The following is a 72,089-nucleotide window of genomic DNA, read 5'->3' as shown; positions in this document are numbered from 1 at the left end:
CCACAAGCAGGCCGCAGCCCGCCCACAAGATCCGGGGCTGCCTGAGTGCCATCAGCGCAGGACTGCAGCAAAAGTTTGCTCTCTGGGCTGTTTTGTTGTTGTGCCCTGGCCCCTGCGGCGGTGAAGAGCGCTTGCCGTTACAACTCACACAAATTTGGGGCTGAAGCAATTTAAGCAGGTGTCTGCACAATGTCACAGGCAAACATGCTGCTCACACGACCGGGCCGGGTCAGATGGAGCTTGACGCAGCGGTTTGCCTGTGTACTGATGTGTGCTCCAAACAAAAGAGCGACCCAACGCCAACTTTAAAGCAAAGACTGACCAGTGAGAGGAAACGCTTTCTGATTGTGTGTCCTGTCTCTGCGCGCTCTAACGCACCTGCATATATATATATATATATATATATATATATATATATATATATATATATATGTGACCCCTGAGTTGGTATTCAAACAGGGAGGGGTGTTAGAATTGCACCGTCGCTGATTAATGCAACAAGATACAGAACACAGAGGCTGTGTTTGCTGTGTCTGGTAGGCAGGAGATTAATTATAAAGGGAGACGTGATGCATGAAATGGCTGATTGTGGTGCAATAAGTTAGAATGTATTACGTCTGTAGCTCCATCAGATACAAAAAGGAATCATCACATCACAGCACATATAATGTTTATTTTACGCCAGCAGCACACCGCACTCTGTGCATGCTGAGAATGGAAATGTTTCTGTCACCCTTCTTCCCTGCCCCCACCCTTCCTCTCTCTCATGCCCACCCATTGCAAAAGGTCTCAATATTTGATCCCCGAGATATTTTTATTAGTTCGGTTCAAAGGTGCTTTGTTGGTCTATCTCCTTCATGCAATCTCTAAATGTCAGCACCATGCGTTTTTTTTTTTTTTTTTATCTGGGAGAATAGATAGATAGAAATGTTGTGTTAATGGCGGCCTGCATTATTTAGTTTTCACATTCAGCACCGCATGAATACAGCTCAGCAGGAAACGGCAGCGGCGTTGTGCTCCCGCAACATGAAGACGAACAGAAAAACAGCTTTTAAAACACTTCCTGATACTTCCCGTTTTTGAGCTTTATATCAATTCTCTTTATCGCTCACACGCTTTTTTTAATTTTTAATTTTATTGTTTCACAGAAGAAGTGGAAGATTTCACTCTGCCTCCGTAGACAGAATACTGTTTCAAAGACTTATAGACTCTCAAAAAGAATAAGCCCTACATACATTACATATTCACTACAAACCTTATCATCTCCGCTTGTATAAGAATAATTCTAAACTTCCTGGGCATTATGAAGCTCAGCATCCAAGGCTGACACAAGAGCTGAGTCACCGTTCGCAACCTGGGCCATAGATCTAAACTCCCATTCCCTATCATGCGTATGTGATCAATAATCACAGCGCAGAAACATGTCTCGCTTCTGGCTGTCAGTCACACACGGCACAGGATCAATCTTATCATGAAGTGGAGGCGCGAACGCACGACTGTTACTCCGAGAAGCTGAATCGACGGGTAGCAGCCTGTGATACAGTTCGGAGCCTTTTTAACATTTCGATCTGGAAATATTTCCGCTTATTTTCGTCCATCCACTCCCGGGGTCTCGCGCCAGTCAATCAACCAAGTTTAGAGGGAAAGTTAAAATGTGTTCCTCAGGTGTGCGACTCATGCCAACACGAAGGAGTATCACAGAACTCGATATGACATACTGGAAATTTTTATGATCTTTGTAAAAGAAACAAACTATCAGTTTGTCCGTGATGACGGCGCCCCAGAACGAGAGTAATACAGACAACAAACAAGTGGTGAGTGGTGAAAGTGAATTACCTTTTTTTTTTTTTCCTTCAGTATGCGTCCACTGCACTACATTTCAGAGACAAATAATGTGCTCTACTCTCTCTTAGTGTACATATTAGTTACTAGTTATTTAAAACAAACAAACAAAAGAAAAACTTGTTATTGAACTTGGATAGATTGACATCGCTGAAAACATTTTGAAATAGATATAGATACGATATAATATTTTACACAATGTCTACATATCCCTGTATATTTACAGTAAGTACACAACAGGAGCCTCTCAAATGTCCCAAATGTAGAATTAGTCCTGGAGCCAGACTGCACTGTCTTTGGTAGTGTAGTAAAATCCAACTCTTCTGGAAGGCAGTATGCACAGGAAGTAAGTACAGCCATAGGGCAGCAACTGCTCCCTGATTCACTTATGTGCCTGCTGGGGAGTCTACCAGACTCTCTGAGGATGCACAGAGACACAGTCCAGCCTATCCTGATGTTAGCAAGGAAGACTATAACGACAAAGTGGATTGGGGATGATCCTCCTAAAGTCCAAATGTGAAAATCCCTGTTATCTGTTTTTTGAAAAAATGGGAAGGGCCTCTGGACCTTGCTAGGATTAGGTGTAGCCCGTCGTGAAGATAATGAAGGGATTGTTCCACTCGTGTGCATCGCCACGCTATCTTTTGCTTCGATGCAGGCTGTTTGCTATTTCATTGGCCAGTTATGTGTGTACAGTACAAATGCGATGTCCTGTGCACCAAATGGTGATTTTTCCCTCAAAACTTCTCACATGGTTTCATTATGATAAAGGTTTAAATTATTTGACGTCTCACCAAAAAGCAAAGGTTAGAGAAAAAGTCAAAAAACTACAATCAGATCAGAACTTTTTCATTTTTCCTCTCCAGTGAATCATCTCAGGAACCCCTCAGATTCATCTGATGTCCATGCACATAAAACTGTATATAAAGTAGTTCAAACTAGCTCCTAATAAATATCATTGGCTGGTTTCACCATCAGCAGCTATATTTATTAATGTAACAGTCAGTGGTCACACATACTCCTCTTCTCTCTTGAGATGCACTTCTGAAACATTGTGTTTGCGCCTCAGCAGATCCCCGGCCACCTGCTGACACCTCCACCCCGGCACCTTCCAGAGCTGCAGCAGCAGGCGCTCCCGTCACCCTCACCTCAGACAAGCCCAGCCATGGAGCATCAGCTTCGTCCGTCCCCTCCATGTCAGCGCTCCTTGGCTCAAGCTCATTTAAAAAAATACCTGGGATCTTCTATGGGGCTAGAACATCTCAGTGGAGTCTCGATCATTACAGTAAATCATGAGGTCTCTCAACGGATGTGGGCATTATGAATATTGCACTGAGGTTTCTGTAATACAGTTTTAGTCCCGGCTCTGAGTGACTGGTGTGCAGGAGGTGATTTGAGGTAGGATGCTGTCAGCCTTGATGACCAAAATGCTTCACCTTTATTAACCTGCGATCCCTCTCTACAAAATGTCCTTTTTTACAATTATAATTTATATTTTTCGGAATCCTACCATTCCATCGGTTTTGTTTTGGATCAATGACAAGAAATGATTCGATTGGTTAAAATTTAACAATCGGCCTAGTTGTGGTGCGTGTCGAGGCAGCCGCATGAATGTCGGGGCCGAGGTTTTCCCAACAGAACACTGCACCATAATGAGATGATCGAATTTGTTCACATCACCTGTTATGGTTTTAACGCTTTGGCTGATCCGTTTACGTTTGATATGAAACAGGGACCGGAATCAGCTGATTGGACGTATTTAAAAAAGTGTAATTAGCATGCAGCTTATTCAGACTGCTCTCACAAACCTTCTCCGTTAACCAATCAAAAACTATTGCACTCCTTATTACCTCAATCAGCTGTTCCTCCATCTTCAGCCCAGGTGATTTGCATAATATCACCTCTGACGCCAACTCTTGTGTGACTCTGCCTGGATACCCATGGGTGTAGACTGTGACGGGGCTGATCAGAGCATCCTCTCTCAGAACTGGGTGTTAGTCTCGAATGGGGACTACATCAAAGTTCGATGAATCATTGATCAGTGGTGCTTTGAAACCAGCGTAAAACCCTCAATTCTTGATTACAACTCTTTAGAGGTAATAAGTTCGCATTTGGCAGTTTCTTCAAGGCGAAAGGACTTTTTTTTTTCTTTTTTTTTTTCAACTTCAAAACAACCCTGTCAAATCTCACATCTGGGGGATAACATTGTTCAGTAGTGTCAGCTCAGTCTGCATCTGCGAGAATGATTAGATATTACTGTTAAAGGAGCTGACAACATCTCTAGTTCTGAAAGAGAAGCAGCTGTCATGTCACCTTCATGCCGACTTGTCAATGTGACATCCGTGACTTAATTATTTGAATTTCCCTTCTTTCCTCTCCCCCGTCTCTTCCTCTCTGCATCGCCCACTGTGTCTCTTCAAGCTTCACCTCGTCTATAGATCAACCTTGCCAGAGCCCTCAAGTCTCCGACACATATCACTTTTGACTGGTGAATCAATAACTGAATTACTTTTATGAAACCACACCACTAGAAGTGATGAGGGCTATGCGGCTGCCTCGAGCCAACCACTTAACATTTTTAATCTTGCCGGAGAGTTCGGAATGGATCGGCCGGTTGGGGAAGAAAGTGGAGGGAAATCAGACACCCGGATGTTTTTTAATTAGAGGCAGGAGCCAAACAAGCAATGTCAGCTGGGCCGCTTATCAACATTAGTCAGCAATAGTGGATGTGTGGAGGGTGGGGGGTGCAGAACGTGTGATCGTACAGGTCTCTCAGATAGACAAAAAATACATTAGCTTCCCAGGCATTTGGCTGAGGCTGTTATCCACAGCAATTTACAGCAGAGTGATAGATAGACAGACAGGCACTTAGGATGAGTGGGCAGACTCACTCAGACAGACAGACAGACAGGCTGACAGGCCGAGGCGAGTGATTCTCATTGCATGTACAGGAATTTGACGGCCCAGTCGGTTCAAAGACACCCCGAGTTTAGGTCCAGTTTAGTCAAAAAGTCAACATTTTCAGATTTCAATTTTTTTGGTTTCACCAGGTTATTGGCAACCCAACGGCATTAGAACAAGTGAAAATATAGCTGTCAATGACCCTGCTGCACCAACACGTCCTCATGCTTAAACCGCTAAATAGGTCAGCTGCCAGTCACTCTCAAATCCATACCTGTCAAGACTTTTACAGTTTCACAGATTGTTGCTGGAGTCTGCCTTTTTTCTTAACCACCGTGCTTCGATTGGTAATTTCTCTCAATAATCTCCCAATTTCAAAGTCATGAAAATCCAGTGGGAGTGTCTGTGATTCTTGTGGGTTGTTTATCCTCCCTGGCTCATCACACACTCTCCCACAGCAGTGTTATTAGTAAATGTTTCAACAGTAACTTTTGAATTGCTTTTTATCTTTTTTATTTAAGGCTGATATAAAGTTATTTTACTTGCACATCCTTGTATTTATTCTCTCAATCTGATCGAGGTACTAAGGCATAGGCGGACGATGAGTCAAAGCCATTTGCTGATACCTATGAATGATCTGTTTTCAAAGCCTTATGTTGGCAAGGGTGCAAAAAAAAAAAAAAAAAAAAAAGCATGACTTTTGCACTGATTGAGCCACAGTACTGGACCTTTGTCATCCATGCTCTGTTTGGTTGGGTTTAAACATGTAAGCTACTCGGTTAGGTGAAAACACTGTGGTTTGGTTTAAAATAACTATATTACGTCCTTAACTTCTGTTACTTGATGCGCATAATTTAACTTCACTGTGTCGGTGAGTTAAAAATAACTCACCACTTTTGGTTTCACACTGGACACCAACAGCCGTCTCCTGGGTGAATCTCCTGGGCTTGTTTGACCAGAAAATCTGTCCCTGACCTCCTACTGCTGCAATATATTATGTAACTCTTTATACCTTCTTTGCCTGACTTCCTTCTCTATCACCATAATAATTACTACTACCACTATAGGTCACCGCCTAACAAGAGAAGTTAATATTGGTGCTAATGAGTTGCTTTAACAGCCGACCTATGGAGACAAAGAAAAGAAAAGGTTCCACGTGCAGAAATCACTGTCATGAGGTTCAGCGAGGCCATCTGCTCCTGATCTCTAATTCGATCAGTAAGATACTGAATAAAACAGATTTCCTTCTGCTGATGTGCTTGTTTGTACAGTGTTTATTACCCTGGTCATTTTCGCTGTTTATTTTCCAAGCGTTTCTGTGGTCACTGAGAATCTGTGCTGAAGAGGAAAGCTGTTTTCCTCTTTGTGAGAGCAGACACTGTTGGCCAGTTAAGGGTAGGAGAGCATGAATTCATCCTGGGGGAAGAGTTTATTAAAGCATTTATGTGGCTCACCTTGAAATATTGTTGCCATTTAATGTTTACTGTGTTTCACGATTCAAGGTTCATTTATCACTCCACAACACAGGGCTGTGCAATGAAAACTGGAAGTTGTAGTCCCTTTATGCTACGCAAGATGTTCCTGCTTAGAGGGACCTTTCCTCTTTGGTTTACCTGGCCACTAATGCAGTTTCTCCATCAGGACTTTTGGCCGTGCGGAGTCAAACCGAGCCGCGCTGATTCGCTTTTCCACCGTCAATTTTACTGCAGCCGAGTTGAGCCGAGCGGGCGGTGTGCTCCAGACCGGGGCCAAGCCGACTGCAGCTAACCCCGCAACAGGCCACTCGTCTTCCCACTCAGCTCGCCTCTGTGCAGGAAACCTGAGAGAAAAACCAGAGTTTCTTTTTAAAAGTCAGTGTGTTCAGCTCTCAGTGCTTTCGTATCTTCTAACTGAATCTCGTTGGTTTTCTCTCGTCCTGTTTGTTCTTTCAAACTTCAGCTGTGTTTTACCGTTTCACCGTGTTCACTTTCAGCTGTTTCAGGGGACTAGTTTACTTATTGCGGCTGAAAAAACAGTGTTTCCTGTGATGCTGCTTCATAATAAAAGCTTTAAATGACTAAATAAGGGGAGGGGGGGCTTTTATTGTGAAGACATTATAAGAAATGAGAACGTGTTTGTAGTGGTGCTCGTTCACAAGATGCACTATGCTCATGACGGGGATTAGACAAGGTCAGGGGTCAGCAGGGACAACTATGGTGAAAAGTTTAGAAGATAACTTTTAATGTGAAATATCTACAGGGAGTGTGACAGTGGACTGGCAATAATGACAAGCGAACAGCCCAGCAGGAGTGATCGGAGTCAACACGTCAATGAAAACAGCAGTTGTTGTGGAGTGTGTCATGCTTGTGATGGTACACCGATGGAGCCGGTGCTGTGTAAATTGTAAATTGTCTTTAATTTACCACATGATCCATTTTAGTGTCCATCATTTATACATTATCCATTTCATTAAGCTTTATTTAGAGTAGAGCCACAGAGACACGCTGGAGTATTTAGAGGTGAGCCGGGGCCTCGCTTCATCAGCTCCCTGTCTGACTGTCAGTGTGTTATTACCCAATGAAACAATTGGAACATTTCCACGGGATCAGTAATGACCCTGCTGGAGGAGGACGAGCTGTAGAATGAAGTGGTTACTCCTCTGCGAGCGCACTGGAGGCTGATAACCTCCGCGTGAACCGAACCATCAGCCGGCACTCTCAATGGCCACTCTCGAACTCTTCACGCTCGCTGTGGAAATGCTCATCGAAGGACGGCGAGCGATTTTATACCCGACTATGTCTTGTAATGTGTTTCTGAGATGAATCTGGAGAAGTTATTCACGTGGATGGCTGGAGATGGGTTCGACTCTGTGCGGCAATATTACTACACCCTGTACAGTGTGTTCAGATGGGGTCCAGTCGCAGTGCAGCTCTGTGCGCGCTCTGCAATGGTAAAAGCTCATATTGTGTTGACACCAAGCGCACACTTTGCCTCTACTGCCGCTGTAATTTAACACAGCCTAATTAATCAACAACATGCCGTGATTAAAAATTGTTTTGTGTCGGGTAACCTGGAAATTCAATTAAAAGAAGATAACACTTGCCGCTGCTCCGCCTTCCCTCCCTCCCACTGAGCCAGCATGTGCGACCTTAGAAACGTAATTATGACTAAAGCAGTGTGATGGGTACACTCGTAGGGCCATTTTATCACCCACGCCCTAACCCCAGGTTCTGTCTGCGGGACAGCCCGAGTTCTCTCGGTGAGGATGTTGTGGACTTGGTCAGAGCGTGATTAGTTACCCCTAAATGAGGCTGCAACTCGCAACTCCAGCTGTCCGGTAGTGCTTGCACTCAAAACAGAGCCCTGAACCACAGCGGTGTAACATGCCAGGTTTGGACCCAATTGCAGGACACGCCGGGAACAGTTAGTAGAAAGTCTTAACTCACGAAACCAGCAGGCAGGAAACACAGGAAATAATCCGCTGGCAGGAAAACCAGCCGAGTGAATCGATACCTCGGAGCAGACCCGGCGAGCGGAGCAGGGAATCGCACTCAGAGTTTTAGCTGGATCCTCCTGTAGCTTAGCTGAGGTGGAAACAGGCAACCAGGAGACCTGCAGGACACAGGCAAAAATACAAACAAGGCGGGGAAGTCGGGACAATCAGGCACTGAATGAGCGAGCCAGCCAGCCGAGCCGAGCTGCAGCTGAAAGTCCAGGTGAGGTGAGTCGGGCAATGAGGTGGGTGTGTCTGACTGGCAGGTAGGAGCAGAGGTCAGGTGAGTGGAAATGTGCGGAGCCCCCAACAACAACAACAAAAAAAAATGTAATTGTGGCCACAATATAGCTATAATGTGTGCATGAAATACTAATTCATGGCCACTAAATACTAACTTATGGCCACGAAATAAGTATAATGTGCGCACAAAATATTTATTAATAATATTAATGTCATTCCTGGACAGCTGGGTAAGCAAATCGAGCACACCCTCTCTAGAAGCTGCAATAGCCTACATAATGTCCTTAAGGTGAGTGTTTTTTCCTATTCTGTACTCAACTCAAACTCATTTGTGTCTGTTTATGGCTACACGTTAGAACAGCAAAACAACGTGTACTAACAGGATGAGGATAAGTGTACTGATAATACTGATGTCCCCCAAAACTGTCTGAGTTTAAAAAAAGTTTTAGGAAGCAGATTGGTTCATTAAACCTCACATTCACTCTGCTATTCGGTCGGCCACCGGGCTGGATTTTTGCTGGAAAAATTGAAGGACAAATTATGACCCAAAGAAAGCGCGCCTGCCGTTGTGCAACCAAAACCACAGCAGAATGACCGGAAAAATAACTGTTGAAAAGAAAAAAAGAACCTCGAAAAAGAGGTGGGTTGGGCGCTTGAGGAATGTTTTTATAACGTGAAACACAAGAAAAAAAAACGTTGGTGCCCTTGAAGAAAAGGGTCAGCAGGTTAGAATGAAAAATAAAACCTCAGGCACTCGTGCGTGGAGCACAAACAAAAATACTTGGATGGGGAAAAATGATAGGAGAGGGTAATTAAATGAACTAAAGTTGTCTGTTTCCACTTTAAAAAGTTGCATGTATAATTGCATTATCTTTTCTTTAGCTGAAAGTTGTTGAAACAGTGTAGCTAATATTGACAGTTGAAATTGGCTGAGTGAGATGTCCCGTTTGTCTGCAGACCTGAGTTATTCCTGATAGGGGCGTGAACATCCTTGTGTTTTTAATTGGTCGGCAGGTTGTGTATGAATATCTGTCACAACCATTACACTTTTTTTGCAGTGAACTCCAGTGATCCAGCTCTGTTTTCTCACATGAGACGCTTATTTGTCAAACTGATGGGGGGAGATGGGGAGAACCCTTTAAAAGGTGATTGACAAATTAGATTCTGTGAAATTGATGTTTTATACATGTCACTTATTTACATATCATTTACATACGACCCGTCTTGATGTCTATTTGGCTGCTCGCTGCAGACTAAAAGGGCGGCCTGGCGCGACAGTAGTAGCAAAATGGAACAAAGCTCCAAATGTATGTGCTGATTTTTCTCTCTCTACGTGAAATGCAAACATACAGTACATTCTTTGAAATATGACTGCACATCTTATCAGCAGATATAGGCTATTCTATTTAATTGACTTTATTCTCTGGGTAATATAGTGTAAATATTTTTTTCCCCGGAGACTTGGGTACATACATTAGCAAGAGTAAGTGTTTACAGCTATGCAAGCCGCTCTGTGGGGTTGCTGTTTCTTAATTAACATGCGGCACTGTGGTGTAATGAGCTTAATGCTAATGTTCATGAAGGTTCTCACTCATCTCTGAGTGCTGCGTTGTAGGCAACCAGACTGGTTTCAGTTTGTTCAAGACATTCCACCTCTCATCCAAGAGGCTTCTTCAGTTCTAACCAACTGGAGGGGAGTTGCTGGCTTTTAAGCTCTGTGTGGGAGTGTCCTTTGTCCAGTGACCCAACTGGCCTTCATATGGGTTGCTAGGGCTAGGTGAGCCCAGGTGTGACTCGTTGTTAAGCTGTCTGCAGAGGTCGGAGATCTCTGTTCATAGACGGTCATTCCAGTTTGACACAGATGGGTTCAATGCTAGTGCCTAATGCTATAATTTGCAACTCAACCTGGTGACAATGACAATGCTAACATTCGAATGTTAAGAAGGCATACTATTTTGTTAGCATGTTAGCTTCCTTTCTACAAAACACAGTGTTCGTGTTGGGTGAAGACATCACCAGATGTCAGGATTTGATTACCCATGATTAATTGCAGCACTGGCGTCACGTCGTAGTCATTCCAAACTGTGTTTAGAGGAACAAAACAGAACTTATTATGAGGGTGTGAAGCTGTTAGGTTGTTCAAACTTTATTTTAATCATGAGGGGTGTGACAAAGGATCACAGGTACTGTATGTGACCACTGGGAGAGAGAACATGTTGAGATAAAATCTGTATTTACAAGCAAAGTCTCTTGTACTTTGTAAATAGTACAAAAGGAATGGGTGGATTACGTATGTTAAATGACTGTATATACGTCTATAAAGTCAGTTGAAGTTTCATAATCCACAGTACATTTCTGGAGCCTCACAGAAAATCAGCGTTTCAACAAAACACAAAAAAGGTGAAAAGAAAAGACAGAAAAATGGCTCCATACAGCTTTTTGGTTGTTTTTTTTTCTGTTTTAAAACGAGTCCCCAGTTACTTCCATTGTTTAGGAGAATGCTGCAGCGCTGTTTAACGGTGAAGCTCCAGAAGTATTTTGTGGACTAGAAGACTTCACCTGACGTAGCTGTTCATCAGAGCAATGGCCTGTGGGAAGCCGAAACAGGTAGTGTCCAGCGTGTGATGGATCTGCAGTCGCATTTCCTGCCGATTTCCTGGCTCCGACATGTGTCAGTGCTGAGCGCAGGCGAGTTGGCACATAATGGCGTGCTTACTGTATATAAATGAATAATGGCCGGTTTGTGTTTGCCATCTTGTGTGGAGGAAAAAAGGGGGGAAAAGTGTTTTTGCTCCGCGGCTCATCATCTGCTTCATGCGGGGAGTTTCCTCACATGAGCAGTTAACTCTGCAGGGAAGAAAATGGGGTTTCAGTGTGGGCGTCTGGTGACAGCAGTTCTGTGGGTTCCACTGTTCGACGTTACCCACAGAGAGCTGGATGGGGGAAGGAGGAGGACCCTCCGCTGATCTGGAGCGGCTAGCAGGCACAAGAGGAGGAGAGAACAATCAGTTAAACTCCAAGAGGTGTTTTCACATCTCGGGGTGAAATGACTGCCGGCCAATTGGAACTCTGTTTCGGGAGCTCAGGGGTCAGAGATGAAAAATAAGACTTGTCTGGGCTGGTGGTCGGTGTTACCGTCAAAGATGCTCTGGTGAAGCTTAAAACTTTTACCCCGCATTGCACACTTTCATGTGGCCCCGTGCCAGAAAACAAGTTTGTGAATCAAACGCAGTTCTCGAAGCTTTTATTCTGTATAACATAAAGAAACAGTCAAGTAAAGTAGTCCCTCCTTAGATGGCCCTACAACTGTCTACTGGTTTCTGCTCGAACACATTCATCACTGGGTTACTTTGTCCCATTATCTCACTTTATAATCACAGACCAGCAGGAATCCTTGATACTCATTCCTGTTAGTTAAGATATGACTAAGATAACTAAGTCAGTCTGGGACCATGACGGCATTAAACAGGTAGAGTAGTCAGGTGATCACATACAGCATAAAGACATTTTGGCTAGATTAGTTTGGCCAGCGTACTGGGGGTAAAGTTGCATTTTATCAGTCACTCAATGACAATCCCTCCATGCTGCAGCTGCTACCTGGCTTTGTCACTTCAACCGAAATATATTATCTTATTTTGGGCCCTTGATTGAATGACTGATGCCTCTTTCTTCGGGACAGTCTCGGGAGCCTGCAGTGACCTTCACTTCTCCTCAAGCACCTGCTGCGCGGCTATGTCGACAGCCTCCGTCCTCAAAACTGTTGACGTGATTGTTGCCTTATCATTTGGAGAGCCAAAGAAATCTCACTTTATTTTTTCTCTTGGAGCTACTGGAAAAAGTTCAATGAGCCCAAGGAAACCCAAGTGACCCCAGCTGTTGTTGATGTCTGTCGAGTTTAGCCTGGTCGCCGGGATGAAGTGTTGGCAGAATCACTGATGGAGCTCAAACTTGTACACATCATGCATGCCATGTTGTCATTTCTATAAAAAGCGTCATTCACATGCATATCACCTTACGATTTTAAAGTTGACCTCAGGAAGATTCTCAGACATGTTTGTGGCGCCATAAAGAATCATAAAGTTGCATCATGAAGTAAAGTTTCACTGTATCCATGGTTTGCAAAAAACATACATCACCAACATGGGCTGCAAAACGATTCTCTTGACTTACTCTGTCTCATCCATCACAACCAGCTCTCATTTGTTATAGTGCTCTCCCGCAAACTGTAACTTCATTATGGCCTCATTTATCAACACATGCATGGAACAAGTTTGGGAAAAAAAAAAAAAGGCATGAACACCAAAACTTCGCGAAATACTCGTACAGACTCATTCGCTGGCAAATGCCACACGCGGTTGGCTACATCTCTCTGAGCTCATCAGCTCTAGATAAAAGTTGGCACGCTGGACAGAGAAGGCATAAATTTTTTTTTTAAAAAAATCACAGATAATGAGGTTAATATGTTTTAGCTACCAGGGAGAAGGCGTGTAAGAAAGCGCTTGTGTCTCGTTTTACATGTAATCATGCATCATTTCTGGTGTCATGTATTTTTGGATTCTACAACAACTTCACAATTTGCATACATAATTTATTCCCATAAAACTACTGCAGTTATTTTTGAGCAAATATACAGTTCATTGGATCACAAGGAATGTGGTGCGTGCACAGCGCTTCGAGATCCCCCCGCAGATAATGGTCTGTTGTTACTCACACAGTTAGACTGCATGCTGGTGCGCACTCTGTAATCCATTAACATTTCATAGCCAAGATCCCAAGATTACCACAGAAGGAAGTGAAATACTGTGGGAACAAAAACCAGTCCGCTCTTCACGGAGGGACAGTGTGAGGACGGCGCCTAAAACTAAATAGATACTGGCCACGAACTACTTTAATGCAATTCATACATTATGCATTACACAGTTTCAGCATAACATAACATATAGATGGCAGAGTTACATTAATTACAATTCTGATGTGTGATGGGTAATTATAAGTGTGATAACAACTGAAGTTTGTCGGCACTCCTAAATATACGTTGTTTCTCGGGCATAAGAAGAGGTGGGTTGACCCTGGTACGCTCTTCTGCTGCCGTCGTCTCTCTTCTTCAAGGTTCCCTGAACATTGTGCTCAGCAGTGAACTTTTAAACAAACACCTGGTACCGGCTGCTACCTGCATGTCCTTCCTGTCAGCTTTAACAAGCCTAGCCGGTCTCCTCTGACCTTGTCCGGTGATGAAGTGTTTTAGCCACATAAACTGCTGCTAACCGCGTTTTTGTTCTTTTGTTTTATCACATCATTTCCCGTAAAGTGCGGACACTCCGGCGGATGAAAGTCTCGGGAGCAGCAGCAGTTTGGCGACACTGCAGCCCCTGCGTCTGGCACCGGCGATCGCAACGCATTCAAAGTCACACAAGACATCTGGCTCGTTTTGAGGTTTGGTCGAAGACTGACTGAAATTCTCGACTGTGTCCCCGTGCTGTCTGTTCTGAGCTCGGGACACATCGTCTGCTGTCTGGAGGAGCAGGATGTTTGCTTCGCCAGGCAGGTGTAACTAATGAAGGGCTACTGAGTGGATGTTACGCTGAGGAAAGGCTGCAGCCAACTGAAATGAAACACAATCAGACTCTTTGGCTCGCAACACATGTTTGGACCTTGTCATGTATTAACTCTGGCTTTCTTCAAACAGACATTATTGTGTGATTGCTGCAGCCACGAGTTCTGATGCGCAGGGGGTGGGTAAATAAAAAAACAAGATTCACACAATTGTCTTGATTGTTATCTGCCACATTTCAAAAATGGGTTCATAAATGTTAAAGATTGATTTCCTAAATGATAATGACATGATGCTGATGGAACGAAAATGGCAGAACTAAACTGGGAGGGTATCGGAGCATCCGACAATTTACAGCGCCAGTGCTAGAATTATGTTGAACGACAGGAAAATTACCTTCAAAAGACAAACATTAAGATGGCCACGTGTTTGTGAAGACTTTATGTATTAACAAGATGTTATGACGTAACTTTAACGGAGCGGAGCAGCAGTTAGCAGTAATAAAAAGACCAGCTGAGAACTGCTAACAAGCTGTTGCCGGCCGCGTTCATTCTCTCATGAAGCCTGGAAACCTGATGGAGTTTTTTTTGTCAGCACTTGAGCACTGAATTAGCATTACAGTGGAACTTTCTTCTTCACTTAATGGGACATTATCCATCAGGTTCTCCAGCCCCCACAAAGTTCATTGCCACACCTAGAGCAGGAGCCTTTGTAACACTATTTCTAAGCGCTGTATCGTGGCAACTTCACTTGTTTCTTGAAGACATTTCACCATCCAAGAGGCTTCTTCAGTTCTGACTAACTGGAGGGGAGTTGCCGGCTTTTAAACTCTGTGTGGGAGTGTCCTCACAGGGTCGTTAAGGACAGTGTGAGCTCTGAGTTTCAAAGTAGTTACCTCCTCTTTTCAGAGACTTTGAACAGAGGAGGTAATGGTTGGGTCAACGACCCACAGGTGGCCCTAACAACTTTGAAAACTCAGACCTCACATGTCTCCTTAATGACTCTGTAAGGACACTCCCACAAAGAGTTTAAAAGAGTTTAAAACTCCCCTCCAATTAGTCAGAACTGAAGAAGCCTTACGGATTGGAGGTGAAACATCTTTAAGAGAATGAAAGAAGTCTAATTGTGCATTCTGCATAATTCTATGTCATGTTCACTGTTGCTGTGGCAACAAGTGGCAACTGTCGTTGACCCTAACTAATGTGTTGTCATGGGTTAGATTGTGAAAATTAAAAAAAAGAAATAACAGCTTAGTGGCTGTTGTGTCCAGAAGTTTGCAGTTACCAGTAGCTCCCTCAAACAGTGTAACAAAACTGCACATTGACAGGGATTTAGAAGTGGGTATACCCAACACTGACATGTTTATTTTATACTTTGATGTCATCAGGTGGAGGAGATGGTGGTGGTCTAACATTGAGGCCAGACTACAGCAGTTTCAACATTTGTGTGTGGCACCAAGCACTGAAACGCAAAGCATGATATTTTCCTGATCATATTTTCTGTCACAACATAAAAAAAGGAATGTACAGAATCATAAATTTACAACACAGCTGTGGTTTGTACAAAGGTACAGTGCCGCAATGTAAGCTGGTGATAGGGTCGCTTATATTTCTGTACCATTGTCTAATGTGTCGTGAATCACCAGGCGGCATTACACAAGAATAAACCATTTTGGAAAGATTAAAAAAAAAACACTGGTCCAAAATGTAAAGAAAAAGTAAACATTATGATGGAAAATTTAAATGTGATATGTTTGATAATGCCAGTTATGTTTTAGTGTCTGTTTCCTGGCCTACTGTCAATGATAAGACTATTGTGGTTAACATCAGTCAGCTTACGTCTGGCTCCTGACCAGTAGTAGTTGCGTGACAGATGGCTCCATCATTTCCACAACTATCCCACCGTACCGCTGTGGGCAAACCGCTAACTCCTTCAGTCTTTGGGAGTAATTTTTCAAATAGGCTTTTAATGACTTTATTTATTTACCGCCTGTACAGGCAGGCGTAACACTGATACCTCTAAATTAAGGAAATTAATGAAATCCGGTCAGAGTTGATCAACATGATAGAAAATTATAAAAGCATAACGCGTTGAGCTTGTAGGCAGAGTAGTCCGGGAGCCCCTGGGTGTAAACACTGTGGGGATAAATATTGTTTGGCTCTCGCGGAGCTGTAAAACTGAAAGAGTGAATTGGCTCATATTTTATGAGATGAGCACACACTGTGTACTGCATTAAGAAATTAATTCCCTGCAGAAAGACAGATACTGGCCCTCCAGAGGCAGGCCTGACTCGTTTAGTCGCAGAAAATGAATTGCATCGGTTATGACAAAACATACAACCTACATATCATTTGTGCAGCGCCTGCAAGTGTTATATCACTCTTTATGGCCAATTTAGGCAGAGTAATGATTTACTGAATTTCATTTCTTAAGGCTCACGTTGTGACACAGTGGTCTTTGGCCTGTGCTTTAAACAAATTCACACTGAAGGCTCACTTCTTTCGTCCTCTTCTCAGAGTTTCACCTCTCTGTCACCCATGTCCCTCTTCTGTCTTTCTTACTCTAACTTCCCACCTCATTGCACCTTAATATGTCTCACATTGTTTTTATAAATATCAGTTCTATGGTGTAGAAACACTAACTGACAGGTATTAACACAAGATAGGACACTTTTCATGTTCTATTAAATAGATACGGGAAGACAGATTTTCCATCGGCCAGTAAAGGAAGCCATGCATGTTTTTTTTCCTACCAATGTCTTCCATTGACCTCCAGACTAATGCTCGCTCAGCCAAGATAACATGGGTCATATACTGTAATTGGAATAATTATCAGACAAGGGATGCACCTCTAGATAGAAATCTCTGACTGAGGGACAACCAATGCAACGTCCAAAGTGTCCATCACCAGCCCTGTCACCAGGATAAAAAGTTGGAAGTTGGACGCTTCTGTGAACTGCTGACACCTTCAAATGTGTACGTGTCATATGTGCCATAATGACATTTCAACAATATGGTTATGACCTGACAGCCATATCGGATGGTAGTCGCCAAGCCAGTGACCACTGTGTTTCACCATTGTAAAGAGTGACACAAAAAGAAGTTTTTAAGGAGACAAGCTGTTTGTGGAGAACAAAGTAGGTATTTTAAGCCAAAACATGAGCTAGTGTTCATGTTTTGTCCACCTTATCCTAACCAGACCATAAACACAGAGTTGCCAGAACATTACATTTGTTTAGGCTCACTTTTTTAAATTTTAAGTTGCAACACAAACACACATTTTCTGCTTAAAACTTGGAAATGCTGTCTGGCAACTGTAATTCCCTGCAGTGTATATTTGAATGCAAACCATGCTCAAGTTACTTTTGTGCCCAAATCTAACCAGATGCTAACACTGTCAAATTGGAAAGCACTGACATTTGTGCAATGAATTATTTAGCTAGTAAAATACCTTTCTCGACCACAATCACGTCTTCTTTAACTTTATTTTGTTGGTAAAAGTCTGGGTCTGCATAGGTTCAATGAAGTGAACAACCCTCTGACCCTCGTAGCCTGTTAAGTTGGCTCCATATATAGCTTACAAACAGTACACAGATCAGCCACAACATTCAAACTAGCTGGTTAATATTGTGCAGGTTACTCTTGCGTGGCGAAAAAAGCTCTGATCTGTCAAGGTATAGTCATAAGACCAATGGGGCTGTCCTGTGGCGTCTGGTACTGATGTTGGGGGGCAGGGCCTCCATGGATCGGACTTGTTCCAGGACGTCCCACAGATGCTCGATCCGATTGGGATCTAGGGAACTCGGGTCTACGTCGACGCCTTAGGATCTTTGTCAGTTTGCTGGAATTGGAAACTTGCATGTAAAAGATAAGAATATTAGCTTTCTCATTTACACAACGATGATTGTGAAAGGTGTGTAAACAGTCTGCACTCAGACTTCTGTCAGATATAATGCTGCACCCATACTAATAAGCTCAGAGTGACTAGAAGTCATTGTTTTTTTATGGCATCCAGCCTGAGGCTTATCCTAAAGTACATTCAATGTAACTAAAGCAATAACACACAGCCTTAAACCGGTGACTTGTGACTTTTTGCATGAGTAACAGCAGGAAGTAAGTTTCTCCCATATATTACATTCATATGCATCTGCCCATAGAAATGTATGTTAATTTGCACTGTTCATTTCTAATGCTGAAGGAAAAAGCAAAGTAATGATGTGGAGGTTGGCTGATGGATTGGTGTTGATAGTTTGCTTTCAGCACTTCTGTAGGTTCCCATCCGGTCTCTTGCTAACAGCTGAGTTTAACATTTAATAACACCCCCCCTCAAGATACATGTTAAAGGAACAATTCACCCATACCTAAAACAATTCAGTACAGTACAGTTCATTACCTGCCCACCCCATGCCAGTGGATAGTCGGGTGACAACATTTTTCTAGAGCTTCACAGCAAAACAGCATTGCAGCATCCCCCCAAACAACTGGATACAACCTGGAGACTTCTTTTAAAATGTGAAAAAAAATGTGAAAAAAATTGAAATAAAACAAAATGGCTCCATGCAGCTTGTTGGCCATAATCCTGAAGACCTGAGATCCCAAACTGATTTTGAAAATGTGTTATTTTTAATGCGGAATTCCACACTGTTGCTGCTAAGCTAAAAATGTTAGCATGCACTCTGTCTGATGTGGGTGCACAAACTGGACCACATGTCGAGGGTGTAAAAAAACATCTTTTCAAATTGATTTGGGATCTCAGGACTTCAAAAGACCATTCATAAGAAGCCATTTTATATTATATTGTGTTATGTTTTATCAGTCTTCATTTTCAGTGAATTTATCCTTTAATGCCACGAATAAACAGCCTCCAAGATACCAGCCCAAACCAGCCCAACTCACTGTGTGGGCAGTGTGTCCATACATACAGTATATTCAAACATATGTGGCCGCTGCCGTAAAATGATGCTAAAATGCTAAAGCCTAAGGTCCTCTGAAGTCAGTCCACCCATCTCTGGTAGCTACTTTACAATAACTTCAGGTTTGAAACTGACGAAAAATATTACATATCATAGATCATATCATTTTCTTATCTTTTTTTGGGACTGTCAAGCTGCCAGGGCCTTCAGCAGCCCTTTGTATCTAACGGTAATTACGGTAATTGCTCTTTCTCTCTATCACCACCTGTCATTGCAATGGTAACCAGTGCCTGAGCCTGGCACTACAGTGAGTGAGCTGTGCCGAGAGCCCATTTGACTCTCGGAAAAGAAAAGGATTATGGCCCATAATTGACAGAGGGCAACAGGATTTGGTGGGATTTATTGCCATCTGAGCACACCCTCGCTCTGATAGCCCACACTGCCTGACAGGCTCTCCAATCCACTGGCCGTCCAACAACATCATCCCATCCAGAGTGCTGAGGCCCCTGTTCGACAGAACGCTTTTAATTCTTTACTGTCTTTCACATTGGATTCTCAAATAAATGGAAGGATTAGGTGACTGAATACACAAGTGAGAATGAGGTCTGTAATTAATCACGAGGAGGAAGGATTGGAAGGCGGCGAGACGTTGGTTTGAGTGTTGTGGGTCAAACTGAAAACAGCAGGGCATTTTGAGAAGCTGCTGGACTGAGCAAGTGGCCGTCTAAGTGGAGAAATTAGTGGCCTTTTGTGCCCGGCAATTACGCACTTCAGCACGCACACAGACAGAAGTCCAGCTACCCCCCCATTTCAACACACAGACACACGCAAACACACATGAAGACGAATATTGTGCAGACGCAGGTGCACGGCGAGTCGAGGGCCACGATGCGTTCGGGGTGCATGCGGCGTCACCAGGCCTACCTATTCTGGGATCCTGAAGTGTCCGGGAGAGCAATCCAGAAGCCGGGAGGGGGTTGACAAGCCAGATTGACCTTGTCTGCACTAACAGGTCGAGTAGAATAAATGACAGAAAGGTGAACATCAGTCTTTAGGGCCATGGCAGATTTAGGAGTGATGATTTCCAGCCACCCTCCTCCAAGTCCACAGTGTGCATCGAGAGGCCCGGCTTTTTTCTCTGTTCAGAGGCCCACAATCCGTTAGATTCTCATTCGGCAAAGTCAGAGCTTTCTTGGCTGCGCTCTCACCTGCAGGATCGTACATCAGATCCAGCTCATTTATCTTCCTAAGGCATGGACCCTGCGGGAATGAGGTGGACGGACCACAGGAACGCTTTAAATGGGAGAAATGGAGGATGGGAGAAGTTGCAACTTAAAAGCAGATTAGAAAAGTCAAAGTTTTAAGGGCAATGAAGCAAGATCGTTTTTTTTTTTTCTTTCTTTTTTTTTTGACTCATTAACATCAGCCGACGATCGGTGCCATCAGCAGTCACTTGGCCATGTACTAAAAATATATTCTTTATCAACTTGTCACCAACAAAGGTCAATTGGATGTACAGCTAACTAAACTGTGCTGTCACAGTGTGTTAGACCATGGATTAAACTTACATCGGAATATATCTTTAACATAAAGAATTATGACAGACAAATACCTAGTTGAGACATCCTATGAAATTTACACAGAACATCTCTAACAATTATTGTCTATAACACTGAAACGGCTTTATTCATCAAATTCACCACCTTTTTCATCTGAATGTAGCTTAGACCTTTTTAAAAATCGGTTCACAGGTGTTCAGCCATGAACTGGGGTGTTGAGGACAAAGCTGGTGAAAGCAAAGAGGGACAATAGTTCCACATGCAGGTGATACAATCCAACCTATATCCCTCATGCTCATAAAGCTGACAGACAGCAGCAAGCCCTTTATCACTCTTTGGAAACTCAGCCCTTTAATAAACTCAGTGAATTTGCATTACAGAGACACAATTAGGCCCAGTCCAAGAGTGGATAGAGATGTATTATCCATCAGCCTGTGGGGGAGCCGGTCGTGGTAACGACATAAAAATATAACAGTAATTACAAATGAAGGCAACAGCACGGAAATGAATCAATCAAGCTGTCCTTGTTTTAAGACGCAGTGGCGTTTGTTCGATGTGTCGGCTGTTAGGGAGAGCGGGACTCCTGCAGGACCCATCCATCAGCTCAGACAGCTCCAAACCTGTGATGATGGTAAACAAAGCATCGCACGGTGTCAGGTGTACTGAGAGACGGTGGTGAAATACACACTGATAAGAAAGCAAAACATCCGAGGGGGGAAGCTGCGCGTCCACGCCACAGTTTTTTAACAGTCGACTAATGTGTTTAAATCACAAATGGAGCTACAGCAGAGTGCCTCGTCCCCGCTGACTGACACCGCAGAGGCGCTGTTCCTGTCCAAATTCAATTCTCGCTCTAATTTTGAATTTTAAGTGCACTCAAGGAAAAGCACATGGACACGCGCACTCACGCACACAGCAGCATGATGAAAGAATAAGCAACGGGAACCAAACACAGGGAAGGTCCAAAGCTCTCTGAGGCCAGGATTTAACAAACTATCCCCGGGCCCCCCACCCAGAGCCCCCCACCCCCACACTGTACAGGCTCTCAACTGATTGTGATGCAGCAAAGCATTGTCTTCTAGGACAGATGTCCCCAACCGTCACATGAATAGGAACAAAATCTGTTGGTGTGGAGTTGTAAGAAATGACATTATCAGCCATTTGCAGCCTACTCAAGGCTACATTAGCTGCCACAAGTACACTCTTGAGTCTCTTACTTAACTAATGGGCACTAATGCCAATGGGTAATGGGTAAAGTGGGCACCGTGTTTTGACAAGGAAGAAGAATGATTTCTGGTTCTGAGTCTGATAGTGTTGTGCAGGGTTTCCACCGGAAAAGTCGTGAGGCCTGGCGGCAGATATTTTGTGACGGGGGCTGGCAGGTCGGTGACTTTGCCCGGTGCAAGCCACCGGTCTAATGTCTTTTGATGGCGGCCCGGTGAGGGCTTAAACAACAGACGTTGCTGATGAGCTTTCCAAACAATACATCTTCAAACTGAGCTGGTAGTTTAAAAACCTTCTAAAAATGAGCCCCCTGTTAGAGCTGCAGTCCATTGTGCTCAGACCTAAAAAAAAGAACACAAAAAAAAACAAAGGATTGACAAGGAAAATTCCAAACGAACAGTTATCCAAGAGAGAAACTGGGGAAAGATCCATAGAGCCCGACATCAGCACACACAGTGAACGGTCACCTTTTCATCAGCGTCTTACTTCGCGTTTCAGTTGTGAAATGGGCTGCAACACGACGCGACACTCCTCGTGTCTCTTTTCACATGTGCTAGTCTGTTAAATCAGCTGCCGTCGCTTGTTAAGTTCACAGACTCGCCATACAACCATCACTTTGCCGAGGGCGTCCATGTTTTCCTGAGCAGACGCCCCGGGATACATTTGGATTGAAACATGGACTTCTGAGTTGCAGTGGATTGCAGCATATCTCCCAATTCGATACTGTCCAGATACTTGAATAACAATTTAATTCAGAATTGGATCTGGAATACATTAATAGAAAAATGGGCACTTTTATCAGTCCAGGTCCGGTGTGTTACTGCTGGAGTATCTGAGTGAAGCATAGGTAGTTCACTATATACTTCATGTACACCTCGCCAAGGTTAAATCATAAGATGCTTTCATCCATTTTCTTGTTGGAAAACATTTTCCTACTTTGCCTAAGAAACAGCGGGATCCACTAAACAATATCACAAATCATTTTCATATATATTGATTATCATCGTTCCAATAATAATGACATTTTTTGCTGATTGGAATCAGTTTAAATTATTTCTATTTTTAAAAGTGCACTCTGCTGAACAGCTCCTCTCTACAGGAAGGAGCCCCCAGCTGTCAGATAAAGCTGAATGGTTGATTAAATTGCTGCGAGCAGTGATGTCACTTCCTGCTGTCTGTGGGGCATTAAGTATCTTAACGGCACCTGTGATCAGTGATTATCAATAATGATTCGTCTTTATTGATCTGAAGCTTGCATATTTACTAAATTGTGTCCTTATCCAGGGGACATTCTGACAAGGGACAGTAGGAAAATCACAGGTGGAAATAATCAGATGAATCATGGCTGAGTTCCATTTAGCTGTTTCAGTTTCAGGGTGCTTTTATTGTGCACGCTGGCTCTCATGGAGTCCTTTTCTTTACGGCTCAAAATCTCTGCTGTAAAACCGTCTTTTGGTCTGATCACTTCTATGAAAGAAGGGCTCTCCCAATGAGGAGTCATCGTAAAGAGCGATGTCTATATTTGTGTTTTTGTCTCCACTCTTGTGTAGTCTGAGGTGGCTGAAGTCCAGGTCAGAAGTTAGCAGTATTTGAATCCAAATCTAAAGAATCATTTGGACGAAACCAAACCCAAACAACCAGAAGAAGCAGGTCAAGTTTTTGAGAATGTATTTCTTAATAAATACCACAGGATATTCTCTGAACTTCATCTCTGATGGTTAATTAACGACTAATGATTCAGATAGTTTGGATATGGATTCGAGCTCTCAGGGATCCAAGCTTACCATGCTTTTCAGTGTCTCTGACCACTCTCCTCGCTGATGGAGTTCATTTAAAGTAGAGCAAAATCCACTAAATAACTCTGTGGTGACACACCATGAAATGCACCAAAAATTGTGTTTGCTCTGTGAGTTGGCAAACTCCACCCACTGAGGAAGCCCATGAGATAGAGTTGAAAGCATCAACCCAATCGGCAAAATAAACGTTCAAAATGTACATTTCTGCAAACCACTTTAACTTTACATTTCTTCAGGCTAAATTTTCAATTTTCAGAGGTTTGCTTATGGTCTAATTAGGTTTAACTACTTGGTTAGGGTTTGGAAAACATCATGTCTTGGCTAAAATACCTGGCTTGGTCACCACAAACACAGCTGGAAATGGTCTCAAAGTCTCCTTCAAAATATCCACTGGTATCACACTTGCAAATGTTGAAACAAAGTCTCAAACCAGCTGTCCCGTCCCTTGAGTTTAAGACATTTTCATATTTCTTCCTGACAATGTTGATGAGCCACAATAGTTTTTGATGAGTAACTTAATTTTGTGCTTGAAGTCACAAAAAGTTTTTGCTAATACGGAGTAATTGACTGTGACAATCGTAAATGTACAGTACAGGTTACAGTTTGACCATTAATTTACTCTGCAGCTCTTCAACACACAACAACGACTTTTGTTTGAGTGGCAGCTAATGCTGTCTCAGCTAATACTTGTGCTACTGCTAATCACGATCTCGCTAGAAGGCTGGCCTGGTTGCCATGGTAACAACTATGTATGACTATTAACCACTCCGCCTCCCTATGAAACAAATTGTGCTAAACAGTCAACTCCAATCATGATAACATAAAGAAAGTAAAAATGACAGTTGCAACCCACCCTCATAAGAAAAAAGCCCACATAGGTCAATTTTGATGGCTGTCATAATTTAAGTTTTTTTTTTTAAAGTTATTATGGCTGAATGAATGACAAAGTCCAGGGAGGAGGACGGGATGGACGGTTGGATTAATCACAGGACTTTCACCCAGGAGATCTCTGTTCATGTCCTGTGTGAAACCAGCGCTCACCAAAACTTATGTCAATGCAGTTACTTCACGTACATAACGTAACTTAAAGTGGCATTTTGACAAGAGTTTCACTTTAAGTTGGATATGTATGCGCATACAGTAATAGAGGAATTTTAATCCAAAACACAATGTTTTCTTAAAACTAACCAAGTTGTTTTCTGCCTAACCAAAGTGCGATCGTTACTGCGGACAAGTTTGCCTTTCGCCAGCACGTCATGTCGCTGCGGGGACGATGAGATATGTTGTTTGTGGAGCCATTTGCCATTGACATATTCAGTTGTCGGGTATAGGATGTGTTGGTTTGAGGCTGTGATGTCTTTTGGAAATCAAATATAAAAAGAGTACACAAACTTCAAGACATATAACACTCTAAACAATTAAACTGTGACAAAAGAAGAACAAAGGATATATATTTTTTTTTTTCATAATTTAGCTCTCTTGGGGGTCCTAAGAAGCTCAGCAGCTTACTTTCCCCCTGCATCAGGCTGCTTTCAAAACTATACTCTATAATATTTTGACCAAAGTATTTAAAATGCTACACAGAATGGTCAGATCTCTATCACAAAATTGAATTTTGCCAATGACTCTTTTGAGATGGAATAAGTTTTGAAAGCGGTAAACCTGCAGTCGGTACAAAGTGGGCATTTCCTTAGGCAGCAGAAAAACACTGAAGCTTTGAAACTGCCATTCTGTCGGCCTGTGTTTGCAGCTTGAAACATTTTTTTATTTTCTATTTTTTTCTGCTGAGAATGTGCTTACCGTACCGGCTCTCTCATTTGCCTTTACAGTCCGCATTGACATATTTTTCTCACACTGTGCTCACTTTGCATTCTCCTTTCTATATGCCATGCCATTAAGCCTACGTTAGATAGTGCCGTAAAATGCTTCCACGCTTTAATCCCGGAGAAAAAAGGAGCCGAGATATAAAAGGCATTTCATGAAGGTACTTACTGTAGCAATCTGTGACTGGCTGCGCCTGCTGGTGCCATTATTAAATTGTAAGGCTATTCACTCTTCCATGCATGGCTTCATCAGCAAGGTGTGGGATATCTGGGCAGAGGTCAAAGTCAGTGTGGGGGAAATAAAAAAATGAAAATGTATATGTTGTCCTATCTGGAAAGCGACCGGAGTTGAGAGTTAAAAGCCGTACCACCCTGAGAACCTGAGATACCGGCCGCAAAATGGCTCTCCGTGTGCTCTTTTGTATCGCTCCGAGACGGTTTCAGTGTCTTTGCAAATACATCTGAACCGGTCCTCCAACACTTGTCTGACCCAATTTAAATGACATGTGGAGAAGAGAAGAGTGAGCGAGGCATTTTTTTTTTTTTTTTTTTTTTGGGGGGGGGCTGCATTTAAATGTAGGAGATGACAACACGCTCGCCCCCGCATGTATAGGCTATGTGGCTCCGCTCGCTCACTTTCTCGCCGCGGTGCCCTCCCTCTCTTCCTACTCGCTGCTCTCTTCTTCACACTCTCTTGTTTGTTCACTTTTCTTCCCCCTCTCTCTCTCTCTCCCTCTCTCGCTCTCTTTTCCTCTGGTTGTTACATTAGCATAATGCAGCCTTTGCCTGCCAGTGAAGGGGAGCGTATCCGGCCCACACTTCCCTCAGTCGTAGCTTGCCAGCCGCGGCTGTATGTACTGTCGAGGCTCACAGAGATGGCAGCAGCCCTCTCTCTCTCTCCTCCTCGCATATGGAAACGCCGTTGACAGGATTATAATTAATGGAAAACAGGGGTGGGGGGGGGACCCACGGTGAACTCGCAACAAGTTAACTTCGTGAAAAAGCCGCATTTGGAAAAAAAAGAAGAAAAAAAAAAAACAAATCCCACACAGTCCGGTTGAATGTTTGGTGAAAGTGCCCGTAACACAAAAATGCCTCATTTGCATCGACTCCAGGAGTGTGTTAGCTCACATGTCATGATACCAAGACAGACTGCGAGGCATGAAAGACAAGAAACCCCTTGCAGTCTGTCAGCTTGAAATTAGCCGAGTTTATCTCAGTCAAGTGCAGTTCTGCGATACTGAGCATGACAGATTTCACATTTCAGCTTGGAAAACCATTATGTACTTCAAATATCTAAGCCCCAAGTAGTTATTTCAAAAAGAAAAAAAAAACAAAAAAAAAAAACCCCAGCATAGAGATCATGAATATGGATAACTCCCAGCTGATTAAGACAAAGATACATATTTGATTTTCAGCTCGTGATATATTCAAACTCTGACTGCAACATGATAGCACCACACAGTAATGGCTTTACAATGAAAATAACGAGTGGTGTGTGAGACTCGATGAGATTGTTTGACAGTAAAGCTCTCGGTTCACTATGTGACACTCAATCATGATCACACGGGCTTCCACTTAATTGGACCCCCATGAACTACTGCCAGAACTCAGGAGGTCAGGGTGGGCCATCAGGCAGCCCACCCCAGCCACGAGGGTGCGTACTGGACTCGGTCCCCCTGCACCCTGGTGCCGGGATAAAGGCCCCAACGAGAGGACTCCCAACTTTCAGGTGTAATAAAGTGGTGTCATCTAAACCACGGATCATGTAATGCTATCATTTACAGGCTCATGTGCATGAAAGGCTCAAACCCGCCCAGCTTTAAAGGAACAGCTCACCTAAAAATTAAAAGTCCAGTCATCATCGCTTCCCTTCATGCTGATAGAACGTCAGGTAAAGTTTGGTAGTGCGCAAAACATTTCTGGAGCTTCACAGTAAAACAGCGTTGTAGTGTTGAAAGTAGTTGAAAACAGAAAAAAAAAACACCCCCCAAAAAATAAACATCAAAATGCTCCATACAGCTCGTCCGCTGTAATCTAAGTCTGCCGAAGCCCTGAGATTACACCCTTTTTTAAGCAGAAATCTTCTAATGTTAAATGACATGGAGTCCATTAATTCCTGATTATGGACACCTCGTCAGGCATTATCCCACTTACATCATGGTCACTTGAAAAGAAAAGAAATTAAGACTATTAATTTATATTTTCATGCGTTTTACAATCAAAATATAGTTTTTCACAAGTTTCCAGTTTTTCAGAAGCTATAACTTAGTTTCCCTGGTAACGCCAGGGTTTGACCAATACCTGGAACAATCATTACCGTTTCATAAGGTTCTTATGCAACGGAAATGTTGTTCACTCCTCCAGTAAATAGGACGGACCTTAGATGCGACTTGGCAACGGGAGATATTCTAGTCCGCTCAGCGATGAGCCAGAAAGATAATGTTACACTATCAAGATTCAAAGTCAATAACATTACATAACTGTTGACAAACAGTAAATATCATTTGACAGTATGTTTAACAACAAGACTAGCTAGCTAACTGGTCAAGTCATTGTTCCCACATTAATATCAAGATTTTCACGAACAAATAATCGGCCATGTGTAACGTTACTGTCGCCGCAGCCTGAAGCAGAGAGTTGAACAGCGAACGGGATGTGAGATTATTCACTTATGTGATACAAAGTATCAGTAAGTTCAGAGGGGAAGTGTACTTTCTGCAGCTTGTGTGTTACAGTCGCCATCATGAAATCATCAGCGTTCCCTATAAGCCTCGCTCTCACCATGCAATTTCCTCCCCAGGGCACGTGGTCACCGGGGAAAATGAAGGTTAACCGGTGGACCGTTTCTTCTATTGACAAAATGACTGAAAAAAAAACAACTTGTGTTGTTATTTACGGCTCCTAGGGGAAACGGGGGCAACCCCTGGTCCTAACGATCCTTTCCCTTTTAAATGGCGTCTGACAATGTTGAGAGGAGCGCAATGCTAAATCCGTGGCGTCCTCTTTTAAGCCCGCTGATGACACAGTCGTAATAAGTTGGATCAGCTACGAAGATGAGAGGGGCCCAATCTGGAGGAGGTGGGGGACCTGTCACTGCCGTGCAAGGCCATCAGCCGCTTACTGCATGTCAGTGAGACCAGGAACTGGCTGTGGATTTTAAAAAAGGAAGTCGACAACACTGTTAACCAACAGGACGCTTGCGGAGAAAAGGGAGGGAGGCACAACTCAAATCCTTCTGCTCTGATTATTTATACTCATTGCACTCGCAGACATTTATCTGATCCTCATTCAAATGAAGATGCTGTTTGTTTACGTGACAAATAAAACGTCTGCATCTGTCTTGTGGTTACGTAAGAGCCAATCAGAACAGTTGGTCTGGAACAGTTCATTTATTATTTCTGTGATTGTAATTTGTACCACAGCGTCACTGATGCGTCTCTATCTGCGTTTGTGCACTGCTTATAATTTATACAATTGAGACAGGCACTTTTATCGTGTGTCGCAATACGTGGCGCGGATACACACAATGCAAATCATGTTTTTTCATCTGAACAATGCTCCCATTTGCCGATGATGTAAAGAGGCGTGAAAGTGAAAGTGCGTACAAAGTGGTCGGTCACAGCAGCAGCGCGCTAACACGTTTAAAGGAGCAGAAGGGGTTGCTTTGCGTCTCCGAGGCTGTTTAATCAATGGGGCATATATTCCAGAGAGAAGGGCATTTTTCTGCCTGGCTAAGGTGGAAACGGCTTGAGAATTAACATGTTTTAAAGTCCTGAGAGGGACCTTAGCCGTGAGGTCAGTTTGGCTAACTAGATTATCATGCTTGGCTTGAGTAACAGCTGAGCAGTAATATTGTTGTGACACCCTGCATAAAAGATCTGACCACAGTTTCACACAAGTCAAGGTGACTGTCCACTCCGAGCTCAGACCGGCGCTTTTAAAGGGGGCCTGTGCATACATGTGAATTCATGTGAATGCATGTAAACGCATGCAGAAGGCAGCAGCTATATTTGGATGCGTAATACAATTTATTACAGACACGTGGAAACAAAACAGCAATTTAAATTACTTGACAAAAAGCGCAATAAAATAAAAAGCATGTTACAACGTGTATTCCATTAACACACACCGACATGCCTGGAAAGAAGCTCAAGAATGAATCACAATCAATTTACTTCCATTCCTGAACCAGTGTACCTTTGTACGCTCCCATCTAGCTATATACAGTTCCATTATACTATATGTACATTTAATAAATCACAGGTTATATGTACATGTATTTACATACACACCAATATAAACATATGTGCTGAACACACGTACATATACATACCCACATCCGCGCACATCTGTGTACATACACGCACTCACACGTCCATACAAATATATGATATTATACAAGTATGTACATTGACCACATTTCTATATGTTCTTATAAAAGCTATTACTGCAGATTCATATTTCATATCATATGTATACGTTCTACTCACAATCACATGCATACATCTATGAAAACACATAACAATTTTGAAAGTTTGCCCTCATCCCTGTGCCCTTTGAAGATCATCTCCTTGTTCATTTTTTTTTAAAAATGGATCATGTGTGGACATTGCTTAACCCTCCTCCCCTTAAAAAATAAAGTTATTGAATATGACATGGTCGTAGTTTGTTTCTTGCTTTATACATTATTTGTGCAGTTTGACGTTCAACCAGGTCAATGATCTTTAACGCACCAGAATTTAGAAACAATAAGCTGGTGTGATGATAATAGCCTCCTTTATGAAGACCAGTGACTCGTCGAGAATGTGCAGTGATTTGTGATCCATACATGGTTTGCCTTACACAGGACTGAGATGCTTCATGACAGTTTAGATTGTACATGTTTCGTGTGAGGTTTCATTATTTTTCATTATTTCAGTATTCACACCATCTATCTCAGCCTGTGTTTGATTATTTGATTTACAATTACCAAACAATGTCATCTTTGTTCTGTTTAAATTGAATGATAACTGATCAAACCTCCATTTTTAGTAGCTCATCTCAGATGTGATCGAATTCAGGATCTGACGCAAATCCTCTCCAAAACAAAAATACTTGTGTCATCTGCAAAATAAACACAAACTTTAATGATATTGATCTTCTCAGCCAGTTCAAAGGAACTCCTTGTTATACTATTCTCATGTCAGTGTCATTTATGAACAATCTCCCTAATAGGAAATATTGACAGCAACATCTCCAGTTGTAGATTCATTATTTCCTTCAGAGTGTGTCATGTTTGTGTATTGTGTGTTTAATCACTTGTGTTTTCCAGTTACCTTACAGTCCACTTTGATCCTCACTGAAATTTGTCTAGCAGGACCAAGCAGGCACCACTGTCAGGATCAGGATTTTTAGAGCGCGTTCAATACCACCCAGTGTGCACTAGGATGCAGGTGGACCCATCAACAAACTTCTGGATTATGGGACTATCTGACAGACAGACCACAGTACGTGTGTCTGAGTGGGTGGTCAGCAATACAGGAGCACCCCAGGGGACCGTACTCTCACCATTTCTCTTCACACTGTACACCTCAGATTTTTTATTTCATCAAAAACAATGTCACTTAAAGAGGGTTAACTAGCTGTCACGCCGGCAGGGGCGGTGCCAGAGAAATTTGATTGCAGGTGCTATGGTGTGCTCCAACATGGCCTCTTTGAGCAATTCCCTGGCATGCTGTGTATCGCAAGCTCTCCACCACTGCCTTCGTATACTCCCGGTGATTTTGGAACCACCCTGCTTCATCTGTTTAAACTCACACCATGCCTGCATTGAATATTTATATGCAGCACTTACAATATGGGCTTCGAAAGACTCCCGTGCTTTACACCAATTCTGGAAACCATCAGCACGCGTGAGCTCCCTTAGCTCCCCGGGTGTGGGGCTGGGATCAGCACTTGAGGCGGTCACGGTAAACTCCCCATCCGACTCTGAAGTACTGTTGCTGCCCGATTCCGTAATGGTATCTTTCTCCACATCAGTAACCGCGGGCGTGGTAACTGGTTCTTCAAAGCGAGGGGGACGAGTGGTAGGGCCATCTGATTCTGATATCGCGGCGCCGTCGGATTCCAGAAGTTGTTGTCGAGAGGCTGGTCCAGTATGTTGTATTCGCCCCCGGGGTTACTTTTTGGGAAGCTTGTCCAAAATTCTTTTATTCCGGATGAGGAAACGCTTCATTTTGCAGCCGATAAATCAAACTATAGCTATAGCCAAACATCATTCATAGTCATACAATGATGACGTAGCCGACACAAATACATGACACCTGACACCTCACCTCTGACCTCGCATTAAAATCATTAAATACATTTTACAACATAATTAACGAAGGACATTTTCAGACAAATGAGATACAAAGCAAATGAGATGTCTTAAAATATATTTTATTTTATTCATTTTTATTGGATTTCGTGGGGGTGCTTTGACACCACTAGGGGGAGCTGAAGCACTGGCAAGCCCCTCCTTGGTGCCGCCTATGCACGCTGGGGTAAAGGGGAAAACTTAGAAGGGATAGGAGTTGGACCCAAATTCAGTTTGATCTCAAGAGGCAGGAAATGGGGTAAACAAAAAGTGAGCTTTAATCTCAAACTGAACTAGGAACCCAAAAACAGACCAAACAGGGATGAAAGACAAAGTAGCAACAAAACAGCAATGAAACAAAGTGCAAAGGAAATAGGGCAAAGTACAAATCAAAATACAAAAATTCAAAAACACATACCAAGGGGAACTGGGAACAGACACATGAGCAGGAGCAGATAGGGGCTGACACATACATACAACGACTGGAGAAGGACTGCAGGGAAGACACAGACTAAATACACAGACACTAACGACAAGACGAGGAACAGGTGAGGTGGACCAACAGGTGAGATAACGAGGCATGGATGAGAACACTGACAGACAGAGGGAGACAGAGGGAAGAACATAGGAGACACTTAAAGGACAATTCAACAAGGGAAATACACAGGGGAACTTAAAGGACACGTGAGGGCATGGAAAAACAAAACACGAGACACAACAGGACATGATACACAGACATGGGAATCAAATACAATAAACCACAAGACAAAACCAGATGCAAGAACACGACACAGAGAACATGAATCCAGAGTCATGACACTAGCTAGTTAGCTACTAAGACATCAGCAAACTACGGTAGTACTGATTGTTGGTTTAATGTAATATGGCTCTTTTCTTTACACAAGCAGACAGTTCTCATGATTGTCGGTTTGAAGGGTGCCTCTGAAAAACCTTGGCCATGTGAACGCACAATTGGGTCTTAAGATCACTGTCAGCCAGTTGAAGTAGATAAACGGCTACTGCCTATTGCATTAAAGTTCAAAATGAAATTATTTCATTCCATATTTCATTTTCCCTGTCTACACAGATACATAAACATAGGTTGACTGTATCTGCACATACAGGGGCAGCCCCATGAAAACAACAAAGCATGAACAATAGATTCCTCCCCTTTGGATATTCACAAGCGATTCACAAAGCAAATCTGCAGAAGGAGAGAAAACAGTCAATGTAATTTCAGTTAGACTTAATGAGTTTTTCCATTTTATTCAACTGCAGCATGTGGTCAGTGTATGACTGCAAACAAATACTTGAATATTACAGCACAGCAACCCCCCCCCGAGGTGTTGTCCTGATGAACCTGCCTGGCACACAATTGCAAATGCCACCTAAAGGTTGGGGAGCTGAATTATCTCCAGAAGTTTATACTCCCAAATGGAGCAATCTGTGACCTCTATATTTTAATGGCAGTCTGGCTTACTGCAGGCAGAAAACATATTGCTTTTCCCTCTAATGCGAAATGTTCATCGCTGCCGTGCATTGTGCCCTTTATCATCAGATAAAAGCAGAATCATTAGGTTGTGCAACATGTTCTGTGATCACAGGGCCTTGTAATGAATTCTGGAAAGGAAGAAGGACTCAAAAGTAATGTCAAGCCTTTGCCTTAAAGGCACACCAACTGGGAACCAGTGAGCTTAGCTAATTGAACTTGGGCTTTGTTCTGCATGGCGCCCACTGAAAAACAAGCTTCTTGAGTTGAAAATAGTTACTGAAGTTGACTTGGGGGGAGCAGCAGAGAGTTTAGCCAAACTTGCTCCATTCAAAAGCTGTGTTGTTAGCGGTGTCCTGAGAAGACCGGGGACAGCCGACATCAATGTCAGCTGTAAGTGCAGCTCATTTAGGATTGAGCTGTGGCTGCGTCTCCAGTGGCACCACAAAGACTGCGGATCAACCGCATAGCCGAAAAAAAAAAAAAAGAAAAAATTATCATTCCTGCACTTGCAAAACGCATTCACAGAACCCCCACAAAACAGCAACAGTGCTTGATAATGGCCGTGATGATTTAGAAGCGCGACAATATTTGATTCATCCCCGAGCCTTGGAAAACACTCCCTGTTTACCATGTGTTTTCTGTGATGAATTCTTCTTCCTCAATAATCCCCAGTTGAGAATCACCAATTAGCCAAGCTTAGTTTGGCAGTGCTCTTGCTTGTGTACAGAGTGTACAGTGCCAGGGAGGCAAAACTTTGACAGAAAAAGACAACATGTTATTTACTCTGTCGACAGACCCGGAATTCTCACTGCACATAGAACACACAGAGAGCAGCAGGCTTCGTCTGGCTGACAGCTGGGCTCCACAGCCCTGTTTCTCTTTCCCTTCCAAAACTTTCCAGGAGCGAATTTACTGTTTGGCATAAATGAATCGTGTGCCGTATAAAGTGAAATTCAGCGTGAACTTGGGGGGGAAATGACCTGCGCCACATAGGCAAAACCTAGCCCACAATCTAGCTGCAATGTTCACCACATGACACAATATGAAATCCATAAACAGGTCATAGTACTTACAAAGTCTAAACATATGAATGTTAAAATTAATACATTTTTTGACAAGAATTTGGGACCTCCAGCCGTGTTTATGTCAAACAAAGCAGGTATCTGAAGGCAAAATTTGATCTTCTCCCAACTCTAACCAAGTGATTTTAGTGCTTAAACTAACCAGAACAGAGTTGACACAAGATCAGGATTTAATAAGTTGTCTATTTCTCCTTTATGGATTTAAAAAATGTTGCCTTCATGCTTTAAATGCATGTATTATCAATGCAACCCATAAGCATTTCCTGACCTGTGTTGCCTGGCTTAAAAGCATAACCATGGCATTCATTTCATTGTGTATTATGTGGAAAATGATTGCTTTTGTGTTCGGTAATTGCAGTTTCCATCCTCAATGGAAGCACAATGATGTTTAACCTTGGTATGGCACAACATAACTGATACTCAAGTTCACAATTACATTGTGTGCCGAGAACACAATATGACTGATTTGAAGTCAGTACCTCTTGGGTCAGATTCATTTTCCTGGTCCATTGTTCTGACCTGTATTTATCCGTTTTTCTTCTTTTTTTTTTTTTCCTCTTTCTTGCTCGTGCTCCCTCACACTGTCTTGGAGGAACTTAGAAACCGATGTTTCCCCCTCACAGTTAATTGGCTGTTTCTTGCTTCTTTCCAAAGCTGCCCTACAAACACTCCCTTCTTTACATGCTCCATCACACTTCTTTTCAGTGCCATGAACAAAGAAGAATGACTCACAGCAATGATACAAGTTGGGTCTTCAATGATAAGTAACAAGCTGGAGGTTTTTTTTTTCCCTGAGCATAAGAAACATAGGTTTTGAGAGGTCAGAATCAGGACTTTTGCAAACTTCAAAGTCTTCAGTGAATAGATTGTACTGTCACATAGTGAAGAAACCTCCCTTGGTGAAGCGATTGTACCTTTGAACTCAATGCTTCATAAAAATGGTTCTGTGAAATAGTAAAAGACCTAGGTCAGACTTCTCATTGTCTCTGTTTGAAGCTCGGACTGAGACCTATCTCCTGCAAAGTATGACAAATTGCTTCTGCTTCGGCAAGATGAGCAAACACAGTGCACTGGCTCTGTGATTAAATATGGGTTTCTGGTATCCTCTGTCTGAACAAATATGGACATGTCCCTATCCATGTCATCTATTAATATCAAAAATATACTGCTGTCAGAATGAAATATATATATATATATATATATATATATATATATATATATATATATATATATATATATATATATATATATATATATATATATATGTGTATATATATATATATATATATATATATATGTATATATATATATATGTGTGTGTGTGTGTGTGTGTCTGGTTCTGCTTAGCTAGCTCTTGGCCTCTCTGGGCCCATGCATGGTCTCTGTACCTGGGTCACATGCTCTACCAACTTAACTACTGTAGTGCGTTAGGGAGTGACCTTTTAATCAGAAGAGAAAGATTGGCAGTGACTGAATTGAAATGCTTAAACAAACAACATAGACACACTTCATTTTCTTGACCGAATAAACAAAAGGTCCATTTCAGAATAATATACTTAAAGTATATTCTCAAATTATAACCTTTGATGCATTAATGTGTTCATAGATTCAGGGCCACAGCAGGTAAAGGACAACATAATTGTAATAACTGTATATACTGCTGGGTGGCTTCATCTATAATAATATAACCTAGCTACAGCTTCAGATTACTGATATAATGCACAGTAACCAGTAGGACTAAAGCGTACAGACCTAACTATAGAAAGGTAGTGGGATAAACGTGTAATAATTGCCACTGAGATGTAACGGGGTAGAAAAATACAGTTTCGGTTAGAAGGGTATCTATGCTGTATATGTTTTTTTTTTTGCGAGGGAAGCGCTATCTCACAGTTTGACCCTGCGATTGAATGAACAGACATGTTTACAGTGGAATCTAGACAAATCCCCAGGAAGAAGGTTTTTTTTCCCTAGTGGCACAGAATTGACCGGGAACCAACTGGTAGTTGGATTGGTGGGGAAAATTGAAGCAGCTATAACTATATAAAGAAGATGCCCTGTGAGATTGTACTATACCATAGTGGTGCTTTGAGTTAAAACCAATAATGTGTAGCTTTCTGATGAAATATAGATGATTTTTGAGTCTCGTTCTCAGGTAGTCAAATACTGATACTTGGGGTTGGCATGGGAGCATAGTCATCATCCCATACCGTCAGTATTTGATAACCTGGGGATGAGAATCATCAATCCAAAATCCACTCCTAAACTCCTAAATGCAAGTAACAAAAAGGCAGGTGACAAAAAAGGCACCAAGTAGAATTCAGAAAAATGATTATTAAGACCATTTACCTGTCATAACGTTTAAGCATGCCAACATTCGCAGTACAGTACAGGCTGATGGGAGTGTCATTAGTTTCGCAGGTATTCAAATAAATACATAAAAGCATTACACAAACACTGATCATCTGACTTGATAACGACGCTAGTTGAATGGTCTGGTGATGATGACTTCACTAAATAAATGAAAAATTTGACCTTCTGGTGAAGCTTGAGGAAAACTCAGGGGATCACCAAAACAATTACAGTTGATCTTCTAGGGAACTTTAATATGCAGAACATTTCAAGAACAAGACATTTCACTATTCACTACTATTCAGGATTCAGGAGCATGAATGGCTCTAAGAAGAACCTTAGGAGTCCATTATGTTTTAGGTATTAAATAATTGGGACAATGTGATGGACCGAACAACCAACCTCCCGACCGACAGACTGACGTTTCTATCCTTAGATCCTTTCATAATGCAACTCAGTCACATCTTTAATTGAACTCATTCTGATTCGTTAACGCTGGTGTTTCTTTACACTCCATGCAGAACACAGACTAGTAAGTCTAGTAAGTGTATAGTCTCCCTACCCAAACTGAGATAACCCCCAATGAGTTTCAAAATCTCCCTCCAGAGCCTCAAAAAACAAACAAACAAACAAAAAAAACATTATAAAACTGTTTTTACAGGCTGTGTCACAGTATTCATAACAAGTAAAGTCAATTTCATGTGTGAAAAGGCCGAATTGAGAACTTATCAAGATATAAAATTGGCTGGAATCATACAATAAAACAGAAAAAAAAGAAAGGTAAGAAAGTGACAAAAGTTTCTGTGATCACACGCTTCAGTGAGCTGGGAGTTTGAGTCTTCCACAACAACCAATTGTATTAAAAAGTCTCGGTTAATTTTATTTCAGTTGACTCAAGTCCGTAGTATTTGTATTTGCACAAAACCAAGCAGTCACTTATTTGCTATGACAGCAAGGATTCTGCAGTGTTTGCTTTGGGACGACACATGGAAAAAAAAAAAACAACAACGCAATTGAACAGATGAGAAGTAAAACTTTAGAGGGGCAAACACATGAATGATGTGAAAGTTAGTTGCCTTCATAATGTGTGATCAAATCCCTGTTAAATTCAAAGAGAGGGAGAAACAAATGTAATGAAAAATGACTCTTGTACTACATTGTGTGCAGCATTTCTGCGATGAAAGAGAAAGGTTGTCATCTCTACACAGATACATGTTGGACCACAACAAGGCATACCATAAGCTACCGGCTGTATATTATATATATATATATATATATATATATATATATATATATATATATATATATATATATATATATATATATATATATATATATATATATATATATATATCTATGCCTTATGTTATATGATGGTGAATGGCTGGAATTTAGATGTGATGTTTTTAAGATACACTCCATGCATTCAGACACCTGATCTAGATCCAACCACAAAGTCGGTGAGTCTGTCCGGTGAAACAAACCAAACCATTTGATTCAGTAGAGTGATTTGTTATTTCCACTTTAATTCATTTGACCTCAGACATACAATGCTATCCATCCCACGATTCATATTGAGATCTGCAAGCAGAATTGAGACTGCTGGCTACAGCAAAGCTTTTAAAAGTTTATAAAGTTAAAAAAAAAAAAAAAAAAGATAAGACAAGATTTCTTCAGTGAATGTCCTTGAAAGTCAGACAGGTGTTTGAGAGCTACTAATGGGAGACAAAAAATTCAATAAGCTAGAGAAAGTCTTAGTTTATCATACCATTCCACTTCAAATAAGACCCACAGCACATCGAACTTTGAGAGGGAAATCAGGAAGATCCTCTTTGGACAGTGAGCAGTGGGACTTAATACATCTCAATTATGTCGCCTGCTTAAATGGACAACACGTGTGTGTGTGTACGAGTGCGTGGTGTCGACACAAATAACAGTCTGCCGTGATCTCCTAATGGGCAGCCTACTTTGGATTCTGTGGATGAGTCATTGGAGTCACAATCAACATTGCAGTGGCAAGGTTAATTTATTTATCATTCTGCAACACGGGATGTGTGATGCTGCGATGCCCTTTATGCTAGTCACAAAAATTAGATTATATAAATGTATGAATACATGATAAGACATAAAAAATAATCATTGTAAGGTGATGTGCAGAGCATGAATTGAGAAGACTGAAAGATGTTTTTCAAAGGACTTGGGACCTCCATCCAGGAGGTGAGTTCCACTGAATGGTAGCCATTTGTACTAGACACTGCCAACGATGGGAGGGGACAGTTTCCTGTTTCATGCTAAGAGAATGTCTTCAGTAAAAAGCCAAGTTTTTTTATCAGGCCCTGCAGCTTCACTCGTATTAACTCTAAGCAGAGTTTCTGCAGCTTCTGAAATTCCTGGTGTGGACACTGACGTAAGAGGACATTCGCTCCTCTTGTCGCTCTTCTGGCAACAGTGCTCCTGCTTCAGTAACCTGTGATGTTCTGGATGTCTTGCCACACATCTTTCATGTTGTTGGTCTTGAGGTCCCGCTTCAATCCCTGCTGATGTTTCTGCTTTGCCTCCTTGATACCAGCTTTCAAGTCTTGCTCTGGCGATGTGGTATCTCTTGGCAGCTTCGCTTGAGCGCCGAGCATCGCTGAGTCCTTGTCCTCGCAGAGTCTTATGCTGATTCAGCTCAGAACTCGGTCCACCCATTGAGTGATCCTCCTTATTTTCCTGTGACCAGAGATTAATAAAGTAGTGTGTGATTCAGTAACAAATAATACATTCAAACAAACATTTAAAAAACTCTGCAAACCCTGTCACCATGGTAAATGTAAACTATATCAGACCTGCCTACGGAGGGAGTATTAGAAAAGATATTACCTTCAAGTGATAGACGTTCAGTATAAGTGCTGGCATCAGCACTGAACCTAAACACAAAAGATTCAACATAGATTTTTTAAAAGGGTTATCCATAGTGCACTGGCGGATGGCTGTTTGAAACACCCCCCAATTCAAAGTTGGATACAATTATTCTTAATTTAGTCTCGGGATCAAAGTCCTCCATTATTCTTAGCAACACTTCTTCTCTCTTCGTGCAAATCTTATGATTCTTCTGCTTCTCTGTGCATAATGAGTTCAGGGGATTTGCATCAGAGTTAAGTCTGACTTTTCACCTCTGGACTGGAATGAAAAATTATAGTGTGCTGTAAAGGTACACTACTGCAAGTGTGTGTGTGTGTGAGTCTATCTCTCTCTCTTTCTGTGTGTGCGTGTGTGTGTGTATGAGAGAGAGAGAGTTAAAGCTTATGTGCCACTTCTAGAGTGTTTTGATGTCTGTTCAAGCAGTTGCCTGTCAATATGCCAGCTACTATAATCCTTTAAAAAGATTAGGATTAATGGCCCTTGGGCCTCACTGAATGCTCCACTTGGAAAGATGAATACTTATCAATGAATATACATTAAAATGATCAGTTACTGTTTGTTTTGTGCTCATTTTTGAGAGCAGGGGTCACAATTTGACTCGGCCATGGGCCAGGGTTTTTTTTTTTTTTTTTTTTTTTTACAGTGCTGTTCTCTGGTGAGCCAGCTGGTGCAATGGAACAACAGGATTTAGGTTTTTTGTTTGATTGGATGTTATCTTCTTTTTTAATTTGGTAATAAACTGATTGACAAATATCATTATCACTTTTATCAAATCATTGGTTATTTTGTTTAGCGAGGCTGCAGTTAATTGTCCTCTGATGTGAGCTTCATCACGCTGGTCAGATATGCAGCTGTGTTCATGTGATTAAATTTGACTTTGCACTTTAAGCTTCAAACCACACTTGTGGTGTACTGACGACGATACCATTGTCTGTTGGCCTCTGTCCAGCACTGGGATCCAGAGTAGATCATCTTCACTACTGCTGGATGCAAAGAAATATTTCATATACATACGGAGAGCAGATCATAATAGGAGGCTGTGGCAAGGCAGCATCTGATCACCAGAAACAACACTCCAGTAACAACAAGAAAAAGGATTTGTGTCTAGCTGGAGGCCACAGAGGTCCCTTAAGTTAGCTGAACACAGTGAGCCAGACTTCCTCTGGAAAAGCGAAGCTGCGTGAAGCGGAGGAGCGGCAGATATAAAACTAACAACACACATTATGGTCGGGCAGCAGAACCAACTGTGAAGAGGCACATCATCCGAACCAAACCGACCCTGTCGAGCGCCCGATATAGCACTGAACGGCACAGGCCTCCAACCAAGGCACCGGCCAATGATCGGTTGCAGCAGGTGACAAGTGGTGTAGTGGAGGAAAGGAAACAACCGCACATGCCAATAGCTATATTTAGAGGTTTAATTAGAGATATATGTGGCCACCTACCACCCACAACACCATCATTATTATAGAGGATAAAACAAAAGAGTGCCATTGTCATGCCATTTGAGTTGTGCTCACTGTTCCACCAGGCCAACTCTTCGCATGGCTCTGTTTTGGTCTCCACCCACTCTTTACTGACTAGCTCCTAAATGCTGCACCGTGTTCACCACTTAGTCTTTAACTGTTCTGCAGTTTGATATCAGGCAGGTAAAGCACAGAGGATTTAACAGAGCTTTCTAAATTAAATTAGACTGAACCGAACCGTGAAGTTGCAGCCCGTAAAAAAACAAAACAAGGAGCTGAAAGAAGGATTTTAATTGAATTGTCTTTTTTTTTCTGGCCCCACCTCAAAACAGATAACTTTACATCCCCCTAACTTTCCATCTGCATGACCGTTCGGGACAGGTACAGTGCCATGACTGTACACTTTAAATCTCCTTTCATTGTATTTTGCTGCAATGCCACCGCAAGAATCAGTCCCTGGCAGGAGGGAGAGTCCTGGGTTTTCTCCTGACATCAAACATAATTCAAATACAATTCGAGACCACCACCAGCACTTGAATTAATGATTTCCCTTTCAGCTTAATATAAACTTCAAATGGAGTCAGAAGTTCACAGCTTCAGAAATGTTTGAATTCAATGCCGGCTGTTCGTGTAAGACGATATCAGCAATTCAGCCCCTGCCCCAGCCGGTGAGCCTTATATAAAAGGGCAAGTGATGCAAAACACGTAATACTGGTTCCAACATCCCGTGGGAACAAAATTTTACTTCATATTTTTGTATTTAATGCATTCCTTTAGAGCACATTTCGCAACAGTTGGCGCTTTTAGCGCACTTAAGTAATGTGATTACCCACCACTTTGGCCAAGGATCCGGTTACAGAGGTGTTTGCTCTTTCAGGTTCACTAAAATAAGAGTTACCCAGCTGACGCTGGTAGATTTCAGCAGAACCCTGATGAGTGTGTGCGTGGGAAAGATCCAGTGACAGGGACGTGATTGTTGTGGAAAGAAAGGAAAGATCATTGCTTGTGGCTGTGCATGGCTCCATGCAGGGTAATTCAGTCCAAGGTCAGGCTTGAACTGAACAACTTTGCATTGATTTTCTTTGTGGTTTTTAAACTTAAATCTGGTGTTCTTAGTTTCGTCTGATGTCGGATTTTTTTTCTGTTATCTGTTATTATTTTAAAGATTTTATGGAAGAAGCTCCACCAACTGTGAAAAATGACCTCTGGAAGGTCCTCGGTGTGTGTCATCTGACGCCACAAACTGCAGTGGATGGATGGCTTTTACATGGTCTAAATGCCCTTCACTAATTTAACTGCCGTTAAAGTACTCCATAGAGCTGATTTTGCAATTATGCCTACTACGGCCACAATATTATTAACACAGAGTATGTGTTTACATGGTCTGCATTTGATTGCTTTTTAATTGCTGTCCAGGCAGTAATTGAAATGTAGCCACTGTGTTTCAGTTACTGGGGCAGCTACTGTAGGGTGCTCTCTTCTCGTCTAAAACACTCTGTGATAAGTCTACTGCAAGTTAAGCTGACTATCAACGATGGATGGCACCGTTTGGTCTGTCAGTCCCCCACACTGGGTCAGATGCAATTTGGGCCAGTGACCATAGTTCGAAACAACATTGCAACATTTGGAACGGGTTTGGGTCTTGGGACATCTCCAGTGGTGTTTTAGTCAACCAAACCAGGTATTCTTTTCAGCAAAAACATGATTTTCCTGATGCTAGGAAAGTTTTTGTTATGAAGTAAAGCGGACCAGGCCGTAAGCACAGCACTGTCACAAAACGAGATTAAAATGAATCCAAAGGAACATGTTGAAAAGTTTTCACCATATCCGTGGTTTGCAGAAACGCACATGGGCGACATAAAGTGATCAGAGAATTCGCCTGGAACTGGTGATAATGTAAATCTACCAGCAGGACTCCTTCATGGCTTTGGTATTAGAATGAGTGTGATTGTTTTATTCAAGCAAACCTCTTGCACTTTTCTGAATTAGAATCTTTTTCAAGCTACATTTTGAGACTGCTGCTGAGCGTTTGACAAATATCCATAGCAGCCACCATGGTTTAGTATTACTATTATGTTTATAAATTTTAGGGAAATTATAAGGCAGCTGCCCACTAATTATCTCATATCTTTCTTTCTTCCTCCTTGGAAAAAAATCTTTAAAACTCAATTTCCTGTTCGTGTCGTCTCTCAGTTCCTTCTTGTGGTCATACCGCGGTGACACGTGTACGTTTTCTTTAGCCGCCTGGATTAACGTGAAGCCATGCTGGCTGGAATATCATGTTTCCGGAGGACACTGGGTTTATGCTCATAGCCGCCCTCCTTATACTGTACTGTTCAGAGCTTGAATGAGTTGTGGCGATGACTCAACCTCTTTTACCTGCAGGACGGTCCTCTGTGGCAGAAAATAATCCAGCATTGTGTAACAGATAATTTCTCCTGCACAAAGGGGCTGCACAAACCTGCATTTATCATGTGTGACATCACCGCGCTCCACACAATGGGCGAACTCACGGTATAATTAGCACGTCTGCTGCTCACTTGCGTGAAAGTAAAAAGACCACATTTGCTCTTTAATGCCGCGCGCTCGTCTTTTGTCTCAGAATCAAGCAGTTGCTCTTCTGTCGCGGGTTTTACAGGAGCCTCTGGAAGAACCTCCCTTTAGCGGTGATTGTCACTCCTCAAAAAGATGTTTGCGTTTATACACATCTCCTCTTTGAATTCCTGCCATTGCAAAGCTACTTGGCAATCTCTTTAGCCCTGTGTTGCCATGGCAATTCGGCTCCACTGAGCCAATGAAGGGTATATATATGTGTGAGCGTCTGCGCCAAAGCAAAAGGGACAAAAGCATGATTACCGAAATGACTGGAGAGATAATCTGCAAAATGTTGCCAGTTTTTTGTGTAACTTCCTGGCACCCTTCTCCCCTCACTTTGTAGACGGTTATTTGTGGGTATTTTACAGGTGACTCATAATGGTGGATTAATGGAGACCCTGAGACTGCTTACAGCCCTGCAGCAGCGGGGAGGGCGCATTAATCTCTCGGCTTTAAAGCCTCTCGAGCCGGGAAGGCTCGGGAAGACGCAGGTTGGGATCAATGTCAGAGGAAGAGGAGGAGGAGGAGGAGAGGGAGGAAACTTCTGCACCGAACTCCATGTTAGGATGAGGGATTGCAAACCAGTCGCATGCCGCCATCGAGAAAATGTGGTTGTAAGATTATATTTGTAAAACCTGTTCAAAAAGTAATTCAGGTCTTTGGGAGCTATGGGCTAACTACATCCAGTGAAATCTTCATAAAGGGGTTCTCCAGGGATTTATCGCACTTTCATAAGTTTGGAGCTCTTAAAGATTATAAAAACCAAAAGCCGCAGACTATGACGACATCTGCGTCTTCTGGCCTTTTTGTCTGATAAAACACTGGAGACTCCGTTTGTCGTCCTTTTCCCGCGTTGTTGTTTTTTGGTGACACTTTATGTGAAGGGTCCTGCGTAAGACTGACACGACCGTGTCAAAACCATGATGCGGAATCGTCCTCAGAGGAACACTGGGAGGCTCCCAGCGTGGTTTGGTTGTGATGACCAGCGAGAGATGACAACAACAGCGGCTCCTCAAGAGTTTAGGGTAGCTACAGCTATAGCATCAGCTCTATATGACCAGGGAGCATTCATTTCAAGAAGAGAATAAAATGACAATGGATGATTTTCTTTTTGCTCTTTTCTGCTGACTTTGGCAAGAGTTTGATTAACCGTTTGCATTTTGGGCATTTAGCAGATGCTTTACACACATTCAGACACTGATGGCGGTGGCTGCCACGCAAGGTGCCGACCAGCACATCAGGAGCAGTTTGGGGTTCAGTATCTTGCCCAAGGACAACTGGTTAAGCCACGAAAGTGGCGCAAACCTGCCGATTTACTTTTTAATGTCTCTACACAAAGAATCTATAGGCGCACAGATAAGGGATTGGTTGCACAGTGGAAGGGATCCAGCCACATCTCACATCTGTTTCACAGCCTGCTGTTACACCGCAGAGGGTTATTATTACAGAGGAACTGTTATTACAGTGAAGATTGGATATCAGAGGACACATGTACAGTGGTTTGATGTCTGAGCAAGACTGCTGCAACACTCAGAGAGACATCCCTCTTTACTTCTAACGCGGCACTGCTCTAGGTCGCGCTTTTCTTTTTTAACGGCTCTAAAATCTGATAACAAGTCGTCCTCTTATCTGTCACGACGATATCAGCATGCAGGGCGCGTGGAAAACCTGATTTGGAAATAAAATCTTTCCTCCTAAGCCATCAAACTGAGGAAAAAGTAAATGAGACATCAATCCATTACACCGAGGAACTGAGGCCGTAATGAAAACATTAAAGTTGATGTGAAATGAAAAATGACTTTTTCGACTGCTTAGCTTAATAAACAGTGGAAATTTTCTCTCCGACAGACTTTAATGAAATGCTCTCATTCCACAAGGTGAGATCTTTAAAACGGCCCCAGACTCATCTGAGCTCAATGAAATCTGTGTCGGTGGGGGGGACGAGGGAGCGAGGACACCAAACAGGCTACTCCACTGTAGACGGTGTACTGATGAAAGCAGTCGCTAAAGACAGAAACGACAGCGACAGGAAATGTATAGAAGATCAAAAGAATGCTTGAAATTCTTTACAGATCACAATCATGTCAATGCAATAAACCGTAACACAAGGTCGGTAGAGAACTCAGCTACACTCTTAAGAAACTTTCAGAAGTTCATATCATCAACAACACTTTTTCAATGATAACGACATGTTTTTTCCTGAATTTCTGGCAGCTATTCATTTTATTTTTTTACTGAGCATAAAAGTATATTCCTGACCAGCTTTTTGGCCAAGACAGGGGATGTGAAGTGGCGTGTCGGTCGGCCTTCATCAGCACTAGCTCTTTAGTTGTCGGATGTGGGTTTGGTGTGTGTGAGCAGGGTGGACACGACTGTTTGTGGCGACGTCTAACCCCTGAATTCTAATGTCATGCAGTTTGACTATGGGTTTAGTTACTGAGATGCTGTGTGCTGCTTTCACTGCGACAGATGAGATGTGAGAACTTGCTGTGTATGCAACTAGCATGTAAAGGCCATTTGTCAGATGTGCTATAACCAGTAGGATGCACCAAACACTCTGCTTGGAGCAGTAATATAAGTCTAATATGGTTTTTCCACCAAAAAATATAATTATCACATTAAAATGATTAAAATGCAGGGGCAGCTCTCAAACATAGAACTTTACACTTAAGATGTGCCTGTTTTGGTCACCCTCCCTGTTGTCCTTCGGATCCCTGTCCTGTAGCCTTCATCAGGCTGAGCATCAATATTTACTCTTCCAAACATATCGAGATGAATAGCATTTTCCATCTGGTTTTAGCTTGTTCGTGCCATTCCACTTTTTTCTGCAAAGTGCTTTAAATCGGTTATACCTGGCAGGATCCATGCTGGGTCACCGCATGCAGTTGGCCATGACTTCTTAGCAAACCGGCCTCATGAAAAAGACGGTTTGTGCTGTCTTCCCCCTTTTTTTTTATCACAATGTCTGGCTGATCAGGTCTGAGCTCTTTCAATCTAAGCTTTTTCTGCAGTGTTCTCCCACTGTTTCCAGTGACTTGACTGAAGTTTCTTTCTCCATTTCTGTCTATTCTCCACAGCTGATTCCATCATACAAGGCTTCTCCGAGTCTCTATGAGCTTCATCTACATCATCTGCTCCTACACCAACTTGGGACGGTGAACGTTAGCGCCCAGCAAGCTGCTATCTCATGTATGTAACAAGCAACGTGTGCATACAACTTATAATGAGGAGCTTTGGCCACATATTTTTGTGCCCTGGGCCTGAAATACATCACCTGTCAGTAACTTAACACGACGTGGAACATCTGTTATCTACGCCTTTATTGCAGATTATACATATTAGTTACTAACAGAGTTAGGTTGTTCAATTAAAAGTATACAGTATTCAATGAAGGTCTCTATGATTCTTCTTCATGTGGGACAGGTTGGTTGGCTCCCTAGCGCCACCTATTGACGAGGTTAGGGGCCAGGCTTAAGCAAACTGCTATCGAGTAAAACCAGAGCTCTCTCAAGGTGACATATGCAATCACATTAATCAGTGGTGCAACACACACCTCCCTGCACCAGCTTGACCGCAAAACAGCCCGAATTCAGACACCGCATGCAGATTCTTCATCAAGATGCCATCGGACATCACCCGCTGTTTCACCCGTCCCCTCCGTCGAAGCCAACTTGGACAAGGAACATGTCGAGCAGAGCCAGTGAAACACGGCCGCCACACAGACGAATCGCCGTGACGTGTTGCTCGCTTATAATTGCTTTCTGCAATATGAGAGACAGAGTGAGAGAGAGAGAGAGTAATGTAATAATTCATGCAAATAGCGGACAAGCTCCCCATGTCAATAGATTCAGCTCAGTTATGTTTCAGTCTGCTCTACACACACACACGCACACATATAGATATATATATATATATATATATATAACAAGTTACCATCATGGCTCATTGGCTTAGACTCACACAGATCTGTACAAAAAAAAAAAAAAAAAGAAAAAAAGAAAAAAAGCTTTCAGCTTCCCACTCTGTGTCTGGTAGTCCTATATTATGTGCTGCATATTTAGATGCACATGAATATAAAAAGGGCTGATTATTAGCAATTATGTTCTCTTTCAGTTAAACACTTATCAGCAGCAGGAATGCGTGCATTGCATCTCCGTCTGCAGTGAAATTACACGTCTTTTATATAGCGCAAGTCTTTTTCTTTTTTTTCTTTTTTTTTTTTTTACGCTGCGCAAACCTCAGTGATCAAAGTGTAGTCTGTCTGTCAGCAGGAGAATCAGAGAGAGTTCACGTCTGGGGACAAGGTTTATTTTCTCACAGCTCCGACCGACCAGGTGCGATTGTGCACATAAACGATGACTAACTGGATGCAACAGCCGATAAGAAATAAATACATAGTCGACGGTAATAAGACAATGCGTTGTTAGGCGTGAACAAGCCTAATGCATGTTACGCGCTGTGATGTTACTGTAACCCCGTTTTCAAAGCATATTTGTGATGTCGTTTTTTTGATATTTGGTGTAGATTCACATTTCAAATTTCAACATACAGACCCCTTTTATCAACTTTTTTTTAACTGAAGGCTTTATGTTTGTTTCCCAGATGATAAATAGCTTTTTGAAAAGCCTCTCAACTCATTGAACTATAAGAGTGCCCAAGAAATGGCTGGTGCAGCGCGATTTGCGTCAGCATAGTTATGTTTTTCCTGTCAAACAGGCCACTGGGGGGGTTGTTGTTGCTCATATTGACTGGCAGTGATTGAAAGCCCTAAATGTGTGCTACAACCCAGCACCATGGAGCTAGCGGCCAGCCGACTGTGCCCAGACTGACAGCTCCCACTGAACCCGACCGGTCCAGAGCGAGAAAACACAGCCTCTGAAAAAGTTGGAGGCCACAGCTGTTCGGTCCCAATCCCTCGACTACTTTTCACATTGTGTGTGTGGAAACGCTCTTACTTCCACTTAAACACAGCCGCGAGTTCCACTGTTGAATTTTTACCGTTTGATTACACCAAAAGTGAAGTCAAGTCATCTCCGATCACGATCATTCAAGATTTTTTTCCACCCACATTTCTTCCTGGAATATGATGTTTCATCACTATCCACTTAGGTTTTAATGATGCATTGGAAAGTTCTTGATCCAGTTTTTGTAGTTTTAATGTAATTTAATCTCCTTGAGGAGCAAGACCATGGGATATGTTTTCTGACATGGTTGTTTAAGAAATGAGAAGCTACTCACTGCATCAGATGGGGTTAAATAACTGGCTGCCAGCTGAAACATATTAGTCACTGCAGTAATTAGACAATGGAAGGCTCCTACCTGTTCGCTCACTTAAATCCAGGTGGTGACTTTTTTTGAGGGGGGTCAGGCAGTGTTCACACTGTCTATACAAACTAAAATCAAACATACGTTCATGGGAACTTTCATCTGTCTGCTGCTCTGGAAAGGTCATGGGTGATGGGAGGAGCTGACAGATGTGTGGCTGTATAAGACTAAAGTTACCAAAACTTCACAACTTCATTATCCATGTCCTGCCCTGGGACTGAAAATTTAATTGGATGACAGAACGTGAGGTGCTGTGCTGTCTGAGCCGAGAGCCAATCAATGTGACTGCTACGGTCACAGTGCAGCACTTAGGCGTTTGAAGTCGCCTAACAAACATAGTCACACAGTTTTTAAAGCATTTCTGGATGTAACCCCTGTCTCTGTGTCACGAACAGTGTCGGCAAGTTACTTTCAAAATGCAATATATTACATTTTTCTAGTTACCTTCGTTTTAAAGTAATATATTACATTACAATATTACTGTCTGAGTATATTATCACGCTACTTTTTAGTTACTTTCAACAAAATGCCCAGTTAACCTCTATAGAACAATTAAACAGCCAAGATCTGTTTAAATAAAGGAATGGACTTGGACACAGGGATGAGCAGGCAGACAATGGATTAAAGCCTGAAATATTATGGGATAGGAATAAATACTTTTAATCATAGGTTTAGTCATACCTATAGACCTATACCTTCTATAATGAAGTCAATAATGATACATTGAAAATACATTTCTTCTTTTACCCTTTTTTAATTTTATTCCACAGAACAAGAAATGCATGGGCATCATGTGTGATTGAAGAATGTGAATTTAAGTGTCCTTGGAGGATAAGATAAATAAAGATTCATCATAAGGCCTAAGAAATACAGCCCATTTCATTATGTAAAATACATAATGTAACTTACAAAAGTGATATGACTTCACATAGTTATTTTAACTCAAAGTATGACTGTTTCTAAACCTAACCAATCACAACACCATTGAAACACTGTTAAGAAAACGCTAAAATGTATGATCCAGACCTGTTGAGGTCCACATGTTTTTGGATTTGGTTGATTTCTTCTGATCTTCATGATCTCCCATGATGCAAGGGAAAGAAGCACTGAATTGGAAGGTAGGCCTTAAAATACACCCATTCCCAATTGTCTAAAATTATGTCAAGAAGAAGAAGCCATGATGTACTTTTTCTGGAACTGTCTAACCTGTTTCATGACATCAACCTTTATGTGTATGTAAACTTCAGGGTCTCCCATGCCAAGTTTCTCTGGAGGTCCTGTTGGGAAGAGAAAACATAGATTGTAAAACATTATTTTATCCACTGTGGTGGAATTTTCTTCTTTGAATTCAAAACATGCCTAAATATGAAACATGCGGTACAGACAATATGCTGCCCATAAACCCTGAGTTGGATGAAATCACCAACAATGAACTACCTGTAATCAATTATACAGAATTAACTTTAATTTCAACATCTGAGAATGGGTCCTTCGTAAGTATTTATGGGGGTCTGTGTGTGAACATCAGTTCTGACAGATCGCTGTCTCCAATCACAGAATAAACAAGCATGTAAACATGGATTTAATCGTGTCTGAGAAATGAATGGCTTTCATTTTTATCTGTCAAATAGGCACTGACAACGACCACACTGCTGCTGCCAGTGGAAGTCTTTGAGAGTCCAGAGCGTGGGGCTTCAGGTAGACAGTTGTATTGGATCCTCTGCACCTTCTGGCAAAGACCTCCTTCAAAGTGCCCAAATAAGTCCACTGTTTCCTACTGAGGAGGTTAATCAGCCTCTCCCTTGCACCTTCAACCACCAGCTGTTATCACTGTGCAATCAATTCCCAGAGCACTGAGAATCATTTAAAAGAAGCTCTTGGTTTACAAGAACATTACAGAAGGACTTCTCCACTGCAGGTTTGTTAGTAGGTAGGTATGAAATGGCTTTTTGTTTGACTTGGATTCAATGTCATTGTTGACTAGAATGTTCCCATTTTGTGTTTGGGCAGTTTTCTTTCTCCCAAGTCAGCTTGAGCTCTATCCAGAACCTGCCCATACAACTGAAGCTGGATGAGGTAACTTAAATTACTACCTTGAAGTGTTTTGAAAATGAAGGGGTAATTGCTCTAAAAGCAAGATATATCTACAGGATGTTGTGGCTTTCATTTCTGCTGATTGGACACATTGCCTGTGGCCCTATTGGACAAGGTAGGCCATGGTGTCTTTAATCAAAAATACTGAAATTACAAGTTGAGGCTCTATATTGTAAACTGCCTTAAATGAATGCCTGTGATTATACAGCTGTTTTTCTCCTCAGACTATAGATCAAACAAGGCTGACCCAACCTTGATGCAGGAGCCATCTTCCTCTGGGTATTGGTACAGTGGAACAGGGATGAGTTCTGGCCCGGGCAGTAGCTCCCCTCTACCAAGTCTCACCAACCCAAGCTTTAATAAAGCTGCTGAACTTCCTGCTCCTCAAGATGCCATTTACTATAGCCCCAGCAGCTACGGCAGCTCCAACAGCCCTGAGGTCGCTCCATATGGGGTTGCCTATGCAGCTTCTCCGTATGACACTGGTGCTCCATCTGGCGGCTATAGTGGAGGCTACGGTAGCTCAGCTGGTGTTTATGGAGGTTACGGGTATGCTCCAGCCCCTCAAGATGAGGGCTTCGGATCTGTTGGTAGCCAGGGTGCTGGCGACGAAATCTCTGAGCCCGTCTTCAGTGACGTGTCTGATCTGGAGCCCGTGTACTCCTTCAGCTCTCGCTCAAACTACCAACGAGGAAAAGCCATATTTGCCCAAACCCGCTACACCCCAGGAGAGCCCGTTGCCCCACTCATGCCAGTAGCCAAAAGCATCAGCAAAACCGCTTCGAAGCAGCGCAGTCCTGCTAAAGCTACAGCAAAGGGTCGTTACCACTGATCTCTGAGGTAAGACACCAGTCAAACAATATCTCTTCCATTCTATGTGCCATCTGCGCTCAGTTGACTCATGTATTTACCTTGCAGCTCAGTGCTCCATCAGTGGCTTTACTAGCATGGACACTATCTGTTCCGTGGGGCTTGTGCTGTAGACCAACATGAAGGTCTTTGAAGTTCAGCGAAATAAACAACTGGTGACAAAACCTTGCTTGTTCTATTTGTTCGAGATGACCATGCACCTTCCGACCCATATCTAGATGACTGATTATTTCATAGACAGTGCGTATATTTGGTCAACCACAGACCCTCTTCATGTACAAAACAGAGGAGCAGGTAGCATCACAGCTTGCGGCCACTGAGCAAGCTGAGTGTGAGCTCCAATATTCTCAATGACTGGCATTAATTCGAATTAACTTTGGCACTTATGTCAGCATTTACTTGCACTACATTAGAATGTTACTGTAATCTGGCGTATTCCTCAGGATTAATACATTTCTGTCCTGGAAAGGAATCAATGCTTACCCCCCCCCCCCAATAACCTCATTGTGTTGTGGCATTCAATACAAATAAAGGGAGACATTTTGACTCAGTTCTCACAGCTACAGACAGAACCTCAGGGGGGCCTAAAACAATCATCTGGAAAATATTCAGATTGACTTTAATGTCATTTCCATTGAGACAAATTGTGTTCAAGTCCTCATGCACAACATCTACTGGGCCATAAAACAATTTATTTTTCTGTGTACTTTGGAACAAAGGAGGTGGACAGTTAAGGGTAACTACCAATTTTACAAAGGGTGCACTGCTGCATATGGGGGGGGGGGGCTACGTATAACCCGTTTCCTCCAGTATTGCACTGTGGGTAATATAGGCTTGAGGTTTTGAAAAGTGTGGCATAAAAGGTGATTCTGTTCTGCTATATTGATTTTGACTTTAAACTATCCATGATGGGTCCAACAGTGTTGGAGAGCAATGTTAGTCCAGTGGCCTGCTTTTCAAAATTCAGTGACTACATTATCGGCAAATACACTGGTGCCTTTTAATGAGAACAAAGACATAAAAGAGACTTTTTTTTTTTTTTTTTTTTTTTTACACACTGCGTACAAAGCCACAAACAGACAAACCAATATATTTGTCTCTTAATGCTCTGTGGCGGCCCCTCTCTCTCAGCCCCTCTGTGGTTCCCATTCAACATGTCAATCTTTAACATTATCAAATGTTACAAAACCAGGAGGAAATGGAGCATTTGTTTGTCTGGAATGTTTGAAGGAGCAGATTGATCCACTTTTAGTGCTCCGGTGAGTATTTGGGGCAGCAGGACGGTGTGTGTGTGTGTGTGGGATTGAGTCACAGTTAATAGGTATGTGTGTGTTCATAGAAATGCAGAGCATCAACGACAGGGGTTCTTCAAAATCTATGTATTAGGCTTGGGACACCCACGCAATAGAAGAATACAGACATTGTTGGTTTGGGTCTTTCAATGGGATTTTCTTGTGAAGATGTGCAATAAAGAAAATGACCAGACATGTCCTTGAAATTGCAGAAACATCTTGTTCTTAATGTTTATCCTTCAAAGAATGAGATCTTTTTTTCTTGGCAATCAACATAGAGGCAAACACTTGAGAGACCTTGAAGGGACGAGTGGATTGAGGGTGTTTTTGATCAACACTACACATGTTTCTCCTTTTCAGTCTAGTTTGGCTCCTTTACTTCTGATTTCATCAGATGCAGTGTAGTTACTCTATAGAAATGGTTTGGAATCGCAATCAAGGTTTGTCGCACCTGCAGGAAATGTGTTACCATAGCAACGTGACCATATTGCGGCAGGACTGAAATCCCTCGATATTTAACCTTACCAGAAGAATCTGTTTCTTTCTCAAGCTGAGTGCTTACGTAAGCAAAAACTAACATCCAATGATGAAAAAAATGAAGAATTTTGAGCCTGTTTTACTTTAAAGAAACTGTTGCTGTGGGGAGTCAGGACGGTGTAGCCACGACATGAAGGCAGAGAGAACGCTCAGAAGGAGAGGATGAGACAGTTTGAACTGATGTCGAACCATCGCAGGCGTGTGTGAGACAGCCTAAAGGAAATGTAGTCAGCTGGCTATTGAAGAATCAGTTGAAAGAATTAGTGCTGCAGTATCTGGCTGTATGTACAGATAGGAGTCTTGTTTGGAAGTGAGCAGCGGGTCCGGGAATCCCTCCTGCCGAGGGTTTAATAGGCAGAATGTTGAAGAGACTGGCAGCATCGAGCGCCGAGGAATCGCAGGCCTTTTCTTCTGCTGCCTGCAAATCTCATATGAAATGGCTGGCAGCTATTCAGATGTTGTTAAACGCCCGTGGCTTGGCAGTCCACCATTTCATCGCGCTGATCTGATGGAGAGACGTGGAGTTAAGAGACAAATGCAGATAGACAAAGTGTATATAGCTGGAGTTCGGGGGGGAAGTTCAGCCTCGCAGTTCTGACGGAAGCTTTATAAAGACGCATTCTGCTCCGGCAAGGCTGCTGATTTTGAACCCTGTCCAAGCCACAGCAGCACATGCAACTATTCCAAGAGGCATTTGGTTGATATCTTAATCCTTCTCCCCAGTTATTAAATAATGAAATATACACGTGTGCTTATTGGTTTAGACACTGTGTGATGGCTGGAGCATTGTGGCGTGAAGCGCCCGCAGTAGCACCAAGTTAATGTTAAATAGCTACGACTCAAATACTGTGAGGCAGCTCGGGAGGCATAAATAATCAAACAGGACTCTGCCCAACGATCCTGCAACATGCTTCACAGTGTGTGTGTGCCCAACATGCCAGGAGTACTGCGGCTTAATCAGGCAGCCATAAAATAATTAGCTGTGAAAGACATGTGGGATTTATAAGTGTCTACAAAGATGTTTCCTAAATTATGGAAAGACTGATCTGTCTTTCAGCGATGGCAGAAATCGTGTTCATGAACATGAAGGGCTACTGTACATGTACAACAGAATTAACACCGCTCAGGAAAAATCACCAAGTTATTAGATATTCTCATTCTAAACTGAGTCCAATTGAGTCAATTATCTCTTATAAAACATATCTGTCCCAAGGCCCCCTCAAAAATATCCACTGGTTTCCCACTTTCAGCCAGTCTACTTGCCTGAAACCTCCACACCATCCCCTCCAGCTCCCAATATAATGTGGAGGGAATAGTGCTGTGAACATAATACAGCAGATATTGCAGAAATCTCAATGGTACAGATGTAAACACATCAGTGATTTACAGGTGTTTTAAATTGCCAACACATTATCTGATTACTGGGCTGAGACACGACTGCTTTTTAATTTTTTGTCTGTTATTGTATCATCTTTCAGAGCTGATTCACAACTGAGGGTTTTTGGCAGCGTTTGACTCTATCAACCATTTTTCTTAAATAATAACACCTGTCTTCTTGATGGATGATTTGTAGAGTTTAGGAATTACAAATACTTGTGAGTGGTTAGAACTGTGATTGTACATCACTAGAGGCAAATCATAAAACATTGTCAGTGAGTATACAGTGTATTGTAATGAAATATAATGCATTATATTCAAGATCTTCATCGGAAATGTCTCAAATAATGCACCCTGAAAATATTATTTATCTTGTTCTCACTTGTTTGCTGATGTAGCAAACTAAACATTAAACTTTTTTTTTTAAACTGATTTGATGATCTTTTGTTCTATCATGTATACAGCTGACATGTATAATTATCATGTGTGGTGCTGTATCTTAGAACCGTAACTCCTAACCACTGGCACATGCAAGCCCAAGGGGGCACTTTTGCAGTTGCCAGGGGGCATGTACAAACTTTAGGATTTAGTTAAGAGAAATCATTTAAAACAGTGCTGCGGGATAACCAAATGGTGTGAGACAGATCTTAATGATATTTATAGTCACAAAAAACAATAATCTAGCAGCTGTTTGGCCCTCTAGACAGAACACACCTCCCAAGCAGATGTAACACCTAAACGTTACCTCCTGAGATGAAGAAAGGGTGACTTTGTAACAACCACATTAACAAATGGTCAGTCACTCGTTTTTCACTGTCAACAAACAATGAAATGCTCTACAAATCAATTAAGGAATCTTAAAGAAAGCGTGTTATTGTTCAGCAGTGTACACAGCTCGGGAGGTGACGCGGATGTATTTTTTATTTATTATTTTAAACAAAAAAATAATTTGCGCATGCAATTTATTCAAACGCTTTATTCAGCATTTTATTAAAATACACAAATTAACAAGCAGCCAGAAATTGCTGCAGAAAAGTCAGGAGGTCATCATCAATCTTTTGGGAGGACAGTTTATTAACAATCACTTCGCTCAACAGAAGTTAGAGATGTGTATTGCTATTGTGTAACTGCATTAGGTACATGTAATGGGTATTATGGATGATCCAAGATGAGAGTCCAGGTAAAAGTTGTATTAGCTATCATGCTAGCCATGTTAAAGGGATATTCCGGCGTGAGTTTACTCTACTCTACTGCACTCAGTAATCGACTCATCAGGGCTTCCCCACAACGAGCAAGCTGCTGCAGGAGAGTGGTGAGTTGTGCTCTCTTTTCAGTAGAAATCCGGCTAAGCTAGCAGATGTTTGATGCCTCGATCTATGTGCTGGGACCCTATTTGTACTGTTGCTGAAGTTTGGTGCTGTTCTGAGAATTATCTGTGGCTATTATGAATGGATTTTTGATGGCGGTTTCTTGCTGGAGGCATGGACTGCAGTGTATTGTAATTGTAAAGTGCGCTTTCTGAGGTTGCTAAAACTACATAAGCTAGCGGTCGGAAAATTTGATCTCTTGAAGAGGGGTCTTACTTGGTGTGTTAGACCATGTATTAAAGTTATGCCGGAATAGCCCTTTAATGGACTTGGTTTTCACAGTGGCCCTTAACATGTTAACTTCCTTCAATCTTTGAAGGTCCAAAATGCAGTGCTTGGGTGAGATTCGACTGATTGAGCTAAAGCACGATTGCATCACTTGAATTACTAGACTATGTGCAGAAAACAACACCTCCCGGGATCTGTAACAGTGAAATAACTATTAACCAAAGTTGAATTACCTACAAATGTACCTTTTTTAGTGATCATGGTTATTATGAAGAGCCGCTGTCAACTTGAACCCACTGTATAACTAAAACATCAACAGTTCATGGATCAGTATGTTTTGTGTGAAAATCAACACACCATCCAGTCATATATATAAATGATTGTGTTTTACACAACACAAAGTTTACTGTCAGTTTAAACGCACACACATTTGGGACACCTGTGGTCGCAGCTGGTGAAGGACTGAGCTGAGCTCTAAAATACAAACTTGAGCAAGCTGGTGTTTGTTGGAAACAGGCTGAATCAATCTGACTGCACTGGCAGTAAGAAAAAAAAATACAACTTCAAGGACTCGATCACAGACAAACTTGAAAAATACATTACAATAACAGGATTATGGGTGTAAGGGGGCTTTTAGTTTCCCTCTCTTGTCTAAGAGAGATCGTCAGCTCACCTGAGGAGTGGAGTGTATGCATTTGCTTTACATAATTTCTAAATTAACACTGTTAAAAGTTGACTTGCCATTAGTCCCGAGTGTCTGTGCAGGCACTCAGATTGATATTCATTTCAATAATATCTCATTTGTAAAGCACTTTTCAAAAGGAGAGGTGTACAAAGTGCTTAACAGATATAAAAAGAAAAAAAAAAAGACCTCAATAAAGTAAACCATTAAAGCCCTATTCATCATCATTAAGAGGAAAAGTAAAAACATATTACATTAAATACATTTTATTATATACTTTTTATTGTAACTTCCTAATTAACTTTATGCTATATTGTACTGGTGCCTCTGGATTAATTGGCATACCTCATTCTGCGTAGATGGAATCTTCTAACGTATACGGTATAATACTCTGCAGCTTGAATTTTCCTGCGTGGGGGGAATGCGTTTGATCTTATGATATCTTATGACTATCAAATGAGTCTTCATTGGGATTTTTAATATATGAATAGAATCAGCCCACACATGGTATGACATTGTTTCAGATACGGCCGGATTTAAACTGCTCGGAGGCCTTGGGGCAGAAATTAGCTTGTGGGCCCCAATTAACCCCCCGTTTCCTCCTGCACACTGTGCCATGTACGGTATTCCCTGGCCACGGGTTTGCTGCGTGCTGATTTGCTTAAGCACCAATGATTTCGGGAATCTGCAGCAATCTTACTTTTTACTCAATCTTACTCTTATGATGGCCTCTTTGTGTGTGTTTATATGACTGTGGGACTAAAGAGTTTATTGAGAGTTGTTTATGTATTTATTAGACTAAGAAGCTAAGAAAGCTTGTAGACCGTGGCAGACTCGACACTAACACACATGTCCCAGTGGGCCACTGAGAAAAGTCAGCAGCAGTGAAGTTTATGTTAAGTTCTTATTCTGTTGGATGCTCTTTTTGGTTTTGTTTTTCACAATCTTAGAAACGACAGCTTGAAAGCTAGGCAATTAAAACACGGTGAAGGTCGTGAAAATATCATGGTTCTGGCAACTAAAAGCAAACACTAACGCTGTGACGAATGGTATTTAAAAATCAATGTTTCCAATGGCAGCATGCAAACAGTGTGAAAGGGTACCGCGTGATGGAATGAACATAAAGATAATTGTCTTTCGCGATGAGTTTCAGCTGATTGTTTGGCTGTCTGATTGCAGTTCTACCGTTGGTTCACTCCTGACAGCTCTCAGCAACAATCTGTCTCGCACCAAACAAAAAAAAAAAAGAAAAAAAAAAAAAAGCAGACAAACATAATGATGATGATAAGCAGTGATATTTCAATTTAAAATGACAAACCTGTTAACAGTTAAGAGGCAGTAAAGATGGAGCTGTTGGGATCAGCTCTGAGGCGGGTTGCCTTGTTTGTGCCAGCCTTGGTTCAAGACTATAGGAGTCATGTTTGTAAAAGTAAGTAAGTTAGCCATGACAGTCACTGCCAACAAAAAAAAAAAAAAATCTTTCCATGGTGCTGAAACTGGCACTGGAAGCAAATGGCGAAATGCAGAGTCATCCAATACGAGCATAATTCCTAAGGACACTTGCGCTGTTTAATTAGAAGGCGCTGCTCTGATGAGTACCGACATCATGACGGATACCGTGGTCTGAAAAGCTCGGTGTGGTACTCGGGGACTTTGCCATGCAATGCCTTGTAGGTAATTAAAATAATTTCAAAAATCGATTCTAAAACAAATTGGATGGCAGCGTAATGAAGCTAGGATGATGAATATTTTCTCAGTCAAACAGTAAACTGTCAGTGGTTTTCTCCCATGTCCAAGTCCATGAAACACTCTGTGGGGATTGTTAAGCGTAAGGAGTGCTGTGTGTGTGTGTGTGTGTGTGCTGGCCTGCAGAAAAGTGCAGTCGTTTGAGTTTAATGCTGCAAATGTGTGTAGCTCTCCAATTTCTCTGCTAAACTGAGTGAGGCATTGGTTTCTTTTTCCGTGTGCACTTTTTGACAGACGTTGACAGGTCCCGTTGGGCTCTTTTACAGCGCTGACTGCTGACAGGAACATGGTGGAAACGAAACAAAAAGGTTCCCTGTAGCTCCCCATGTGATTTCTGTTCTGCCTGTACCCGTACCTGGCCAGGGAGCAGCATGCACCCTATCAAAAACGCTCCCCCTGATTGACTGTTCTCAGCTGCCAGAGGAGGGATTGAATAGCGCACCGCACTTATTACAAACCTCCATGAAAATCTGCTCAAATAAACCACATTTTGAGAATCTGAATCTCCTTTATATCCACGCTACATTTTTTCCATCCAAACAGAGATTTTTAATATTTACACAAAAATAGAAATCTTTGTCACAAGTGAATAAATAAGCTGCTCTCAGGGAAAGAAGAAGGTCCCATGACACTGTCTGAAACTAGAGAGGTGGCAGGGTCCGCCACATATAAACAAAGTCAAACATAAAAAAGTGGCTTATTCATCAATGAAAAACACATAGAGTTTGTTTATTTGGTTTGTATGGACAGGAAATATAATCAACCCATGAAGATCTTTCTCTTCTCATTAAAATGTAAAATGTATGTAAAGGGGCACTCTGTAGTTTTGGTGAAAATAGTGCGCCTTTAAGGAAGCAGATGTTTTTTTAAGCAAAAGCATAATCTTTCCCTAACCTTAACCAAGAGGTGTTGGTGCCTTAGCCTTACTTTGCAGTTGTGCTGAGTTCTTGTGCCTTTATTTTGATAGTGTATACAGAGGTGGCATGTCTATTATTGCTGACTTGACCATTGAGTGAGAAGGCACTTTTTCCATGGATAGACCAGGCCAAACATGACTGTGGATGGGCTGGGCTGCTCTGAAAAAAAAGGTATAGATGCATTCTCCAGTCTTATTATTTGGGTATCACCACATATGATCTTGTCGTCAGCCCATGACCTCTGTGACTCTCTAGATATTTGTTAATACAGTGCTCTATGGGCATGTTGTCATGTAAAATCAGTTGGGGACAGGAAACGAGTGGTGGTTAAATCCTTTTTCTTTTGTGTTAGACATGTGTATATTTCTATGCAAAAGAATGTCACGTTTATGCACGTGTGTGGTTGAACAGATTCCCTCTTTGCCGCTCAGAAATCTCCATACAAAGTGCAGACCCTTTTCCACCAGGTCTAACTGTGTAACCGCTGCATGTTAAATGCTAAAAAGTGTCTGTGATTGAACTCAGATAATGTCAAAATTAAACGGCTTTCTCCGGTAAGGATTGCTATCTCGAGATAATGGGATAATTAAGTTGCGATCACAAGATAACTGTTGGCATTACAACTAGATCGATAGGTAGTGATCGCCATTTAATGAATTTAAATCAACATTAGAGACCCTCAGCCTCCGTTATAGCCTTGGTCTGTTACACCTACAGCTGGAAAAGCACAATTAAGATGAAAGAATGAAGCACTTTAAGCTCAGACTCTTCTGAGAGCCCTTACCTTTGGCATATTTAGAGAATTTCTTTGTTTCCCGACCATGGCTATAATTTATTTGCATTATATTACGCACAGCTAGGCGGCCCTGCGAGTCCTTGGAGCTGAAGAGGAGGTCAATAAATAACATTATGGTGATGAACCTGTCTGGTATGCTTTTTAATTTCAAGATACATTCAGATAATGTTGGAACAAATGGCACAAATATGGACAAACTGTGGCCATGTGGAAGCTTTCCCCCTAACCCACTTTATTGCATAAAAATTGCTTGATAGCTCAAGCAGAGCTCGGATGGCTGTTTAACAGTCTGCCTGGAAGAGTGGGCAACATCACTCTGGGCTTTGATAGAGGGAGGAGATGACACATTTTCTTGCTGTTTAATTTGGATTCACACCGCATTTTCACAGAACGCAATTTCCAAATGACCATCTTGTGACATGAAAGAAAACAAAAAAAAAAAAAACTGTGCACAGCAGTAAAAACAACACGCGGGCTTATTTTTGCCTTCTTATTTTCCATTTGTTTACCACCACCCCCCCCCCCCCCCACCCGCTCCCCTCGGGCTGCAGGTCGGCACGCACTGAGGACTTTCATTTGCTCTTGAAAATAGAAAGTTTACCTCAAATTTATTTTTGATCTAATATCCGCGCTGCGCTGGCAGTGATTCGGAGTGTTTGGCGCGGAGGCGGGGGTGAAAAACATCTCAGAAATTTCCACTTATACCTTCGGATGTCCGGGAAAACCCGTCGGCTTATAAGTGGAAGGTTTAAGAGGACGCTGATGGACGGGGTGGCTAAATGAAATCTCGGCCCCCTGTATAAGGGAGAATATGGAGGGCTAAGCTAACTGACAGACGGCTCAGGAGTGTCTGTAACCCAAAACACATTACAGAGCCATCAGACTGAGTGACAACCACCCCCCCCTCCACCCAACCCCCCCAACCCCCACCTTTACAGGAGCCACGATGAATGGCAACCCCTTGTTCTCCCTCTTGAAATGACAACCTCGGAATATCAAACGTCAATTAAAGAGGAGACAGGCGCAGCTGGAGGAGTGGCATCTAATTCTCATCAGTGTGATAGGTAAGGCGAGGAAAAACAGCCGATCGAGGGGGTCACTTTGAGAGGGTGATCCGGCCATTGTGCGGCGCCGTGATATTGAAAGGGAAAGGCGGCGCGCAGGTGCTAATAGAAGCCATATTAGAGCCGCTGCGACTAAATCAGAAGTGAAAGGTGTACCGAATCCGGTGTCAGGAAACAAGTGCACGGGAGCGTGCACTGGTGTGAGGCTGCGGCGCTGCCGTCTGTACTGTAGCTCTAAAAGAGGCAGTTACTTCTTCAGAGCGACGGGCGTCGTGGCTGGCCTCTCTTCTTCAAAGCAGGTTGAGGACTTGGGTTTACAGTTGCTTCAATCTGACGCTACAGCGTGGATATAACAGTCCGGTGCCTCCGCCGCTGATCCCAGAGCGCCGTGATTAACGCTGCTCCAGGACCAACATGTCTTCGTGGGATGAAGTGAAAACAGCAGCTTTTTTTTTTTGCAGTAAGCTGCTGTGGCTGAGTGGACTGGGCACAGGACTCTCACCCAGGAGACTTGGGTTTGTATCACATATGGAGCATAATATTACACTGGTCACAGATCATTTTCTGTTTCTCTCAGTGTTCTCGGGGTGGGGGAGGGGGCTGTGGCTCGGGGGTAGAGGCAGCGCCTTGTCATCGGAAGGTCGCTCGTTTGATTCCCCAGGTCCGCATGTCGAAGTGTCCCACCGCTCCTCATGTTGCTGGTCGGCACCTTGCATGGCAGCCACCACCATCACTGTATGAATGTATGCATGTATGAATTCCTGTATGTCGCTTTGGACAAAAGCATCACTTTTTGTCAGGTACAAGCAACAAACACACTTGGTCTTGTTTAGGGAAATATGGTTTGGGTTAAAATACTCCCTTTTTGTCAACGTTAAGCATCCAGTCTTCATCCTCAACATGTTACAGTTACGGATTTACAAAAACACAACTACTCAGTGGCAGTGATGGTCCTGGAACAACACTAGTTACACTAGTTACATGTCAGATCACGTGTGGATCTGGATTTTCATATCGTCAATCCATTTTGGATCACTAATCTTTGCAAATTTGCCACAGCATCCAGTCTGAGGAAAATCCAGAGTTCTCGGTGTGACAGCAGACATACTCTGACTAGGGCACATGAACTCATTGAAACATGAATGACGACGCGTTGTAGAATGGTTGCAGGGCTGTTTGCGGTTAATCATCGACCTGATTAGCCACTGGCCGTGAGGTCTATAGCTCATCTCGTTAAAATTAGAACATAATAGATTACGAATGTGGACGTACACCAAGGCAATTTCCTCTTCCATCCAGAGCTGTGAAAGTAGCATGAATCATTAGTGGGCTGAAAGCCTCGCAGTATGATGTGGCTCCAGGCCGGCGCAGGCCAGCTTTAGACCAGAGGCCGCGCTGAAACTCCTCAGATGCACGGTGTCCTAGAGCTGACGAATACCTTCACTAAGGCAGGAAAAAGGTAGATGAAGCTTTCTTTATAATAACAGAAACACAACATATAAGCTTTGAATGGAAATTACTGCACTATGAAACAAATCCATCATGACGTATGGGCATTTATTTTACACAGACGTTTACTGTCAGTGAACTTGTAAGATGATTTTGCAGACAATGGATTCAACAATCATGATTTTGTCATTTGAACTGATGATGTTGTTCATTCACTCCAGCCCGATCCAAGGGTGGTGAACCCTGCTGGGGTCACAAGATGAATCGAAGCGGGTGTGAGATGCTTACTGAAAGAAGAAACACATCCTGCCTCCCTCATTGTGTTGATGTTTTAGCTACTCATCTATTTTCTCTGCTTTTTCTTTGACACTCCTCTGTTCACCTGCTGACAAGTCAAAGACATACAGCCTGTGACAGGTGTTCATGAGCAGATATTGGTTTATACGTGTGTATACGGATAAGCCAGGCAGTATTCCATATTTTTTTTTTTTTTCCGTTGTCATCAAATCCAATGTCAAGGCCAAACCAACAATGCACAAATCCATCTCTCAATACTTTATGATTTCGCTACCCTCACAGGGGCTCTCAGCTTCGAGCCTGTTGGTTCTAACTGAAAATGGGATTATTTTATATTTTTTTAAATGTCTGAAATACATTTTTCGGTTTTGAAAAGAAAAGGCTCAGTCATTTTCCTGAACAGCTGGACACTGTAATTATTAACAAAGCGGTATTCAAAGAGGGGGATGAAGTGCATTTGTTAGGGTCTACTTTCAGCGATGGATTCATCCGCATCTTGTAAACATTCGTGGCAGCAGGACGGTGTGTTTGTGGGTTTGAGTCGAAACAAAAGGCACTGTGTGTCGTATGTTAATAAAAGAATTTGTTACCCGGTGCAACGGTTTGGCTCAGTGATGTGTGTTTTTGGATTTGGACACCAATGGAGCTTTTTGGCACAGAGGAGGAATATACTAGGCTCTAGGTACAAACACAATACTTGTTGTAAGACGTGTATTATTGGTTTGGGTGTTTTAATTGGATTTGTTTCCAATAAACGTTTAAATGCTGAATCAATTTATATTCTTTTATCTTTCGTTGTCAACGTATCTAAACAGCTAGAAGTGTGCCACCACTGACCTCTATGAGCCTGTAACACCAGAAGCTGGCGGTTAAGAAGTTTGGTGATGTGCTTAATTAATGAACATCTGGGATAATGATGGTCGGTCTCTATATTTTCTCTCTCATTTTATTATTTTCCCCTGTCATTTGCTGACCATAGACCAGATCCACGGGACAACCATTTCCTTCAGCCTGGGTACTCAGAAGCTGGGATATATTCCACATTGCAATTGATATGAAGGGAGGGAATCGTTTCACTACTGACCTATTTCCATTTCCATTTCCATTCATATTTAGGGCATTTAGCAGACGCTTTTGTGTATATATCTATATCTATATATCTATATATATATATATATATATATATATATATATATATATATATATATATATATATATATATATATATTCATTCTACGAAGGGGTTGTTCTGTTTAACAGAAGCTATTAAAGAAGTGTATTATCAAATAGGGCATGCTGTCCCTCCTAATTTTTAGTATGATTGTCTTTGAAATGATAACAATTCCCTACGTTTACAGGACGTGCAACCTGGAACACAGTAGGTTTGAATTTATTCTAAATTAAAGCTGCGAGCAGCGATGAACTGTAAGTTTTTAACAGTCTTAGTGGCTCATGGGGAAGTAGTCACCTGGGTTTCATGACTTTCAAACAGACCAATGTGGAGATATGCAACACTTTGTGTTTTGAGCAAAATATACAGGAAGTTGTTCTTTAATAACTTGAGTACTGTTTAGAATATAAAACATCTTTTAATAACGTTTTGTCAAGAGAGTCCACAGATGCTGTATGCAAAGTTTAGTGGAAGTTGGTGATATTGCCTGGGAGGAGTTTGAAAAAGTAAGTTTGCAGCATTTCACGAATTTGCAGGAAAAAAAAAAAAAGGGAATGGAAATGGATGTGGCCTATATCACAAGATTCAGCACAATTCAGTGAACGCGTGGATGTAAGGTTTTGAATGTGTGGCAAAGTATGTGTGAGTTCACGCAAAACATTCACACACTGATGGCAGAAGCTGCCATACAAGGTGCAGCTTACTTAAATCACACTGCAGTGTTTTCTGATAACATTCCCTAATGGAAGCATATATAAAGTGAAAAGTATTGGTCCCAGCACAGGACCTTGTGGAACCCTTTGACTGTCTTTCGTATGCAGTGAGTATTGTTAACTTGTAAAAATCTGAACTACTTGTAATCGGATGTGATGGTCAGTAGTTTCAAAAGCTGCTCAGAGATCTTAAAAGACTATCACAGAGACAAGACTCTCGTCAGATGTGATTAAGAGATCATCTGCAACTTTAACCAATGCTGTTTCGGTGCTATGATGCACTCTAAAATCTGATTGGAAATTCTTGTATAAACGAGTGTTATGTAGAAAGTCACACAGCTGACTGGCAACAGAGCATTAGATATGGATCTACAGTTGGCTAAATACTCTGGATCAAGTGTCGGCTTTATAAGAAGTGGTTTAATTACAGCTACTCTAAAGCACTGTGGTACATATCCTGTTAATAGGAACAGATTGATCATGTCGAGTATAGTATGTAGATGATTATACAACATTAGTGTTCCATAATTCAGCAGACTGATGATTAATTCAGACCTTCCAACTCCACTGGTTGCTCTTTACTGTGCCTATATCCAATGCTATAGAACATCAGCTCAACATATCAATAAGCCTCATTCTCTATTATGCATGTACATGCAACTCTAATATATTATGTGATATTATCAATACATTAAGCCTTGTAAATCTATGTCTCAGAAGATTCTGAACCTCTTCTCTGGTCTAGAGTGAGTGTCTGTACACAAAACTGACGTCCTGCCACAATGTTGCTCATTATTGTTCCCCCCTGCTGTTTTAAATCTCCTTAACTTACATTATATTCTTTTTAGGCCTACTAGTCTATTCTCCCTCCTAACAGATCAAATACAGCAGACTGGTCAGTGGCGCAACACTTCAGAGTGTCAGTTCACTGTGTTACTTCTGTTCTTGGAGCATCCCTCTTGTGCAGTAGTCACTGTGTACCTGGGCTGGTTGGATGGTCATTCACAGGACTTTTCCTCCAGAGACAACAGTTCATGTGTCGTTTGCGACCAAGAGTCAAGAAACATTTGTTCCTAATTTATGTAACCTAACCAAGTTAGTGAACTTAGTTCATATATATATATATATATATATATATATATATATATATATATATATATATATATATATATATATATATATATATATATACACACTATATTACCAAAAGTATTCGCTCACCCATTCAAATGATCAGAATCAGGTGTTCTAATCACTTGGCCTGGCCCCAGGTGTATAAATTCAAGCACTCAGGCATGCAGACTGTGAAACAAGACATTTGTGAAAGAATGGGCCGCTCTCAGGAGCTCAGTGAATTCCAGCGTGGAACTGTCATAGGATGCCACTTGTGCAACAAATCCAGTCGTGAAATTTCCTCGCTCCTAAATATTCCACAGTCAACTGTCAGCTCTATTATAACAAAATGGAAGCGTTTGGGAACAACAGCAACTCAGCCACGAAGTGGTAGGCCACGTAAAGTGACGGAGAGGGGTCAGCGGATGCTGAAGCGCATAGTGCAAAGAGGTCGCCGACTTTCTGCACAGTCAATTGCTAGAGAGCTACAAACTTCATGTGACCTTCAGATTAGCCCAAGTACAGTACGCAGAGAGCTTCATGGAATGGGTTTCCATGGCCGAGCAGCTGCAGCCAAGCCACACATCACCAAGTGCAATGCAAGGCGTCGGATGCAATGGTGTAAAGCACGCCGTCACTGGCCTCTAGAGCAGTGGAGACGCGTTCTCTGGAGTGATGAATCACGCTTTTCCATCTGGCAATCTGATGGACGAGTCTGGGTTTGGAGGTTGCCAGGAGAACGGTACATTTCAGATTGCATTGTGCCAACTGTGAAATTTGGTGGAGGAGGAATTATGGTATGGGGTTGTTTTTCAGGAGCTGGGCTTGGCCCCTTAGTTCCAGTGAAAGGAACATTGAATGCTTCAGGATACCAAAACATTTTGGACAATTCCATGCTCCCAACCTTGTGGGAACAGTTTGGAGCGGGCCCCTTCCTCTTCCAACATGACTGTGCACCAGTGCACAAAGCAAGGTCCATAAAGACGTGGATGACAGAGTCTGGTGTGGATGAACTTGACTGGCCTGCACAGAGTCCTGACCTGAACCCGATAGAACACCTTTGGGATGAATTAGAGCGGAGACTGAGAGCCAGGCCTTCTCGACCAACATCAGTGTGTGACCTCACCAATGCGCTTTTGGAAGAATGGTCAAAAATTCCTATAAACACTCTCCTCAACCTTGTGGACAGTCTTCCCAGAAGAGTTGAAGCTGTAATAGCTGCAAAAGGTGGACCGACATCATATTGAATTCTATGAGTTAGGAATGGGATGGCACTTCAGTTCATAGAATGAGTAAAGGCAGGTGAGCGAATACTTTTGGTAATATAGTGTATATATGTTCCAGGATTGGTCAGAGTGAAGAGACACTCTGTTCCTCTCCACCAATTCACCCACGTCCAACTGGGACTATCTACACTCTGAGCTTTTTGGCAAATTTGTGAACTAAGACAACTGTGTGTTGTAGCCCTGTAGGAGGGAGAAGCATTTTCTTTAACCCTTTTCCTTCTGTTTTTCCTCATGTAGGAGTTAGGTAAGATTTTGGCTTTTTGTTAATATTTTTGATTTGCATAGGGAAGGTAGGGACATAGATTATTTTGTTTGTTGCTCTGGCTTTCTCTCCCGCTGAAGCAAAAATAAAAATGCTACCTTTAATATAAATTCCTGGTGACACTGGCCTTCCTGGGAGTGGGAAAAATGGGGAGAAGCACATCATATTATGTCTCTGGTTCCCCTAGACCAGGGGCATAACACAAGCAGCAAATACCTTGTATTCAGTGTTTTGTAAACTTGTTTTTAAACTGTCATTTTTTACAGTGCACTGAACTAAACCAGTAAAAAAAAAAAAAACAAAACAGTGAGTTAAAGCACAGTTCACATCTTAATTTTTGGCTAGAATCCCTATCTTGTCTCACTGTGGAATACGAGTGAGATTCTTCCTGGCTGGGAAACATGAAGAGTAACACATGCTGGTTACAGTCTGAGCCTTTGAGATTTGGCTGAATTGAGATGTGTACCTGTACTGTGCAGATGGCTACCAGACCTTTTTTTTTTTTTTTTTGGAATATCCATTTTAAAATACTGACTTATTCAAGGGGCCGTGGGGGGTTCGGAGACAAAGTTGTATCCATGTGATACCGATCACAGTTGGGAGGAAAAGACACCGAGTACATAATTCGTGGATCAGGTTGATTAGTAAACATTAGGTCTGTGTCATGTGAGGAACTGAGACACTTGAAGCAGCAGGATTGCCAGATTGAGACTGATTGAGTTGCGACTCTCCAGGCTGGAGTTAGCGCCTCTGCAGACTAATTTATGGAATCTTGTTAAATTATCCTCATTGCCACTCTGCTGAGTGATTTGGACAGATAGAGAGCTTATGTAACTGAAGGTCAATTATACAAAAAATACTCCACTTTAGGCCAATAATTAAAATTTTTGGTCCAAAGATTTGCCAGGAGATCGTCGTGTTATTTCCATTTCCACAGGGACAGTGATGAAGGAGTATCTGCTAAGGATCTATTGCTTGGTTTTGCAGAGTCTTTAAACATGAGTTTGTGTTAATGTTGGCACCGCTGATGTTTTTACCCGTCTGAAGACACAGTGAGTGTACTCTCTTCCTGTAGATATGATTTTCTTTTTTAAATGCTATGATCAGCACACATGCTTTTTTCAAACTTCAGACATTCAGGCACACAAGTGAAACAACACTGTGGCTCCTTCTCTTGGAAAAAGGGTATTTTTAGACAAAAGTTTTATTGTTCTATAGGTTCTCATTTAGCCGCTCTGTCACTCATACTGATCAGTCTTCTCTTAGCCACACATATTAGTCACTGATTTAACTGTTTAAGCATCAGATAACACTAACACTAGCTGTTTTTTCACACTTTTTGGGCTCTGTTGAAATGGGGAGTTTGGTGCCCAATTTAAGCTTGGGTGTAACGTCATTTGCCATTATAACAGAGTGCTGATCGGTGAGATGGCAGCCAAGCCAGAGACTGTTGTTCAAGACTTTGTTTCAGCGGCTGTAAAAAAAAAAAAGTACAGCAGAGTGCAGCGGTCATGCTATGTGACACTAGCTGGCCAGTATGGACATTTCATTCTCAACCTTGTGCGGTACAGTTGTTACCAACACAACAGCTGTACTGCTGCATTGTTTTGGCCACAGCTGGCAATCGTTGCCATTAATAGTTTCATCATCCACAGTCAGTTTCTTAGGTCAATAGCAGATATTGGTCAGAGTCGTTCCAGGCTCACGCAGAAGTCACGTGTCCTGAATTTTCTAGAGAGACAAAATCATGTGAAAACTTCTATTAAATTCATGGGACCTTGCAAAATTCTACAGCTGTACTTTAAACACATTTTCAGTCATGAACTTTGGATGTTTGGCCCTCAGAACAACATTGAATAGTTTTTGTGATGCTTGGTAGGTGTACTGTAAACCCACCAATTGCTTATTTTTAAGTGGATTGGGTCAAACCCAAAGGATGATGTACAAAATGCATTCATGTACACAGTGGCATGCACAGACCTTTTGAAGGGCGGGGGTGAAAAGAAGGGAACCCCCCCCCCCCCTGCACATCACTGCATGTACATAGCTTTTGCAGAATACTTACAGTAAGCAAGTCAATAACTAAATCTTTTTTTAACCAAATGAAGAATTTGTCATTTTCAAATTAGTAACTTGATTCATTTTCCTGCTATACAACTTTGATTCTGTGTTGTATCAATATAGTCCTATCACATCTAGTAAGCAACTAAAAGAAACATTTCAAACTGTAACTTGCCCTTTTCCTGAACCCAGTGACAAACAGGCTGAATAGGTACCAGGTATATATTACAGCCAATGAAAAATCACTTTTTTCAAAAAAACAACAACATTGAAATGTCGAGGGAGTATTATAATTTATTTGTAATAAATTTGACCACTTTCACATTCACGAGTAGGTATGGAATGACCCAACATGAATATTCAAAGTCAAGTAGAAAAGCACAGTGAAGCCAAATAGACACGAATACATTTCCAAGTCCTTACACTCTTAATTTCAATATTAAAAATACTTTTTCATTCTGTTCAAAGAAAGTCTTTATTAAAAACAGGTCATTAATATTCTCAGTGATTACTGATATGAACTGAAGTGAAGCCTTTCACTGTGAGACACTTCTCAGCTATCTATCTAACTTAAAGATGTTGGAGTGATGGATGTATTTCTGCCTCTCCAACATCTGGCTCAAAGCACCACCACGTTCTCACAGTGTATCAGCCTGTGTTACAGAGTCGCTTTTTATGCTCCTTTGTCATTTGAGCACCAAGTTGATGGCGGCACACTCCTTGAACCCACTACCAGCGTTCAGATTTCAATCTGTCTCAAATGCTCCATGAATGCATTTGCACTTAGCTTGTTCTTTTTATAAACAATATCTGGCTAAGATGCATGAAGTGCAAATGAGGTTGTAGATGTATGCAGACTCTCCATTAATTAGTCCCAATGCAATGCATCTGTGTGTCCCTGACACGATATTATACTCAAGGATAATGCCTTATGGTACATTTGGAGCACATTTGGAGGATTCTTGAGGTTTGATTTGACTGTCATGCTGTGATCTGATGGTTTTTTTTTGTTTTTTTCCCATGGCATCATTGTTTATGGAGTGTTGTATTTCCTAAATGTGTGTTTCAACCTGATTGTATCACTTATTCAGCCTTGTGATGAACAGGTGACCTATATAGGAGTACGCCACCTCTTACACAATGTCTAGGTTGGCTGCGAGCCCCCACCTGCTACCATCTAAAGGAGAAGTTGTCATAGATGGTGCGTGGGTGGCTACATCCCATCACTCCTCCATTAGAGTGGTCAATACATGCCATGTGATTCTAAAAGCCAGGAGGATGGTCGTGTGTTGGCAGTTAGTGGCCATCTAAGTGCACTGTCCTTCTGTTTGCCTTGTAGCACTGAAGGTCAGTTACATGTACAGTTTTGTCATGCTGAAGGAGAGTGGAAGGCGAGACCTTATGAAGAATGTGATTTCTAAAGCATGAATCATCAACAGCCATCAAAGGAAGTGCTGTCAGTGTGTGCAGTTTGATCAGCTTTGTCTTAGTCACTGTATGTCTTAGAGGTGTGCTTTTTTGACACAAACTGCCTGAATCAGGTACTGAGGGTTGTAGCCAGTAAGTCACAACTTTAATGCTTGAATGCATCCTTAAGTCTTCAGAGGCCCATTACCATTTTGCACCCTGTCTAAGTCAATATTTTTTCAATGAAGCCCTCAAGTGTCTTCTATTCCTCAAACTACTTGTTTTATTGTGTCAGGGTGGTAGAAGTGTTGAAAATCCATGTTTTTCTAATGCTCTCAATTTCTCTGTCAATGTTTATTGAGTTAAGGCAAAAATATGAGTCCTGCCTCATCAGAGAAACGGCCACAATCAGCTGACTATGATCCACATCTATGTTTCTTGTTAGGAGGTGACCTTTAGTGGCTGTACTCACTATTGTGGCAGC

General features: G+C 42.0%; 1 protein-coding gene and 1 long non-coding RNA gene across 6 annotated transcripts; one reads left to right on the top strand and one right to left on the bottom strand.

Moving 5' to 3' along the window:
• Positions 1–46,854: 46,854 nt before the first annotated feature.
• LOC119009132 lies at positions 46,855–50,637 on the bottom strand. Of its 2 annotated transcripts, XR_005071634.1 has the most exons (3): positions 50,516–50,637; positions 50,083–50,153; positions 46,855–47,312 (listed from the first exon to the last, which is right to left on the bottom strand). It is a non-coding gene; the product is annotated as an uncharacterized LOC119009132 (long non-coding RNA). The 2 variants fall into 2 exon arrangements; XR_005071635.1 differs by lacking the exons at positions 50,083–50,153; positions 50,516–50,637 and adding an exon at positions 48,871–49,071.
• A 76-nt stretch (positions 50,638–50,713) lies between these two features.
• LOC119009131 (probable calcium-binding protein CML50) lies at positions 50,714–52,004 on the top strand. 4 transcript variants are annotated; one of them, XM_037080153.1, is made up of 5 exons: positions 50,714–50,806; positions 50,887–50,952; positions 51,027–51,085; positions 51,195–51,810; positions 51,889–52,004. In XM_037080153.1, the coding sequence occupies exons 2-4, from the start codon at positions 50,948–50,950 to the stop codon at positions 51,800–51,802; spliced, it is 672 nt and encodes a 223-aa protein (XP_036936048.1). In that variant the 5' UTR covers positions 50,714–50,806; positions 50,887–50,947; the 3' UTR covers positions 51,803–51,810; positions 51,889–52,004. The 4 variants fall into 4 exon arrangements, with proteins under 4 accessions (XP_036936048.1, XP_036936049.1, XP_036936050.1 ...); XM_037080154.1 differs by having other exon boundaries at positions 50,758–50,794; XM_037080155.1 differs by lacking the exon at positions 50,714–50,806 and having other exon boundaries at positions 50,864–50,952.
• Positions 52,005–72,089: the final 20,085 nt, after the last annotated feature.

Source organism: Acanthopagrus latus, chromosome 19 (genome assembly GCF_904848185.1).
Source record: "Acanthopagrus latus isolate v.2019 chromosome 19, fAcaLat1.1, whole genome shotgun sequence".
NCBI classification, from domain to species: Eukaryota; Metazoa; Chordata; class Actinopteri; order Spariformes; family Sparidae; genus Acanthopagrus; species Acanthopagrus latus.
This window is presented reverse-complemented; position numbering and strand designations above follow the sequence as displayed.

Excerpts from the sequence above, each read along its gene's own strand:
- LOC119009131 (XM_037080153.1), top strand. Across the intron at positions 51,086-51,194 it reads CTGTGGCCCTATTGGACAAG|ACTATAGATCAAACAAGGCT; the intron begins GTAGGCCATGGT and ends TTTTCTCCTCAG.